Below are 60,139 nucleotides of genomic sequence, written 5' to 3'. Positions count from 1 at the left end.
TATCCACTCTCCACCGAGCCTATTACTTGCTATAGTGGCTGTGACCACTGATATCTAAAGAATTTTAGATTATTATTTTGGCAGTTTGTCTTTTGGTGGGATTAGAAGTGGTTTCTGGATCTTTTCAGAACTAGACTTGTGAATGCTAGAGCTATCAAAACCAGTTTCAGGTCAAGGGAACTCGGCGACGTACAGATGGCGTCAGTGGAGAATGCCTTCACACAGTATAAGTTTAAGGAAGGGCTGTTTACATTAGTACTTGCTCTGTTCTTTTTCAAAAAGATGCTCTTCTCCACTTAAGGAATTGACCAACTGGAAATCTCAGTGCAACAACAAATGAAGTATTTATATGAACTTTAAGAGACTTCAGTTTGTACTTGCTAGGAGGTTTGGGATGATTCTGGGTGGAAACTTGTATTAATAGCATTTGGAGTGCCTGAATCAACAGTGTCTTTCATATCCTTTCATTTGGAAAAGTATGAAACTTAACTAAAGCAGTTTGTACATCCCATCCCTTGCAGTGGAAATGAAATTTCACAGAAGTGAAATGAGAAGGTATCCTAATTTCATCCTTCTGTTAGAGCTGTGAGTGCTCACAAAGTCAGTGGTGTTAATTACCTGCCAATATCACGTTGTCTTGTTCATCTGTTAATTAAAAAATTTGGTTTATAACTGTAGCAGCTTGAAACTTTTTGATCAGTTTAAATTATGCAGAAACAATTGATTTTTAAATTCATTATACTTTATTCCCACTTGCTAGAGAATATTTCGTGCTTTGTGCTTATGAATGAATCCTTTGACCCTTGTGTATACTACACAGCTATAATTGTCAAATATCATAGGCATTATAAAATAGTAATTATATAAAGGTTGAAATTCCATAGTAAGAAAATAAAATCTAGTTTCTTGAGAGAGACCTGTGGCATCTGACTTGTGAAAAGCAACACTTCAGAAAACTGAATGGGAGAGCTGTAAGTAATTTTTCCATAGTATGTTCATACATACATAGGACCTATGTTAGAAATTAGTTGGTGGGATTCTAGTGGTTATAAAGTCATTCATTAGTTCTTGGTTTTGTTCTGTTTTAAAAACAAACAAAAACAAAAAATCAGAACTATCTACTAGAAAAAAATTTTAAAAATAGCTGTACAATATTTGTTAGAATGCATAAAGAAATCAATCAGAATTAAGCTAAACATATTCCTATTAGAATTAAGTAGTTTAAATTAAATGCTGAATAGCTAAACAAGCCAGACTTCAAAAAGGATGAAAACTACATTCCATTCTTCTCATTTTAGCTACTCTGGACTTTCTGGAGAATGCCAGGGGCTTTAGTCTTACCAAAGAACTTCTGCATAAACCAGTAGCTTTGAAGAAGGATAGCTTAAAGAAAATAAAGGCTTGATAAGAGTTATTTGTCAGGATCAGTGGTCAGTTTTTGCCACACAACACCTAAGCCAAGGAAACATGGTCTTTGACTGGAGAGAGAGGGTTGAGACCACATGTGAGCTTGTCCCTGTGAACACAACTGCAAAATCAGTGTCTCATTGAAGGCGGATAGAGATAATCACCAGTACCTATCTGCACTGGCCACATCAGTGCATTTTTCTTTCTCCTTTCCAAACGAGCAGAACTCAGCCTGGGTCTTTACCCTTTTTCCGGCAACGTGAGAACAAAACCTGACTGGTAATTCAAAACCACCCAGTGGAAGTTCTTAAAGCATGGGATGGGAGAGCTGAGAAAGCAAGAGAAACAATGTTGCTAAGAGTTCTTACTATTATGCTGGGACAGAAGTAGTCTAGCTCCGAACCTGGAGATTTCTTCCCTAGCCACCTGCCAAAACAGGCAGTTCTCCTTTTCTCATAGAATAAGTCAGCTGCTTTGCATGCAGGGTAAGCTGGATGTCTGAACATCCTTTACTGCAGCATTTAAGGACCTGACTCCTGGAGTCACTGGCTTGAGAACACAATTTAATATTTTCAGAAGTTTCATCGTTATGAAAAGAAGTTTGAAATGTTCTTTGAGTGCTTGACCATTAGAATATTTTGAAATGCTAGCTGTGAGAAGGACAAATTGCTCACGGCTCTTCCCCATCTCTTAGAGTGCATTCACCTGGGTGTACACCCAGCTGGTTGGAACACTCTCACGAGTGCCGCAATCTTACTTTCAGCCTTTCTTTTTGTGGGTCGTGTAAGTGAGATAGCTCATATGCAGAGGGGCAACCTCCATGAGGAATAAAAGTAAGAATAATTAAAAGTCCTCCTGAAATAAAATCAGAAGCAAAATGGTTTGCTGTAATCTTAATTCTGGTTTCTGTTACTAAAATTAATGTAGAAGTCTGTCTTAGTAAACCAACTTTGTAAAAAATGAGTGCGTTGTGTAGGGTGAAGTTTTCTGTTAACTAGTGAAAATACACATTCTTTAGGAGAAGATTTAAAGAACATGAACACACAATAGAAAAACTTTTAGACCTTTAAAAGAATATACCAAAGCGAAGAACCCAAACCCACCAGTGGCTTGAAGTTTACATGTGCCTGACTACTCCTTCTGTCTAGAAACACTGTGGACCATTATTTGAAAGGAAGTAATGTCCTGGGAGCCTGTGCTTGGTGGGATTGTGCCTACCTGAGAAATTTATGCCAGCCTAAGCAGTGCCTTCTGTGTGCTTGGTGTTTGCCTCTGCATGCTGAGGGAAATGGAGTTCTAGTGCTACAGTGTGGTGAGAGGAGTAGGAGGAGGATTCTATGTATGGAGACTGTCTGGCTCTCTATACTTGCACTTGTTCCTTTGCAAGCTTAATCTGACCTCTTAGTCATGTACTTCTAAGTCCTTAAGATCGCTTTTCCTCATTTTGTGTAAAGGACCATTTAGACACACTGCTGTAGATTAACGCGTTTCAGTGAAGAGCTGTTGTTGAAGGAAGAACCGCGTCAACATGTACCTTGTTTGAGGGCTTGGGTTGTCTAATGTCGCTGACACCTCCTGGAAATTTGGCAGCATGGGCCTGAAACAATTGTTTTCCTTCCCTTGTTTGTTAGCAAGGATTTATCAAATGCACAACGCTCGCTGCGGCTGAAGCGGAAGGGTGGAACTGCTTGGTCTTGCTTAGCGCAAAAATAACTAAAACTCCTAATGTGCCCCACCTAAGTATTATTGCTCTGGATGGATTAGAAATACTTTTCCATATAAAAGCTGTTGTGTACAGACTTGATCTGTGTAGTGTTTAGTAATAGGACGTTACCTTGACTCAGGATGCTTAGTCAGAGTCATAAGTGGAATCAACAGACGTAAAAACCTGTTTCCAGAAGAAAATGAATACTGGTTGAGAGAGCAAGACTGATTCCCTGTGTGCCATGGGTTCCTGATAAGTTATGTGGTTCCTAGTGAGAGATACTCTGGCTAAGTGTGCAGTGAGACTCAAAGCAAACATGCCAAACCTAAGCTTCCTGCAGACAGTTGTGCTTGGCAGTGCGATGTAGAGAGCTGCTTGTGCCTTCTCCACCTTGTAATCGCAGCTGTAGGGTACAGAGTTTAATGGTTTTAGGTACTTCTAGAAATTAACCTGGAGCACAGTGAGCCTATGGACTGCAATTAAGGCTGTCTCACCTATTCAGAAGCTTTGGTGATCGGTGTTAGGTACCCAGGAGACACTGTGCCCTCCTAAGTATTGCACACGGTGTGTGACGCTTTTCATCCAGCTATTCAAAGAGTCAGAGCATTCAGAATATGATGCAGAAGAAATATTTAATCAGCTTAGCTTTTCCATAGTCTGCTCTTCACCAAAAAAAAAAATCAAAGCAAACTATTTTCTGCCGTGAAAATGGGCGAAGAAAGCAGCTGCTTTGTTTTGAAAATGCTTCAAAAGAGCTGGTTGCTATCTTAGTCCTCCCCAGCTCCCTGTCTGTTTGTATGGCAGCGCCAGTTACTATGGTGACAGGCAGGTTGCGAGAAGCTGGAGAGACACAGCTCATTGTAGTGCTGCTACCAGACCAGCCATTTGTCTCTACAAGCCCCCCATTGCTGGGGAAGAGCTTAGGTGGTTTTCAGGGCCTTTATTCTTCTTTTGCAAAACCTTTCTCTCTGGCACTTGTAACTGGTTTCTTCTTTGCATGACATGAAGGTCCACGCCGTGTGTTCAAAAAAACTGACTTTGCTTTGGAAATGTGCACTGCGGCATATGAACCCTACCAAAAGACACTCCAGTTGCTCATTTTAAATGTAAACTAGACATAAAAAAAAAAACCTGATAGAGCAGTCCAGACCAGTTTTTCTCAGTATTAAAACTGTTACCTAATGAGCTATATATTAAAGACTTTTCATCTCCAGGGGTATCGGGAGGATAAAGCAGTTCCTGCAGTGTTTTTTCAGTAGCTGGTGTCTGAGATATCAATAGCATGAGACAGAAATAGTAGAGTAAAAGTGTCATATGCGAGCTTAAACTGAGGGAAATGACTGTAATATTCAATTATGAATCTGGTAATAAGACATTACAGTTAAATTGTTTACATCTGAAATGACATTTTGTCTCTTCTCCTGGTTGAAAGCCTTGTCTAAGATCTCTGTTCAAATTTCTAAATCCATTCCAAGTTCCTGACAAAGGTTAATTCATGGTAATTTTACACAATTTTACCCATGTAATTTTATTGACCATTAACCTAAACAGATCTTTTATCTTTTATCATCCTTATTACTGATGTCCTTCCAGTTTTATTCGTAGGTAGCAATCATATCCACTTTTTGTGGTTTTGAACAAGCAATGCTTTTTCTTTTCCCACAGTAGTATGAGGCTCTTCAGTTCCTTGATCACCTCCATAGTCCTCCTTCACACCTGCCCCAGATAAAGGTTATTTCTCTGGGGTGCGGCTGTGTTTGGAGTTTCCAGTGAGTTTGTGTTTCTGCAAGGCAGTAACATTTACCCCTCCCTAGTGCTGTGTATCTGCCCGTGAATTCCAGTGTTTGCCTTTTTTCTTAACTGCCTGTCACTATGAGCTCATTGCACAAGGATTATTACCTGTGTGTTGGTGTTCTTTTCAGCTGAGAACTTTCCGCATCCGAGTTTCACCTTATCCCTGAAAGTCCAGCCCTCGAGGACAAGTTTTACCTGAAAGTTTATTCATTAGGGTGTTAGGTGGCTTTTTTTATCTTTCCTTTGATTAAAGCCAGCGTGGTTTCCAAGAAGTTGAGCATCAAAGAATTTATACACTTTCCAGTAGAAAGTCTTTTTGTTAACTATCTTTAAATTGTTTTCTTGAAATCCAGCCTTGCATTTAAATGATTTCTGCTTTTTCTTACACCATGCTTATTGTTTTACATAAAAGAAAACTTGTAACTTGATCCTGCTTACTGATGTTGATCCTGTCACTCAAAGGGCAGAGTACAGCAGTGGGAAGTTCTGTCACGTTTGTAGAGGCTGATTTGGCTCCGATTCTCACCCTGTAGATCTTACCGGCGCGTGAGGAAAGGTGGAACTTGGCCTAGGCTGGCTTTGCACATTGCAACCCTAAATGACAATATTTTGAAGATGGAAATGCATAAAAATACTTCCGTAAAACAATTCAAGAAGCAAAATACTAACTCCTGCCGAAGTCTACAGATGTTATTTAAGCTATATTGGTTCTGTTTTTATTTTATTGCAATACAAGTGAAACAGCTTTGAGGCAAAAAGTACTGGAAGAAAATCCACGGCAGTAGTAATACAAACCTGGTAGGGTGTTGTGGTTTTTTTTTTTTACGTAAATATGTCTTAAGTTGGTTGAAGTGGAGGCACAAGGATTCATTAGGCTTTCTAATGAATGTCCTTGAGGAAACGTACTTCATCTTTATTGCATTGTCCCTGCTGCCATGAATCTTGAGCATGATGAGTCACAGGGACAGTGGTCAAATGTTAATCAAAATCAAATTCTGCAACGCTGCAGGCTTGGGGAGGAGTGGCTGGAAAGCTGCCCAGAGGAAAAGGACCTGGGCGTGTTGGTCAACAGTGGCTGAATGTGAGCCGGCAGCGTGCCCGGGTGGCCAAGAAGGCCAACAGCATCCTGGCCTGCATCAGGGACGGGGTGGTCAGCAGGACCAGAGCAGGGGTTGTCTCCCTGTGTTGGGCACTGGCGGGACTGCAACTTGAATCCTGGGGTCAGTTTTGGGTCCCTCACTACAAGACAGACATCGAGGTGCTGGAGCATGTCCAGAGAAGGGCAACGGAGCTGGGGAAGGGTCTGGAGCACAAGTCCTGTGAGGAGGGGCTGAGGGAGCTGGGGGGGTTCAGCCTGGAGAGGAGGAGGCTCAGGGGAGAACTTACCACTCTCTACAACTGCCTGAAAGGAAGGTGCAGAGAAATGGGTGTTGGTCTCTCCTGGGGCAAGTTTAGGTTGGATATTAGGAAAAATTTCTTCCCTGAAAGGGTCGTCAGGCATTGGAACGGGCTGTCCAGGGATGTGGCTGAGTCACCATCCCTGGAGACAATTAAGAGGCATGTGGTTGAGGTGCTCAGGGACATGGTTTAGTGGTGGTATTAGCAGAGTTAGGTTGGCAGTTGGACTTGATGATCTTAAAGTTCTTTTCCAACCTAAAACATTCCATGATTCTAAATCAGCTGGTAGCAGTGTAGACCCATAGGGGCTTGCCTGGACTGGGGGGCTGCAGTGGTGGAGGATCCCCTGCATCTGGAACTTATCCTTATCAGTGTTTTAAGACTTGGTAAACCAAAATTGCCTAAATCTCTCTACAAAACCACTCTGATTGTTGTGTATTCAGAACCCTCGAATCTCCATTGCAACCTAGTTTATGAGATGCAAGTTGGGTAAGTATTAATTTTCTTAATTTGACCCGGGTACCAAAGAGGGTTGTCTGGGTCAAGAGGTGTGTGGTTGCTTAGCCCACTTCTCATCGCTTTGGCCAGGTAGAGAGATGTAGAAAAAGTCCAGGCCCAGAGCAGAGCTGAACCTTCCCAGCTTGCAGCAACTGGGGGTTCAGGGACCCCCTAGTCACACCTGTAACTCGAGGTCATTACTCTGAGGCTTCTGCTACATGTGTTACCTGGGTATTAAGCTTGTACTTAAATACTTTCTGAATAGTTGTCCATAGCAGCCTATGGCTAAGTTCCAAATCTATTATGTGACAATAATACTTCTTTAATCTTGCTACCCTTTTTTTTTATTTGATGCTTTTCAATTTCTGTGTTATGAGAAACAGCAAATAATTGTTCTCTGTTCATCTTCTCTGCAACATTCATAGTTTTGTATGCCTGTCATAGCTGTTATCTCTTCCAGGCCTGGAATATTTTAGGTTATTAAATCACCTTCTTCAGAAGCTATTTTATACCTCTGCATATGCCTTTTTTCCTTTCATACTTCCTTTCCTTCCTTTCATTTCCTTTTGTTAGCTTCTGTTACAATGCAGGTTGTAATAGACTTGGAAATGAAGAGCGAGCATCAAAATTAAATCCTCGTCTTTTACAGTCTGTGTATAATATGGGCACTTGTTCGGCCAGTAGGCTTTTAAACCTTGAATATGGAAGCAATGCTTTTGTCCTTACAGTGGGCACTTGCAGCAGCATACAGGCCCGTGTCTTTTGGAATACCTCTGAACACCGAGTATTTTTCCTTACATTAGCAGATGTGTTGTTTTGGTGTGTCGTATAGGAGCCATCACATTTGAAACCTGTCATCTTGCATGGTGAGCACATTTGCAATCCAAGAGGTTTCTGTTTGATCTCACAGTGGTCAGTGTGGTTACTATAACTGAGTTTGAGGTATGCCAGAGAAAGGGGAATTACTACAAAAGTAAGAAAAAGCAACTACACTGCAGCATCTTGGAAGCACCCGAAGCATTATATGATGAACGTAGACTTAGAAATACTGCCACCTGATGAGGAAAGTGAAAGAAAGCTAACTTCAGGAAGCGCTGGGTTTTTTTATGGTACAAAGGGTGTAGGATATTTTCAGTATTGCAACAGTATTCTTGCTTATAATATTACTGAGTTTATCAAGGCATAATTTGGTTTGTGCTGTTCTGGTTCAGTTCAGGCATCAGTGAGGTTTGGGGTTTGTATTTCTGTTTGTTTTCCTTTAAAAAAAAATTATTAGAATGGGCTGAGGAGTCAGGTCTAGTCAGGCCAAAGTTCTGTGACTTCTCTGAGGCTCTCTGAGGTTTCTTTTCAGAGACGAAGTTCTTGGGGAATTGCCTGTTTTGCTGTATAGTTACATGAATTTCCCTGCTAGCACAAGAAGCTGTCCCGCTCTCCCCCTTAATACTAAAGCAGCAGTGTGTTTACTGGTGCCATAACTTGATAGCCACTTATTGTGAAAATATGAGTCAACTTTGCTTTTATTCATTCCACTTTTTATTCCACGGAAGACAGTTCTCTTCCTCCAGAAAGCTTAAAATGGCTTTTTTTTAAGCGGTCCTTTCAGTTGAAAATAAATACCACTAATATAGACAGCAACTGGGGAATTGCTAAGTAGGTCTTACAGATCTGGCTTCCTTTTTCTGTTTTCTTTGCCCAGACCTGTTCTCATTCACCACTTTCTGCTTCAGGGTTTGCTCAGCTCCTCAGCTGTACGTGACCTCAGTGCTGCCCAGCTCGCATCCCTCCTCAGCAGCTGAGCGTGCTGCAAACCCCCCGTCAGCCTGCAGTGCTTTCAGACAGCGATGGCCTTGGATGAAGTGCACTAGATGAATTTCTGGGATCTGACGTGTGCACCGTATTTGTACTTAAATGCCTGAGCTGTTCTAGTGTTGTGTAACGAAACCTGAATGTTGCTCCTTCAGGGCTGGCAGAGCTGCGCTTGCAAATTGCTTCTGCCTGAGCTCCTGTTGTGGTCTGCCCCTGCGTTGGAGAGGGGGCTATTGCCTGAGTCATCATGTTATGTATGGTAACAGAGTTGAATATATATAGCCGGTACTGTCAGCATTTTGCAGTTTCCCAAAGCTTTTAATGTGCATTCTGACTTAGAGTGTACCTTCAGCTGTGTCAGGCAAATAGTTCAATTAAGCGTATGCAGAGAGGTTGTTTCAATGGCTTTTAACTGCAAGGCAGTGAGGAGGACAGGAACAAAGCTGAGTGTTTTAGGCCATTACCGAAGGTCAGTGTTGAACAGTTGTGTATGTCCCAAAGAACCTCATGTGTTCAGACCAGACGTCCTCATCTTCCTCGTCCTTCCCCCACAGCACAAGCAGTGTCTGTGGGAGATGTTTGTAGGCCAGGAGACACTGCGATGTAATGTAGCTGTGGATGTTCTACGTACCTTGTCTTTCCCAGCTGCATTTAGGGCTGCTTTCCCATGCCTTTCCTGCGATGGATACCCGCCAGTCCTGTTCTTAAGATACGTTTCCATTGTATGACCGGATGCAGGTGTGTACCGAGTGTGTGCTCATCTGTTATGTGACCTGGTGTGCGGAGCTATGTGCACCAAAGGGTGGGAGGCTTAGGTATGTATCTACAGAGTCAGGTGTCTGTCTAAATGTGAATATTCCATTCTTGTGTTACTGGAGGAGGAGCAGTTGTCCCTTGCCCCCCAGCTGGAGCTTCTTTACTGGTAAGGTGCAGGAGGTGGTATTTCCCTATTCACTCCTCAGGACTTTTGACTTTGTATACGGTTGCTCTGCTTGACGCGCTATTCCAACCTTGTTTTGTAGTCAGCATCTTAGAGCTTCTGTAGCTCCTGAATTCCTTATAGATTCAGAGTTTTTAAGCAACAGAAGAGGTGAGCTGATTCCTGTTTCTTTCCCATTGCTATTCAGAGCTCTGGAAGCAGTGAAAGCTGGTTGGTTTTCTACTTCTGAAATAGAGACGAGCTGAGAAGCAGCAGAAATGTTCAAGCAGTCCATGTATAGTCTTGTGAAAATGTGACTGCCTCAGTCGTGATGACTGCTTTTCTTCTGCCAATTGGAAGAATTTTGTGGAAATGATAGCTTTACTACAAGAAGAATTAGTTTTGATCTTGGAGAATACAAGTTTTGGTCAAAATAAAGTCTTTGCATTCCTAAGCCTTGAAGTTTTTGTATTCTTCTGTTTTCTCTTCCACTGTACGGCTATGTGCACAGCTACTGTTCATAATAGGCCAGTCTGAGTGAGTCTAATGCACAGGATGCATAGTAAAATGCTTCAAGCAAAATGATGAATAAGTAAATGAATACTGTTTTTGCTTCTTTTTCAAATATCTCCACACAGTATACAAAAGCATGTTAATTTGTAAATATCTTTCAAGTCTCTGAAGCCTGAAATGTGAGAACAAATTAGTCAAATGTAGTGTATTTCTATTGACAGCAGCCTTTCTTGTTTTCTCAGGCTGCCCTTTTAAATGTTGCCTAATTGGCTGAAGGCATGGTGTACAAGCATCACTTGTTCTTGGCAAACAATTCAGCTTTACTGCACATCTTCATATGAAAAGCTTCATACTCCTCCTGTAGCATCCCTCGTGTACTTGATCATGAGGGCTTGACCACACATGGTGTGCTGCGTATCAAGCACATAGGAGTACAGTAGGAGAAATATAGAAGGAGCAAAGACTCAAGCTGTAGTTTATCAGTGTGTGAGTTGATCACCTGTGATTCCTTAGTAACTTATTTTACTAATTTGTGAACGTTAAGCTGTTTGAAAATTGTATTTCTCTGACCACGCTTTTGTGCGAATATTAAGCTGTTTCAATATTGTATTGCTCTGACTGTGCTTTTGTTAAATAAAGATATCTTGCTATTTCAGGTTGCAGTTGTTAAAATGAAGTGTACAGAACGCATTTATGCAATGAAGATTCTAAATAAATGGGAGATGCTCAAAAGGGCAGAGGTAAGTAATATGGTTCTTTAACACAGAAAATTTTTTAAATGGCATTTAGGAAAATTATACTGAAGCTCTTCCAGATTAGGAAGAATTATATCATGAGCATAGGAGCTTCATTCTTTTTTCTTTTTTTCTTAAGCTGTTTTAATGCAATCAAGTCTGACAGTCCCTTCCAGGCATCTGTTCTCAGCATTACTGTGTATTCGTTTACCAGACAGTCTGCCCTAGTTCTTACCCTGAATTTATTGGCCAGATTTTTGTTTACAATAAAGGCAAGTTAAAGACTCCATGAAAGCTGAGATTGGTGCCACTATGCCATTCACAGCTGTATACAAAAACATTATGAAAAGGTCTTTTTTTTCTCTTGCATTCACAAAGCATACATTAAGGAGCTTTGCATCCTACAGTTTGTAGCAGGATTTATATAAGTGGTGAAACTATAACAAAGTATTTTGGAATCACAGATTCAGATTGTAAAACAAAATGTCTTAAGAAGGTAAATGTGTTTAAGAAGGGTAGTTTTGGTGAAAGGAGTTGTACATTGTCACAATTTACGTAAACAGGAATGGGTATTTCACAGATTAGGAAAGGACCTGCTTAGAATATGTCATGGGAAGTGGCATATTCCTAGGGATGCCTACTCTTGCACAGTAGGAGAGAACTTTATGGCAAATGTACTGATTACATAACTCAGCGGGTAATGAGCAATAGTTTTGAGAGAGAAATACATGTCATGCATCAACACTTACAGCAATTCTGTTGAGGGGCGAAGGCTAGCTGCCTGCTGACCCTTCTCCATCCGACTCTGCTGTCGCCTTCCTGACACCATCTCCCTCCCAGCCTACCCTTCCTAGTCCCTCCCTTCCTCTCAGTGAGTCAGTGCCAGCTCTTTTCCTCTGAATAAATCTCCTCCCTCTTGTTAAGCCCTTCTTCACCACTGCCTTTGCCTGATTTAGTCACACTCCATGCATCGGTCCATGTTCCTTACAAGTGGCGGAAGCCACTGCCGCTCAGCTCTTCTTTGAGCTGTCAGGAGAGTTCATGCTCTTGGCTGCGTTGGATCACCAGTTCTGCATTAAGCCGTCCCCCGTATGGGGAAAGTTTGGTGCCCTTGCTGCACAGGCTTCAGTTGGGTTAATTCATTGGTTGGTATGGAACTGTTATAAACCCAAGTACTTGTAGGGGGCTCCCAGACTCTAATGGAAATACAGCTATGCTGTCATTTCTAAAGTGACTTAATTAAATGGCCTACCTAAATAGCTGAAAAGTCTGCATGTAGAGATGTCCTGAGAAGGCAGCTGTTTACAGATCATCTTCAGGTTACACTACAAACTCCTCTTGCCCTCTCAGGCAGGTAAGAGGCTGAAGAGGGTTATCCGCAGAGAAGGAGGTATAATGATTTCCACTCATTTCCCTCATCTATAAAGAACAGTAAAGGAAGTGTCTTCTCTGCTGTGCCCCTTCATCTTTTCCTGTTCGGTTTACTTGCTTGATTTGGCTTTTCTGAATAAGCAAGACACTATAAACCTGTGTATTAAGTTCATAAAACATCTGGGTGTTAAAATTTCCCAGATGTGGTAAAATTTGTTAGTTTTTAAAATGGAGCCTGCAGGAATACAGTAGCCTCTGAAGTGGGCAGTTCCACTGCAAAACAGGGCTCTGGTCTTCTATTATCCACTCTGTGAGAGGTCTTAGAAGCACGTTGTTATGCTGGTTTGTTTGTTTTGTGAATTGTGATAACGAAGCATTTTATGACTTATTAACCACAGCATAAAGTTATCTAAACACTGCTTATTTGTGTGCTAGCTACAAGAAAAAAAAAGCTATGGTTGGAAGCCACTAAAATACAGGAAAGATTAGTGAACATCAACTGACATCTGTAAATGGATTGCAAGCAAAAATAGGCATGCCATTTATGTTGATAAGGCAGACCATTTGTATCCGTGGTTCTGACAGCAAAATACATAGTGGTTAGTGTATTCCTGTTGACAGTTCCAAATAAGTCCTGACTGGCTGATGAGGTAGGCTGTCATGCTTTTTCAAGGCACGTCTCAAGGCCTTTTAAGCTAGTGTAAGCAGAAAAGGAGAGAGTTACGCTTTGAATTCATGATGCAAAGCGTTCAGCAGCATTGCTGGTTTTGAAGTGTTCATAGCATTCCCTCACTATTTGAGGTTGCACAGTGAACTGCATCAGGGATCTGATGTCTTCGAAAATAAACAAACTAGTTTTGTGTGTTGGCAGCCTCCTGACATCGTGGTGCCAGGGGAACTGAAGTGCTGTGCTCTGGTGCTGCGGGCAGGGGATAGGATTACTTGGAGCTGCTGTTGCTGCCAAACTTTTTGCAGAGTGATACTTTGGCCTTGCATTCATAAACCGTTAAACCACTCTCAGTTAACATTTAATTACAGTTTACGTCTCTGCACCAATAATGGCTAACTTTACAACATGGCCACGGTATGGTTGTCTTCAGTAGAAATGTAAATTGACTGTTGCTTCTGTAGAGGGAAAAAGTGGTTGAGGTACCTTCATGAAATGCAGTCAGTATATGGTAAGGCTTGGACTTCCCAGGAATGTTCCTTCCATAGCACATTTTCTAAGACATCTGGACAAGTGTGAATGACTTAAAAAAAAAATCCATTATTATCCAGACGCCAACCACTTGAACTGCAGCTACTGAATAGCCTAATAATGACACGCCGAATCGAGAGTAGTAAGAGAGTCCCAAGGTCTACATTTTGATAGTACAGATCCAATAAAAGCATTAATATATATTTATTAAGGAGGACGACTCGCTTGAAGTTTATGAAAGTTGGTTTTATGTAAAGATGCTGAGAAAACCTGTTATACAGAGCTTGCTTCTCTGAAGTGTTGCAGTCGGCTATTTGAAGTAGAGGCAAGATTATTGAAAATGAAAATGTATTATACTGGACAAAGACAGTAATAGTATAATATGTTTATTTCCTATAGAGTGTTGGCAGTGTCTAGAACTGAGACTGTAATGTAAGAGAAGTGTACATGAACCATTTCATAAAGGTCTTTTTCAGAAAAAAACAGACTTACTTTCCTAGAGCCATTATCCTTCTATAGATTGCAGTGACAAGTTATCATTTTTCTGGCTTAAAAAAAAAAACCAAAACCAACCACAAAAAAAACACATTATGGAACAAGAATTCAGTGTTGACTCAAACTGGTTTGTGGGCTTTTTGGTGTTTGGGGTGGGGGTAGTTGTGTCTTGGCTGGTTAGGGTTTTTTTTAAGGTCACAGTGAGGATTAGAGTGACTGAATGCCTGACTGCAAGCCTGCAGAGATTCCCTAGTTTGTCACTTGTGTGGACTGAATTCCAATGAATAGAGACCTCTGTTCAGTAATTTTAAATAATCCCATAAAACATCCATATATATTCATCTTGTGAAAACTACTTGTTGATGTTGACAATGGCTTTTTCCCCTCTCTTCCTTTAGACAGCTTGCTTCCGAGAAGAGAGAAATGTCTTGGTGAATGGAGATTGTCAGTGGATTACTACATTGCACTATGCCTTTCAAGATGAGAACTATTTGGTATGTTTGATTCATCAGCAAATAAAAGCTTTAGTTTATGAAAGAACTTTATTTTTGGAACATTTAAGGATATTAGTGCAATAAGTCTGTCCACCTCATGCCTCGCAGCAGTGTTTCAACATTCTTGTTTTCTCCTTGAAGAAAAACTTCAAAGGACTGACTGTAAATCCAGGAGAATGAGAAAATTGTGTAGTAGTATAGTATACAGAGGTTTAGTTAAGCACCTTAAATTAACTGATCTACGCTTGCATAAAATATATCACGTTTAAGTTTAATGTTTTGAGTAACATTGCAGTTAAATAATTTGAGAGGTGTTAGCTCTGTGAAAAATAAGATATTTTAAACTTTCAGAGTGTCTTTTGAAGTATGATTTTGTTTAAAAATGGAAAAAGTTATTTAAAATTTTATTAAAAAACCTGATTAAACAGAACTTCATTAGGATCTGACTGGGGTTAAACCATGACAAGTAACACTGTAGAGAGGGATCTAGTGTTGCTAAGACTATTTAATACAAATCTGTTCCAAGCAAGCTATAGCAGTGTAACACATTTCTTTTCCCCAAGTTCCCCAAGTTCCCAAAGACATTTAGATGTTGAAGTTTCACTTGACAGCAGAATTTAGTCATCTGACATCTAATTTAAAATCCAGTATGTAAGAAGTCAACAACTCTGCCTGGCAGCCAAAGTCAGCAGGCTCCCATCTTGCATGAGGTCTGATTCTGTGCGTGCTGAGATGCTGCCTTCCAATTTGGTCTGCTGCTCAGCATCCATCTCCTGTAAATGTGTGGTGCTCACAGATGGAGTGTGTCTGCTTCTTGGTCACTCTGTTTTAAGTGATGCATGAAGAAAATGTGAAATACATCAGGAAGTGACTTTCCCAAACACCTCAACAGGAGATTTTCTTCCATACCATCTTAATGGTTCCCTTGTCCAAGAGCTAAAACATGTCTGTTCAGTTCTCTGCTCAGCTTGAAGAAGTTTATAGCCAAGTTTTTCCACATCTCGGAAGAGTGCTGCCACGTTACAGAACCTGGACAGGTTGGGTTTATTTTTTGCTGTGTTGTTCATCCTTGCTTCTTGTAGAATGGAACGCAAAACTGGGAACAGACAACAAGAACAGACAACAGAGCTAGGTTCTCCAACCTGGAGTGGACATTGGTCCTTGGAAAGAGAAAGCTCTAAATTCTGATACCTGCTCCCAAGGATGTTTGTGTATTATAGCTAGTGATTCTTAAATACAAAACCGCATAAGCTAAAACCCTAAAGCAGGGAGAGAACCTTGGTGTCTTCCCACACGTAGGGCTTTGCCATCCTTCTCTGGCTGCATGGTAAAGGGTTCAGAACAAGACAAATGAGAAAGTAAGATGTTAAGGTAGAAAAGTAGTAGATGACCTTGGAGACGCTAGAAGTAATTGGGGTTTTATTCCCTCTATTTATTATTAGTAGAGCATGTGAAGGTGCAGAACTTAAATATAAGTAAGAAACACAGAATGCTTATTTTCTGGTTCGCTCTTGTGGTTTTAAAATGGTTTAGCAGCAAATATGCCATGTGATAGTGTTTTCTAAACAGCCAGCTCTTAAATGGTATTACACAGAAGTGCTAGCTCAGCTTTTTCCTGATTCTTAGAAAGCTTTTGTAAAGACAGTTTGAGTGAAGATGGGTTAAGTAAGCCTTTGGTGATCTGCTGATGTAGATACGGTGTAGGTGAAACATAGTCCTTGAATATTAGAAGCATGTATGGGACCTGAAGTTCTTAATCTCTACTAGATTCTGATCTGTTAGTTTTCTTGTGACTTACCAGAAAAAATTTCTTTCCTAGTCTCATACATGAGGAAGGGCATGTGTGTGTTTGTCTGCTGCCAGCCTCTTAAAGGCTTCTGAGTATTCATGAGAGTATTTTGATGTCGTGTTTTCCTTTGATTTTCGACTACTCTCCCCCTGTTTGATGTAGTTACTTCCCTGGAAGAAATGTGATACCTAGATTTCAGCATCAGAATAGTCTGTATTTTAACCCCATGTGAAAGGAGAAGTGCCTGCTGGCAAGATGATCTTTGTGAACTGGAAGATAAATAAAATTTGACTTTCTTCCAGAAGAGGTCTCACCATCTTACTCAGATCCAAGTGCCTCATTTCATGGGTCAGCTGACTTCTTGCTGAATTATGAATGCTGTGGGAGCTGAGGAAGGTGCATTACCTTGTCTCTTTGACAGGCAGGATATTTCAGCTCCCACAGAAGGCTCTATAAGCTCTCTAAACCTTGAATTTGGGAGAAAATACTTTAATACACTATGCCTTTTAACAGATTGCTCGTTCCTGTCTGTAGCCTTTTGTTTTCAAATATGATTGTTGCATGTGTAATGTTCCAATACATGTTTAAAATTCCTTGATGGATTGTGCAATACAGACTGATTGATTTCACCATAAGTGATGAAATTTGCCTATCAGATTAAGCTGTAGTTTGAATAAGATGGAGAAACATATCAAAACCTGTGCCTTTTGGAGATGCGCTTTTAAGCCGGCAGACAGTGAGGAAATGGCTAGTATTGCACTCTCTGTTCCTTTGTGTTCCTGTCTTCTTTAATTTGCTTCCCTTGTGGAAGATGAATCTGTGGCAGGGACAGTGGATTGCCTGCAATTGCCTGTTGCTTTACCTTAAGGAGAAAAATTACTGCTTTGGAAAGTTAATTCCAGAACAAGCAAAGCTATTCCTAAACCCATATATCAAATCATCTTGGGGAGCGTGGAACCAAATGCTTCAAGACTGGTAGTACTAGATAAAGTTGTTATACTTGAAGTGGTGGTCTGGATTTAGGTGGATCTTGCTAGGAAACAACTAAAATACGAACCTCATTTTGCCATATGAGAAACAAATAGCAAGTCTGAGTCCTTTTCTTTCACTTTACCCTATCTGTGTTGGTTCTTTCCGTGGACAGGATAATGGCTGATTTGCCTAGGGGGCTGTTTACTTTTTCATTGAAATATATTCAAAAGAACATTAATGCTTGATTGATTTTTCTTTAGATTTCCTGCTGTAGTGCTTCTGGCTTGTCACGGGCATCCCTAATGTATAGTATCATCAAGCTCCTGCCAGCTGTCTTATGTATCCATAAAGTGGCATGTGCCTAGATGAGTATTTGAGGGTGTTGATGTGATAAGTCTCATTTTTGGAACCATTGGTAGTATTGCACTGGTGCCAAAACTAAAAGTAGTAATGAAATGTGTATTTTAAACTAAGCTGCACCAAGTATCAGTTTTAACTATAGTTTTATTCTTCCTGCATCCTCTGAAAATTGTTAGTTTAAGGGTTGATAACTGCATTAGTTTTGGTGATACTAGATAATTTCTTTGTGTGTCGCTGTAGTTAAGACAGGAAGAAAAGTAGTGAAAGGGTTTTTTTTCAGTGGATAACTGATGAACTTTCTTTTCTTACCACCTGTCTCTCAGTACTTAACTGCTTTATTTCTTCTTTTTCAGTACCTAGTGATGGACTACTATGTTGGTGGTGACTTACTGACACTTCTCAGTAAGTTTGAAGACAAGCTTCCTGAAGATATGGCTAGGTTCTACATTGGAGAAATGGTGCTTGCCATACATTCCATACATGAGCTGCATTATGTGCACAGGTAAAATACCGTCTCGCTAGGGAAAACATACATGTACAGTTATACGGAGTTAATCCTAAAGATATTGCTACACATACAAATGGGCACAGTGGCCACAGGAAAACTGCTGTGGGTACTTGCTGACTATAGCTGTATAGGCTATTACATTTTAAATACCAAATTTTGATGGACTGATGTGAGAAGCAGTGACATTTGTCTGACTAACCTTTTACTAAAGCTTTTATTTTTGATCAGACTTGGCTTATTCTCAATTCACTTCATGGATATTTATCTGCCTTTGTCCAAGCCAACCTCGAAGTTTGAAGCAGTCTGAATTCTCTGCAGATGTTTCAAAGACATTCTGCAGAATCCATGCACAGTAAGCCCATGATAACGTCAATGCATCTGTTAGCCTGAGGTCATCCTCAAACGGTCTTTGTAATGAGTGGGCATGTGCCTGTCTAATGGTTTCTGCACGCAGGATTTATGTTTCTGATCAGTGTCTACCATTGTGTTAACTTAGGTTGTGCTCTGTTGTAAAGAATATATAATGTTCCTCATTCTCTCTCAGAGGCAACATGTTGGGAGGGTAGGGTAGGCTTTGTATGCTTCTTTTTTGGAGCAGCTATTTTAGAAGAGCTGTGGAGACGCTTGATCGGTGTTTTGTCTCATCGTTGCAAGAATCTTGATCAAGTGACAGTTTCTATCCTTTGCTTTTCACATTTAAAAACTATATATGATAGATCATTTAGAAAGCAGAATTATACTGCCTCTGGGAACCTTTGCAGTTGTCTCTTTATGTGCTGAATTAGAACTTGATTTCAGTAAACAGCTAAGTGAGAAAATAGAGTGTGAGAGTGGTGAGGTTTTTCAGCCAACTGAAGGCGGCGTATGGCCGTACGAGTAGGTCCATGGGAGGTCACTGAAAGTCCCGGCTCGGGAGAAGTGGGCTTCATATTAGCATTCTGCCTGTCTTGCAGGTACGTCTTGGCCAGGTCCCTTTACCTCTTTGTGCCTTTGTTTCTTAGTCTGTGACATAAGGGCAGTTTTGCTGTCTGTTTGATGAAAGTTATGGGTGAAAATCATTAGGTGAGGTGACTTTTTATTTACAATTAATGTTTAAAAAATATAGGGAATACTCAAACTGCAATGCTTTGAGTGCTCTGTCCAAAAATTGAAAGGAGAAAAAATACATAAAGTCTGTAATACTCCTGTGAGTAAGAGTATACAATATGGGTGGATTTTAAAATGTTACGGACTCAGAGTTCCCCAGAGGCACCGTTGCACCCATTTCTGAGGAAGGTGGCCTGGCTAACTGACCGGCTACATCTGTGCATGGGGCTGAATGAAGGTCTGTTCTCGCAATAGGAATGAATGGCTCCAAGGCCAAAACAAACGCCGTGAATAGGAGATGTATGAATGCCCAAGAAATTACTGCTTGGCAACTGGAATGGATTAGGAGGAAGCATGATTGCTCTGGAGAGGATTTCAAGGACCCTTTAAAGGCTTATATGACCTGTTAGCTGTAGATAGGAAACAGTGGAGCTTGGAGACAAGGCATTAAGCTTTTCTGAACAGAAGCAGTGTTCCCTTAGGCAAGCAAGATCTGCATGCAAAGCAGAAAAGCAGAGATGTGTTGGATGAGACTGGCTCATGCTTTGAATGGCACTGTGAGCAGCGTTCTTTAAACAAACAAAGAAAAAAATGGTGTATAGTTGTATATAAACTGTAATAGTCCTCTGCACCTATTGAGCTTGACTTGCAATTAGGGGACTGTAAGAGAGTCTTGACAATACCTGGAACTGAAATGTATGGAATAAATTTAACAATAGAAAATTACTGAATAAGTTTATTGGGAAAGTATAGTGAGATGGTCTTAGCACATATTTTTCTGTATTATACCAAGTAAGAATGCATTTAATTTGTGTTGACAGGGATAGATTAGCATTTACTATTTTGTCTTAGTACTGCTAATGAGCAACAGCATTCATGAAGTTTCAGTAATTAATTTCAAAACATTAGCCCTTGGTTAAAAGGTGTTAAATCAAGTTTGTGTTGGAAACATTTGTCAGATTGGCAGATTTTTACCCGTATGGGAACCTTTTGTTAAACCTATCATGGTTTTTCTCATAAGGCTCTTAAGTGTGAAACTGTGGAATTCAACACCTTAAAAAGTGGACATTGACAGCTTCCACATCTATATAGCAATGTGTATTACAGCACGGTTTTTTTTTCCCCTTGTTCCTAGTAATTCTAGTCTCTTCCTCAAAAATTAAGCTGAAAAAAAATTAAGTTGTACAGTTTTTACGTTTTTGAGCACATGTAGTGGCATTTGGATTTTGATATTTGAAAGGAAGAATGGTATTTTATGGTGCAACAAGACTGGTGGGTTTAATGTGAAGCACATGTGGTTTTATTTATTACTAATACATGGTATTATTTGAATAAGTATAATATCTTAACGCATTTATTGGTTTGATTATCTTTTTTGGCTAGCTCAAATAATAGTATTTCAAAATGGCATGGTGATATGCTAGCATACTGGGAGCTGATCATGGGTAGTGTTGGCTAAAAAAGTGAAAGGAGACTTGGGTATGAGTTACCTTGCATAACTTAGATTTTCTAGAGCCAGGGGAATTCAGTGGTTTGTAGAAAAACTGCTGCGTGTACACAGGATGCAAAGACCTATAAACCTTAGTGAAAAACATGAGATTAATAGATTGCCTTCTCTCTTTTGTCTTTCTGTCCCTAAACAGTATATTGTGATGCATGTAGTCTTGAAATGCTGTTGATGGAGTAACCTACCTGGTACAGTCATATGACTAACCATAATTATTGTTTGGTTATTTGACCACGCAGAGTTCAGCTTTGATGAGCTGAATCTCCAGTGTAATCTAAGGTTTCAATATTGTGGGCAAAGTTGTGAGTTCAGTGGGAGGAGAGGTTTGTAAATACTGCAGTAAAAAGAGTTTGCATCCGTGTGAATCCCAACATAAAATTCTTTGTTATTCTGGTGCGAGGTTAATTTTTACAGGGAAAGTTAATGTTATATAATATAAATCTTTTTTCTTCTTTCTATTATAACAGGGACATAAAGCCTGATAATGTTCTTTTGGACATGAACGGCCACATACGACTGGCAGACTTTGGGTCCTGTCTGAAAATGAGTGAAGATGGCACAGTATGTATGAAGCAAGATTTTATTGGGTCATTGGTAGTGGGACCTTTTCAGTAATTTGCTGGTCTTAAAGCTATTGGGTATTGTCAGCGTGCATCAAGGGGGTGATAGATTGTAAGCTTTTTGACATGCTAAAAATTGAGTGAAGTGTGTAACAACGTGCTTATAAAAACATTTTTGACATCATCTCCTTGTTTGCAGGCTTCTACCTTTTTAAGTTATCCTTTGCTATGTCATTCTATCTTTTACCTTTTCTCCTACTAGCCATTTGAGTTCTCATGAGATTTTTATGAACTATCCAAAGACCCTGTGTTAAAAAGGATAGTAGTTTGATGTTATATATGAGCTAGCATCATAGGTGACCAAGATCCTAGCAGTTTTAACAGACTTGAAGTATAAGTCATCCAAAATGAGGAGGTAATTAATAAGCAGTTTATTTCATAGGTCATTTGCAAACGGAACAGCAACATTGTGGTAATTGGGCATCTTGTGAACCAGACTGGATATACCCCTGAAAGCTAAATTGCTTGTGTGGGTTTTTGTTTGTTTTGCCTAGTGTAGGGTACTTCTAGAGGTGCCAGTCCTGCCAAGGTAAGGTATGCAACGTGGGTCACCGATTTTGGCACAAACCCAGGTCTTGGTGTTGTTCTGTAGTGATAAAATGTCAAAGATTTACCATATTAAAATGCAGAATGAATTGGAAGGAGCCATTATAACTCTGACACCTGAGAAAGGTATTCCTAGAGACGAGAGCTGCTCTGCCACTGCTCTGATGGTCAGGGCTTCCACCCTGCTTGAGCACAAGGTCATTCCCCACCTTACACGTGTATTGTGTCCAGTTGCACTTTATGCAACAAGCATTAAACCAGTTTCTGAAATAATAAAAACAGGGAACTACTTGCACTGGGACCTTGTTTTACGATCTTCAAATGATGCTGTAAAACTTGGGCATAAGGCTTGAACTCCTTGCTTACTCATTTCAACTTCTGGCAGCCAATTGCAATTTTAAACAGACACAAAAGCAAAATTCACTCTCCTCTTGTCTTTCTGCTTTTGCTATAGCTGTCATTATTTTGGGTTTCTGCTGTGTTAAGAATAAAACTTACCTACATATTTTATGTAGAAGTGGACTGGAAGTTAATCTTTGCAGTCTTTGTTACTTTCTTAATATTTTCTTTATGTTGTTGCTGTGCTTTTATAAATCTCGTCAAAATCATGACCTGGTGTGTGTGTCTGTCAGAAATTAGACTAGTGTGTGAGTGAGAAAATCACTGAGAGACCCTGAAAACGTATGAGAATTGTTTGCTTTATTTTTAAGGTACAGTCATCAGTAGCAGTGGGTACACCTGACTACATCTCTCCTGAGATACTGCAAGCAATGGAAGATGGAATGGGAAAATACGGGCCCGAATGTGACTGGTGGTCATTGGGTGTCTGCATGTACGAAATGCTGTATGGTGAAACACCCTTTTATGCAGAGTCACTAGTGGAAACCTATGGGAAGATTATGAATCATGAAGTAAGAGCTCTGTTAAATCTCTGTGTGTTCACTGAGGTTATAATGTTTACAGAGAAACTGTTACCACTTAAAAAGATACTGAAATTATAATGGTTCTTTGCTTTTTCATGTTTTAGAGCCACATTGTGTAGGTTTGTTTGTTCAGGTTTTAGGGATGTTTGCTTCTCTGAATTGCAGAAATCGAATTTTTTGTCAAATTGAGATTTTTCTCTAGATCTGATGATGCTCTTGTTGGAAAATCTAAGCAGTCATCACAAAATCGAAATTGAACCCAACTCTTCTATTAGGCCTATTGAAAGTTTCCTCTGGACTGTGGAGGAGAAATGAAGTAACGCGTTATGTACACAGCTGCGCACATTTTCTGTCACACTGGTAACAGTACAAAAGAGGGAACAGGCAAGTCAACCGGTATAGACATGAGCTGAACGTGAGTTTAGGGGGTTTGTCCAGGGTTTAAGGGCTAGAGAAGAGTTGGAACTTCTGAGTGGATTTTGAACATTAGAGAATAAGAATAAATCAGTTCATGGTGTCCTTTCAAGAGCTGAATTAGGAGGATGTGTTTATCTGCATACTCATCCTAGGTAGCCAGAAGCTGTTGTGTAGGATGTATTGTTTCAATGAGTGCAGTTGACTGCTGTCGACATGGGTAAGACATGAAATCCTTGCTAAAGCTGTCACCGTTGCTGTGATGAATATGAATCTGTCTCTTGCTTTAATTTCTTCTGTCAGCTAACCGGTTGCAAATATAACCAGGGTAAATTCTGGCTGCCTGGCTCTTAAACTACTTGTGGGGAAGTTTGAAGCTGTTGTCCAGCAGATTCAATACTTTAATCTCATTTGGACACACAATTGTTATGATTTTATGTTTTTCAGTTGAAGCTTTAAAGTTTAATTTGAATTATACTAGTTTGGTCCCTGATTATCTGGTTTTAAACCTGAACACAGTATTATAAACAGATATATACGCTATTGTCCTTTATTGAAAAAACAAACCATAAACCACTTCCTGACTATGCAGTGGAAGTCGTAGGGAAGCTACAATACAGAAAAAGTTTTCCTGATTTCTGTCTAGAGTAATTTCAGATGTTAGTGGTAAATACATTCTTAGATCTTTTGTTTATGATAATATAAATCTGCTAAATTATATTTTGTCAATAAAACCAGTTATTTGACCTATAAATTAGGAAAATGCACCCTTAAATGTAACAGTGTTTTGTGAAAATTGACTAGCATCGTTTTTTAAGAGTTGAAATGATAAAATCTCAAGGAGTGAATCTTCAGAAGGTCAGTAGATCTGTGTCTAAGAATACCAGTGAGGGTCTGCATTTATTGTATGATCTTTAATATATTGTGGTGTGTCACCCTGGTTTAAAAAAAAAAGTTTGCTTTTCCTAATAGAGTTACTGTAATTGCAGTTAGATTCAAACAGATCTCTATTAAAGAAATTGAGAAATGATTACGTGTCCTCAAAATCCATTTTAAGACAAAAAGTCTATCACTGAATTTATTGCATTGTGCTCTGCCACTGCTTACTGAAATTAGAACAATATTTGACTATTCATTTCCAATTTTATTGGTATAATTTAGTATATTCTTTTTGAAACTCCTATTGAAGTTGAAAGCTATGGAGTAGTTCCCTTCTCTAAAAATGTCTGTTTTGTTTTCTAGGAACGGTTTCAGTTTCCATCCCATGTTACAGATGTGTCTGAAGAAGCAAAAGATCTTATTCAGCGACTTATCTGCAGTAGGGAGCGTAGGCTGGGACAGAATGGAATAGAGGATTTTAAGTCTCACGCATTTTTTGAAGGGCTTAATTGGGATAACATCCGAAACCTAGAAGCACCTTATATTCCGGATGTTAGCAGTCCTTCTGACACCTCAAACTTTGACGTGGATGATGATGTATTGAGAAATCCAGTGAGTCTTTTTTTTTAAATATTACTAATGCGAGAATGCAGCCTTGCTGCACTGTAATGTAGTAGTGAGATCTTACTTCAGAATAAATTAGCTTCAATAAAAGGAGTAAGTAGAGAATTCATTAATAAGCTGTGCTAATGAAATAAGTTTTTGTTTTGTGTTAAATTCCATAGTGTCATGAAACAGATTCCCAAGTCTAGCAGATCTAGTTGTACTTTAAGGATCTGTGCCATGGTGCAGTCTTACCACGGTGCATATGTGGTGTCCTTATTGCAGTCATGATGACATGAACGTTCAAAGCTGATTGCCAAATAGAGATGCTGTGAGAAATTTCAAAAGAATGAAACTTCATTAACCTCTTGCCATTTATATTTGAAGGAAACCATTTTGGCAAATGCTGCCATTTGGGAAAGCAGCTCACAATTTCTGATAACCCAAAATGCCAAAAAGGTGAAAAATGTGAATATTTCACAATTGAAATTACTTATTTTTCATCTTTTAGCATTAAATAACATGGTCAGTCAAAATGAAAACTTGCTTCAATGGGGAAAAAACTTGATTTGACCTTTTAATTTACCTCTACAAGGAGCTTGTATGTGCATTTATTCCTTTTCAAAAGCGAAAAATAAATCTGTCCAGAAACACACATACCTTCGCCATGCAGCTTGCACTCACATCTGTCCAGGCAAGAGATCTCACACTGCTGCTTCTCCACTCACTTGAGAACCAGGAGGCTCAATTTCTCGGACACTGGTGTCCCCCTCCTCTGTTTCTGCTGTGTAGTAGTTGATAAACTCCTGTCAGGAGAAGCAGAGGGCTTTGGAGGTAATTTGTTCATCAGCTTGTATTCTGAGAAGTGAAGAGCTTTTGGCATGTTTTCTGGTTACATATCTAATAGTAGCTAACACACTAAAACTAAACAGCATGTGTTTTGGTGCCAGGTCAGCTTTAATTGGGAACTTGAAATTTTGGGATTTTTTTTAATAGGTTGCGTTGTGCTTTGAACTTCTTGAAATGCTGCCCTTTCAAGTGCTGGTTCAAGAGGCTACTAAATTCAGGTCGTTATATTAAGTGACCTAATCCAAAATAAAGTTGATCCAGTAACAGTGGAAGGCTATACGATAAAGCATAACTGCCAATTGTGAATTGGTATGTGTTAAGAAAAGTCTTTCCATTAGCTGTCTCTTTTTCACTGTTGAGGCTAAATCAAATGCCTTTAGGTCCGTGTGGGTTCTCTTTCAGGTTTTCATGCATGTTGTTTTTATGCAGGAAGTGGTGCCACCAAGTTCTCATACAGGCTTTGCTGGATTGCATTTACCGTTCGTTGGGTTTACGTACACAACTGATAGGTAAGCAAAGGATATGTTGTTCATTAAACTTATTTCCCAAATGCAGCTGATTCTAGGAAATTACCGTTTTTTATAAATGTGCAGAAAGGTCATAGGTCTGCCTGTGAGTAAAACTTTATCCCTTTTTTCCCCCATATGTCTGAACATATTTTGATCACGCATGCCAAGATTAGGTGCTTTTATATTTAATATCTTATTTGAAATGATCGAAAGCTAATGGACTAGATGCGTCACTTGCAATTGGGTACAAACTTGCTGTTCCTGCATTGAGAGGTTGAGAGCAAGTCTTGTCCACACTGCATGTCTGCCAGGAACCAGTTCAGGATCAGCTCGTTGCTCCAAAGTGCTGCTGACAGGCTGAGTTAACATAGGTGTTCTGAGCCTGGACAAAGTGGCTCCCTTCGCACACCTTTGAGCTGGCCTCCATCTGACTTCAGAGGTCCCTCAAACGCATGCTTGTCTCTGATCTTAAGGTTATTCTGCCCTGTGTGTCATTCGTTATTTCATGCAGAAAATAGCAATGAAAGAAAATGGAGAACTCGAGTAATTGTGCTGGTACAGTGTCAGCAGTACAAAAACATGTCTTTTACTTTAAAATACATTAATTGATCTAAAATATGTTGACTGCAATACATTATTGATGGATTTTTATTAGGATACATTATTCCCCTTTGCTGGGGTTTGTTACCCCATGCAACACTACTTCAGAAAGAACCCAGTACACACATCTCATCCTTTTCAGAGTTACATCATGTGACTTAACTTAAATCCGTCTTTGTCACCTGTGAAACAAGACTGTTGGGTTTGTTTCTTAGCTCTCTCTGTGCAGGTACACTTTTCATTCTGCTTACTTTGCTGTCAGGTGGTAGTAACCTCTGACATAGGAGAGTTAACATTTTCAATCATTCAGGCAGTTTGTAAAGGAAATGTACATCAACATCGTTAACGTCCTGAATGGAAGTACCTTAGAGCTACAGCAGTGTGCGCAGTAGCTAGGGAATAACAACTTTACCCTGACACTTGTCTCAGTAGCAACAATTACTGCACTAATTGTACTTGTACATTTAAGGTGAGTATTTGGTGGAACCCCAGCATGTCACTGCTACAGACTGCTGTGAATGTTTGTTAAAATGTTCTGACTTATGTATTTGTTTTCAGCCTTTTATCCGATAGAGGTACTTTAAAGAGTGCAGCGCAGTCTGACACTGTGACCAAAGAAATGGATGTACAGCGTGACTTAAAGAACACTTCACAAATAGAAGGCTATGAAAAGAAAATACGGAAATTAGAGCAAGAAAAGCAGGATTTGAACAGAAAGCTGCAAGGTTAGTGGCTTATGTTTGTTTGGATTCTTAGGTCTGCCCATTAGGAGGAATTGCAACATACAGAATACCTTTTCTTTCCTTTTCTGATTTTAAGAATCTACACAGACAGTGCAGAACCTCCAGGGTCCAGTATGTGTTACAGTAAATACAAGCCGTGATAAAGAGATTAAAAAATTAAATGAAGAAATTGAACGGTTGAAGAACAAATTAACAGGTAAGCCTCTGGCATGGTAATTAGAGTAATGCAATTTATTTTGCTTCTCCTAGTCACATTATGTACTGTGTTTTTGCAGTAAGTAGAATTAATGTTCTTGAGATGCTTAAAAAAAAAAAGGAGGGGGGGGTAAAAGTCTTGTTTGATATTAAGAGACATTTCCAGATGAGCAGTTAACTTTTTCTTCCACTTGCTTGGCCTGATAGAATATACTGGCTTGGGGAGTCTAGAGTACGATGAATGGTGTGGATGGGTTCAGTTAAATATTTTGTGTGATGTTTGTCTGATCTCAGGGGATTCTCTTCCCTTACTGCTCCTTTTTGGGGAGAGTGTTGTTTTGGAGAGGTTTTACTTGGGGGTGGGATAGTGGAGAGAGAAGATTAGTTGCTCTTTAGTAACATAAGGGGATAGGTGGGAGGATGTATAATCACAGTTCACATTTAAATATTTCTGAGCTCCTGCTCCCTTTGTGTTTCTGTCTGGTGATGCATTAATTTGGAAGCACTGAGCATTGCAGAAAAACAAATACTGGCATCTGTCCTGAGAGAAGACTGACTCATCCATATCACTGAAAATCTGTTGCTTGACAATGCTATTAGTTTATCCATACAAACCTCCTGTTAGCATCTGATTTTTAAATGGGAATCAGTGATAAGCAAAACGGGAGTTCTGAATCCTAATGACTTGGCTGAGAGGTTTATAGAGGCCTGTAGTATAGAATGAGTGGCTGATCCTGATTTTTTTTTTTCCTTGCCATTTGGCAGTATACCCTTTTTGCATGCATTGCAAAAATGGGTTCAGCTCTCCTAGGTAGATTATCCTTCCAAAAAAAGTTATTCTTTTGTATTCTGCAAATAGGTTTGAGTCAAATGGTTGATTAAGGTGGCGCTTCTGCTCAGGTTCATTCATCTCTTCAGCCAATGGTGTCCTGTTAAATACAGAAACTAGCAGTATGGTCTGGTTTAAAATTTAATAGTATTGGTTCGTGTGGAGTGGGAGGACATTTGTGCTGAAATGAGAAGGAATAATACCTTCATCATTACAGCAGTGCTTGGATCCCTGAATACATAGGTCCAGTTTCTTGTTCTGTCACAGACATGAGTGGAATTTGAGTTAACCTTTTATTCCATATGCAATTTCTTTACTTTTTTTAAGTAGTAATTAAAACCAAATTGAGGATGGCAGTTCATTTGCTTACCAGCTCTAAGACTGAGCAGAAATACAGAAAGGTGATTAGTCTGTTGTACGTAGAGGTGATAGTTTTGAATCAAATTTGTTTAATTTCTTTTGAGAGTGAAGGGAGAAGTACCAGAAGAGCATACTGCCAGTAGTACGGGCAGTGCTGTCTCCTGCCTGCCTCGTGCAGGATGGTGTTTCCTTCCCAGATTGTGAGTTCTTATCTACTCTAGGAAATAAACAGTCTTTTCCTGTCTTGCTGGACGCACTGATGACTGTAGCCTTGCTTGTCAAATAATGAAAACTATTTAGGAGACAAATTCCTAAAACTGGAATTTGAACAACACAAGTTTATTTCAGTGTTTTCAAGGGCTGGAAGTTGCATTCCCCAAAACAAAGCCCTGTGCTCAGGCTTTTTCACTTCAAGAGATCACAGTCTTGGGGTGGATTTCTTTAATAGGCTGAGAAAGTTAAAATTACATGGAGCTGTCAGTGCCCTCAAATTACCTTACACTGTCTAAAATGGTGGGAACAGGAAAGTTGTTGATTTTTTCCAAGCAACGTGATGCCAGTTTGCTTGTGTAATGTTGCTTGCTTTATTGGTGTAAATTTTGAGATCAGTCACCTTTAACTTGTATTAACCTACAGATATAAGTAAACTGGAAGGACAGCTCGCAGATGCAGTGGCTTTTCGACAAGAACATGAAGACTCTATACACAAGTTGAAAGGACTAGAAAAACAGTGCCGAGTACTGCGGCAGGAAAAGGAGGACCTTCATAAGGTATTGATCCAAAGATAGATACATTTAAAAATGGTCATGTAGAGTAGTTACAGAAAGTTTTCTTGTGATTGAAATTTTAGTGTTTTAAATGCTGCTTTTTAAGACTTCGCTGAGATGTTAGTGAACCTGTTAATTTCATTAGCAATACAGTAGTTTCCCAAAGTAGCATACTTCTTTGGAAGTTTATAGGCAGAAAATAGCATACTATCTTTTATTTGGACATTTCTATCTTATTTATTTCAAACCTTCTATCTTATTTATTTCAAACCTGTGTGCTAGATGGGACAAACACCTAAAGAATGGGTTTCGTTTAACTGTTTAATTATTGTTAATTGTTTCAGAATACACAGGAGTTTAACTCAGATCTATGGCTACTCATCAGTCTGTAGTTATCAAATAGAGAATATATATATATATATATATATATGTATAAGACAGACTTAATAGAGCTAGGTCACTACTCCAGCTTGAGCCCACTTACTCTTTGTAATACCAAAAGGTTAATTATTGCTTAAGGCTGAGGATGACTTTTATGTAATTACTGGGTTTATTTATTGTTGTGTAAATTGCACATTTGTTTGCTTCCTAAAATGTAACCATTTCTTTGTTTAGGTTAGCAAAATATTTTGCAGTAAAGTAAATATGGGTTTGCATATACTACATACCACTTTTAAGAATATTGGGAAAAAAGCTAACTGTATTCGTTTAACTAGTTTTGGAAAAGTCTAGCAACTGTATTGTTCACGTGGCATTTACATTGACCCAAAAATAATCCATGGGCCAAAATCTCTGGGGCTTTTATTTTTTTTGTCCACTAGAATTTGACAGTCTCTTCTGTCTGTTAACCACTGGTAAGGGTTATTTGCCAGAGCGTGTGAGTAGCAGAGAAGGAAAATATGCTCCGCCTGGTTTGAACACATGCCTTTTTCGGGAAGTTAATGCATGTTCCTGCAATACTTCTCCTGATGGCAGAAGTTTTTAGAAGTCCCTTGGCCAGGATACGTTTATTCTATTTCTGCTTTTCTCATTCTGATAATTTTCTTTTTTTCCCCCAACTCTCAAATGATTTTATGTAGAACATTAAAATACAAATTGAATCTTGTTAATTTTTGTTATCTACTTGCTGCAAAGGAAACAGCTTTTATATTTTTAATATTTTCAGTTAAAGTATTAGAGCTTCACAGTTTTACCCTACGGAATCTTCCTTAGTTTGCTGAAGAATTTCACAGGATTTGCTGCAGCATCTCAGTGCTGGTGCAGTATATTTCATGGACCCTCTGAATGTGATGAATGCTAAGACATTCCGTTAAAAAAAAAAGTTACTATTGTGCAGGTACATGGTGGTAATCTGAAATTGTGAGGCGGCCTTGTGTAGTCAGAGTTCTAAGAAAGACTTCTGGAACAGCAAAGGTACTCTTGGATCTGCCACACCAGCAGCAGAACAACTGCTGCCTCGGTATGTTATGGCAGCTACTAACCCAGAAAAAAACCCACTTTTTGTAAATTAAGTATTACAAATAATATTTAGAAGTTATGTGAGGTGGTTGAACTTTCAAGTCATGCTTTTTTAAGTTCACTTCCTTTTTTCTTGGAAAGAATATGTGGAGTTCAAATGACTTGCTTATTATTATGGTTTTTTTTTAATTTACCCAGCAACTTGTAGAAGCCTCAGAGAGGTTAAAGACACAGTCCAAAGAACTGAGGGATGCCCACCAGCAAAGAAAGCTAGCTGTGCAGGAGTTCTCCGAGCTCAGTGAGAGGATGGGGGACTTGCGGTCCCAAAAGCAGAAGCTCTCCCGTCAACTTCGTGACAAAGAAGAAGAGATGGAAGTGAGCATGCAGAAAATTGATGCGATGCGACAGGACATCTGTAAATCGGAGAAAATCAGAAAAGAGGTAGCTTGATAAAGTAGCTATAATGTGTTTCAGCTGCTGCTTATCCAGTGTCTCATATGTCACAGTATTGAAAGATCGTGACTGTTAACAATAATTTACTCTGTACATCTAGAAGGTATTGCCCTGGTAACTCTTCCATATAACCTTGCTACAGTTCACAAAATAGACTTTGAACTTGTTGCTGAGTGGTTTACTGATGTATTGGGAAACAGTCTTGTCTTTTTTTAGTGGTACTCAGGCTGATGTTAATCTGGAGGAAACTATTATTGCTATATGCCCAGCTTCTTAGCTCTTGTGTTTTGATTCTCGTAGACTCTGGCTTACAGCTTAATGTCTTGATGTGCATTAAGGCTGGAATATTCTGACCTTTGGGTTTTTCTGATGAATTTTTCTCTTCAGTTGAAGGGAGGAATGGTGATACAGACCAAATAGGTGGTTTTCCTTCCTCTGTAGTTAGTCATTGTAGAGAATATCTTTAAGATCTTTAAGCAAGTTAAATTGCCTAGAATACTAATTGGTAATTATAGTTTTACATAAGATGAAGTGGATAACCTAAAGAGGGCATAAGAAACAGCTATTGTCATTAACCCAGAGTGTTTTAATCACTCAGAATCATCAAATTCTGTGTGTTCTCTGGGTGAAGTGTAGAAGAGAAAGTCAAGAGTTTTATTAAACTTTGCTAGAAAACTTGCAGCAGATTGAAGGGCAGTCAGTGAAAACATAGTAAGAAATGAAGTTTCTCAGACTTCTGTCCACAAATAAGAAGTGGTAGTTAGCTGGGAAAGGCAAAGGTGTCCGTACCACCATGTTTGATGAGTAGGGCTGTGGCACCTCGTCTCTAGAGCAGAGTGCAACAGGCGTTCAAGTGTTGTTGCTTATTCAGTTAAATATTTCCATGCAGGGCTTTATAATCTCCTGTCTTTGCTCTTCCAAATTCCTCTGTTCTCCCTTTCCTGACAGCTGTATCAATATTTTGTTCAGAACATAGTCTGTAAGTTTGCTATCTTGGCCCACAGTTCTAAGTACGCTCCTTTTAAAATCAATTTTCCTAGTTGAATTTGAATGCAGAAAAACAAACCTTATTCCTCCTGTCAGGTTTTAAAACTGTGGCACTAGTGCTTGGATTGCAATGGCTGCCTTAGTTGCCACTAAATTGCCTTTCCAAAGTCAATAAATGGATGATCAAGCTCCAACTGTGGAGCCCTCAATATCAGAAGGATATTGACCACTTGGAGCGAGTCCAGAGGAGGCCACGAAGATGATCAGAGGGCTGGAGCACCTCTCCTATGACGAAAGGCTGCAAGAACTGGGCTTGCTCAGCCTGGAGAAGAGAAGGCTCCGAGGAGACCTCAGTGCAGCTTTCCAGTATCTGAAGGGGGCCTACACGGGTGCAGGGAGAGGACTTTTTACAAGAGCCTGTAGTGATAGGACAAGGGGTAATGGGTACAAATTGAAAACAGGGAGGTTTAGATTAGATAGCAGGAAGAAATTCTTCACAGAGAGGGTGGTGAGGCACTGGAACAGGTTGCCCAGAGATGTTGTGGATGCCCCATCCCTGGATGTCTTCAAGGCCAGGCTGGATGTGGCTTTGAGCAACCTGGTCTAGTGGAAGGTGTCCCTGCCCATGGCAGGGGGGGTGGGACTAGATGATCTTTAAGGTCCCTTCCACCCCTAACCATTCTATGATTCTATGATTCTATGATTTTGTTCCATAATCGCTAGTTAAAAGTGTTCAGTCTTCGTATTTTAAGCTTTTTGCAATAATTTGGCTCAAAAGTCAGGATTTTATGCTGCCTTAGTAGACGGAGGCATGGAGCTGACCTGTGAATGCGGTGGGAGGCTTTCTGCTTTCTCAACTGCAGTAACTTCCTAGTGCCCTTTCCTTCTCTTAGCATTAATGTAAGCTGTGCAGTTATCCCTGCACATACTTAGTGTAGTTCACATCCGTACAGAAAGTCCTATAGTATAGTTCTGCTGTGTGAGACAGATGGATGTCTGGATCAGTGAATGCAAAACAGTTGTGACATTCTGCGATGATTGTTACAGTGGTGTAATGCAAAACAGAAATAAGGAAAAACTTGCGGCTCATCCATCAGGAGGAAAGGAAGTGAATGATGCAGATAGCACTGTATTGTGTTGAAGTGACAAAATTACTCTCGTTGCAGCTGGAAGCGCAGCTTGAAGAAGTGGTGGCAGAAGCATCAAAAGAACGCAAGCTTCGTGAGCACAGCGAGGTCTTCTCCAAACAGCTGGAAAATGAACTGGAAGCTCTAAAGGTGACATGTTTTTTGACAACTTTTTACTCATGACACAGGAGCTGCAGTAGTTTTTTGCCCATTAAACTGTTGATACCTGTGGGAGACTACAGCCTTACTAGAAGCCTGACGTCAGATTTATTTGGGGGTTTTTTTTATTGCTTGAAGTACTTCACTATCTCATTGGACACCAATGTCACATAAATGTCCAGTTAGTGAATTCTAAGCAGATACTAAACCAATATGGTCCAAATTTGTTATCTCTGCAGCCCCCTTGAAACCCTTATTAGAGTTGTGTAATCAGAGCAGCCACTTACAGGACTTAATAGGTGGAGACAGGCACCTTTTAAATCACTCACTGCCCAGATAAAAATTTTCCAAAGCACCACCATTTGGGCAGTTCTAAGTTTCTCCTTTTCTTCTCCAGCTGAAGCAGGGAGGCCGGACAGCAGGTGCCACTCTAGAACATCAGCAGGAGCTTTCCAAAATTAAGTCTGAGCTGGAAAAGAAAATCTTATTTTATGAAGAGGAGTTGGTCCGACGAGAAGCATCACATGTTTTGGAAGTAAAAAATGTGAAAAAGGAAGTACATGATTCAGAGAGCCATCAGCTTGCACTGCAGAAAGAAATCATGATATTAAAGGATAAATTAGAGAAAACAAAGCGAGAGAGGTAAGTTTTTGGGCGTGATTCGTTAATTATGAATTTCTTTTGTGTGTGTATTGCATAGGTATCTCTGTAGGATAGTATTCCACCTTAGCTGTTAATTCCTTTTTGAAAACCCATCTTCAGGTTCTGTAGCATTACAGCTTAAGTGTTCCTATTTCTTGTCCTTCTCCTTAGGCACAGTGAAATGGAGGAAGCAGTAGGAACAATGAAAGAGAAATATGAGCGTGAAAGATCTATGCTCTTGGAAGATAACAAAAAGCTAACAACAGAAAATGAGAGGGTAATTATTTTAAGAAACATTTGAAGCAAAACATAATTCTTTGTGTGTTACTTTGATCTTGAAGTAGTCTACTCATTGGTCAGAAGAGATCAGTGAATGTTCAGGCAATATCTGAATAAAACAGATGTAGCTTTCACCACGTAAATGTCAGATCTGGCTAAACAGTAACTTCAGCATCTTTGTTAGGGGCTCTCTGTGGGATTGATTCCCACAGCTCCAAGGGCACCACCTTCTGATTTTTTCATGATGGCCATACAGAAAGGGAAATGTTTACAAAGACTGCCTGCCTTCCTGATGGCTTACAGTTAAGCCTCATTCTTCTCAGTGGTCTCTACACTCGCTCTTCTCCTTTGTTTTGGATTGTTCTGTGTGACCTGGCAATGTGGTGGTGTTTGCTCAGGAGCTAGCCTCCAGTTGCACACAAAAAAAAGAACAACTTCGATTCTTCGGTCTGTGTTAGAACTTCCAGATAGCCCAGGGTGGTCCTGTTTGTTCAAACTCTATAGGTGTATAGACAAAAACATATGTAAAAAGTCTGAAACTGACATAAGCTATGGGTTAATCTTTTGTTTCAGCTCTGCTCCTTTGTGGACAAATTAACAGCACAGAACAGACAGCTGGAAGATGAGCTCCAAGACCTAGCAGCAAAGAAGGAGTCTGTTGCTCACTGGGAAGCTCAGATTGCAGAAATTATTCAATGGTATGTGCTGCTTAGATATCCAGGTGACCACTTTCAACTTTTGAAATATTCATGGGCTTTTTTCAGTGTATAGCCATGCCCTTTCTGTGTGGCTGGGATCAACAAAAGCATTGTACTTTGGAATGGGGATTAATTTTCATAAATCTGTTAGGAAGATGGTTGTGGTTTAAAAGGTCCACGTTAACATATAGACGCTGTACGAGACGAGCACTTGCACTTGATTCACATCAGTCCTTCCCTCTGTTACGTGCTGGTTTTGCAAGCTGTGTGCAAGTATTTTCATCATGCAAGACATTTGGTCATGTGTATGTGTCTCCTGCTTGAAATTCTTCTGCTGACTGAAGTTGTATGTTGTTGCAGGCTGGGCCTTGGATAGCAGTGGTTTTCAATTGGATTAATTTCTAGTTTCTGGCTAATACTTTTGCCTGAAAAGGCTATTCGGCTAGCAAGTGGAGGGGTGTAAAGTGAAGGGGTTCATAGGATCCATGTATCTGTCTTTTCAGATGTTACAGAAGGACTTGAAGGTAGCCCTTTATAAAATTTGAGGAAAGAATATGCAGATCGTGGTCCAAACAATAACGACAAATCTCCGCAGAACTCTTGCTGATGGTGGAAGGGAAAGTTCAGTTTCCCTAGCAACTGCCACAATCAAGAGAATCAGATAAAAGAAAAATCTAAAGCAGGCAATCTAAGATGTATTCAGTTTTCTGTTGCTGGGAGAGTTTTACCTGCTCTGTCCATTTCTGTTATGTTGCTAAATCCAGTCCAGACACTGATTATTTGGTGGTACAGTATGTGACCCAGGACACTGTTGAGTAACAGTTTTTCGTAACTGCACGACAGGGTGAGCGATGAGAAGGACGCCCGTGGCTATCTCCAGGCATTAGCTTCCAAGATGACAGAAGAACTAGAATCATTGAGAAGTTCCAGTCTGGGGTCGCGAACACTGGTAAGAAAATAGTAACCATTTGGGCTACTCTGGGGATGTCTAGGAAGATACATTTTTAGTTTCAGCTGTCTGTTCATAATCAGAATTCTTTTCTCATAAGTCCTTTGCTCTGCTTTCTAGTTTTTACCTATTGCTTGTGAAATCCAGGTAATCTGATCAGGATTTGGTAGTTACAGGGGGTGGTTGTTTCATACTAATACCCACCATCACGAACTGCTATAAACAGTGCAGAAGTGAGAAGAAACAATAGGTTAAACCATTAAAGGGAAGTACAGAAAAGTGCCTCACCACCTCAGATGCAACTGAATAATTTTAATTGCCATTACAGTGCGATAACTAAGTTTTCTGTTGTGAACATGTATTAGATGGTTGCTATTGTTACAAACTGACACACTAAGAACGTGTGGCTTTATTCACATGCAGAGCAATGAGACCGTCATGCCATAATTTTCTCATACAGCAGTAGCAGGAATTCCCAAAATAATCTGCAAAATAGAAGAGCCCTCACAAAGGAGTTATGGTTTCAAAGACAAAAACACTGTTTTTCTGTGGCAGGTACTAGATACCTGCATAAGAAAAGGGAGAGCTGTTTGCACCTAGGCCTGGAAGCCCACGTCCCTAGCAACGCCAGTCAGCACAGTCTGCCATGCAGACACAATCTGCTGCTGGTTTATGCAGATAAGAAGTTACTCATCCCTTCCAAACCTATGAATAGGGGAAAATAAGAGAAGTTACGACTTCGTGTGAGCTTTACATCAAAGAGATGATTATAATGTTGCGAGGTTTAATAGAAAGAAAGATTGGATCAAAAGCAGTTGTCATTTTCTTCTTAGCTACTGCCAGAAAGACGGACACTGTTGTTCTTCATATTACAGCTGGTTTGTAGTGACAGCAGAACCTCAACATTAAAAAAGCCTCTGATTTTCATGACTGTTACTTGCAGGTTCACATGGGAGGTGTCCATTAGGGAGTATCAAACATGTAATCCACACTGAAACATGCTTGGAAATACTTGGAAAATCAGCTTTTGAGGGTAGTACAGCACAATTGCATGGTGACTTATGCTACTTAGCAAGTGTAAGAATTGTTGAGGCTAACATTCTAGCTATGTTGGGTATTTCAAGACCCAGATTATTTCTTTTTTTTTATGGTTTTGCCACTCTTGGTATGTTTTAAATTAGTATGTTTTATTGGACGTAAAGGTTAGAAAAATGTAAATAATGTGTGTAACTGGGCAAGTTTTATACTCTTTTCTAGTTTGGACAGTGAAAGATACCCATTTTCAGTGGGTTCTTTCCATTTGTCTTTGATGCTCAGTGACCCAGCATTTTGATTTCAAGCATATTGTAGTAGTGGTTTAATCATTATAAAAATGCATATTACTTCATTTCTGTGTAACAAAGTCAACTGTCCAACTGATTTCCACGTAGCAGGTATACTGTCCATAACTAATTAAAAGAGCATTCTCTAAACCAGTGTGAAAGCTATGTTGTCTTTGAACAGGAATAGAGATACTTTCAGACAGTTGATATTAATATTCAGCAACTTATTGCAACAGGATCCACTTTGGAAAGTGCGACGCAGTCAGAAGTTGGATATGTCGGCTAGGCTGGAATTACAGTCTGCCCTTGATGCAGAAATTCGTGCCAAACAACTAGTTCAAGAAGAGCTACGAAAAGTTAAAGATGCAAACATATCTTTTGAAAGGTAATAAGGGCTTTGGTTCTGTTTGGGGTTTTCACTGCTCTAAACTGCTGGTTAAAGCAGTAACTTTCTTACAATGGCCCTTTGGCAGGGATATTGGACTTTGCCAGAAAGATCCCATTCCACAGACTACACTTTTCTTACATAGTCAAATAAGAACTGTAAAAATTTCTTCAAGTAAACATCTAATTGCTGTGAATAGCTTGGTATTAAGATACAGATCTCCAACACCTGAAGGGGAAAAAAATCGTAAGAGCAAATTCAATACCTTTTCTTAGTTTAACTGGAGAGTAGATATATTCTTGGGAAATAAAAGCCAAACTACTATTAGAATAATTTTGTTTGGCAGATATCTGCAATGATAGGAGTCTCAAGTACAGTTTTCACTGTCTAATCCCTGAATACTGGCCTGTTCAGGGAAAAAATAAATCTAATCAGCTTTAAAAAAAATTCTAAAAACACCACTACCTTTTCTTAGTTTAACTGGAGAGTAGATATATTCTTGGGAAATAAAAGCCAAACTACTATTAGAATAATTTTGTTTGGCAGATATCTGCAATGATAGGAGTCTCAAGTACAGTTTTCACTGTCTAATCCCTGAATACTGGCCTGTTCAGGGAAAAAATAAATCTAATCAGCTTTAAAAAAAATTCTAAAAACACCACCACTCCTCAAAAAAAAAAAAAAAAAGGAATTTTCCAAAACACAGATACAGGACCAGAAAAGAACACCCCATTCCTGCCATTGAGATACTGCATTTTGATCATATTGTGTTGCTTTAGTAAATTAAAGGAATCGGAAGCGAAAAATAGAGAACTGTTGGAAGAGATGGAAAGTTTGAAGAAAAAACTGGAAGATAAATACAGAACAGATTCAGGTAATTAAAGTTACTGTGTTTTAACAGAGTTCTAACACCACCTGCCATGTTGCCTTTTAGCTAAGCCTGTTCTGCTTTGGGTTGTAGGTCTCAAACTTCCAGACTTTCAAGATTCCATTTTTGAATATTTCAACACCTCTCCTCTTGCACGTGATCTGACTTTCAGAGTGAGTGACTCCATAAAATAACTATTAAAATGTGATAGCTGAATTATGTTTTTATTACACAAGAGTAATGCTTGGGTACTATATGGCACATTTGGATCTGGCATATTAGCCAAATCAGTGTGACACAGAATTGGATGTCCAGGAGATGTCAGATTGCTTGGCATTTTGCAGGGAAGCTGGGACCTCTGGGAAATATTCCCAGAAGTTCACATTAATTATTTCCCATTCTAGCTTCTTTGTTTAGGTTGATCTCAAATGTTTGGCTGAACAATATATATTCAGGGTCCTTTTGGAAAGGCTGGCACACCCTGTTGCAAGTAAGGGATTAAATGCTTTGCAGTTGAAAGATGCAAGGAAGAGTATTCACACAGTTCAAGGAGTGTTTGAACAGATATGTAAAATTGTTGGCTCTGGATCTTAATGGAGTGGTTAGAGCAGAAGGAACTGGGAAGAGAATCAGAGGACCCACAGATGTTGGTATAATGTTTATCGTGACACACCCTCTGATCCTTAGAAAACTAATCATACAAATCACAGCTCTAAGTGGGCGTTTCAATTAAAAAGGTTTGTGCGTTCCCCGAGGAAGCAGCTGTTAAATGCAACATTGAATCACATTTCCTTACTTCATGAACTCTTGATCCGTGAAGATTTTCTGGGATGTTTTTTTGCAAAACACAGACAGTTTAGAATAAAACCAAGAGCTGGAACTGGAAAGACTAATCTGTTATATTTATGGAGCTGAGTTAAAGGGGCTTAGGTTAAAACCTCACAAGTCTGGTTAGATTTTATATCTTACATGTGTACTCTCTGTATTTTATTTTTTTCAAATTGTCACTGTGGCCAATAAGAAATACTTGGTGTATGTGCTGTTCCCAGTCACAAAATGTCCACGCTGGCTTTCTTGCTGAAGCAGCAAGATGTGCTGTATGGATGAGGTGGAGGGGAGAGAGAGAAACGTGACGTATGCTATTATCTCAATAATAATTTCTGTCTACTGACCGTGATATTTTACAACATTGCTTTAAAAAGTACCAGATATACTTAAAACAGTAACATATAGAACATCAAGACCATAACTAATCAAGATTCCATTCTACAGATCCTGCAACAAATACATAGTCACTGTGAAATTGCAGGTGTCATTTTCTGATGAATTACATTAAATTGCTGATACTGTACTTCCATTATCAATTTTTTTTTCACATGTACTTATAAAGATGGTCCATGTTATCTGCTCTGGATTAATTTAGTTGCAATAAGTGTCATTTGGCCATATAAAACATTTTATTTAGCTAGCCTACTAATATTCTATCTGAAGTTTTCCTGTGGGTGATAAGTGATCATTTTTATCCCTCATATCCCTTACTACAAAGGATTCTGTTTCTTCTTCGTCTACATCTTCTCTGCTAGCCTTTTGGGAAGAAGTAAGTTTTTGCTAGTAGTTTTGTCTCCGTATTTTGTTGTGACCTGTCATAGTAAAAATGGCCTTCTAAAACTAGATATTTTGCTTCCTTAACTTCTCTGGAACATAATCCACTAAATAGAGCTAGTTTAGTTTTCTTTTAATACCTCTTTACAGGCTTACAGTTTTATATTTTGACTATCTACATGGCTAAAGCTGAATCACACTTTTAAATAGTTCATATTACATAATGGTACAATTTGATCTTAAATGGCCCAGCCCTACCAATCAGTTCGTAACGAAAAATAACAAGTTTATTTAGTGAGCTAACTGAACTCGAGCCATCTTCCTGTCTAAACTGGCTGGGAAGTGGGTGATTCATTAGTTGTTGCCTTGAGTGCTAATTACATCACTGATGTGAGGTATAATCTGATGTTTGTTAATCATGATTTTCACGATGTACTCACAGTACAGGAAGATAGTATCGTACCTCCACACCCAGCTGCTTTAGCTCTGGAATTGTAGCATACTTCCCCCTTGTGCTGGCAATTAGTAGTTGCTAATATAAGTGTGAAATTAATGGAAGGTTTGTGGTAGATGCTATTTCTAAATTTTAGTGAAATACAGGACAGTGTGATTAAGTAGACACGATTCTTTTAATGACAGAGGACAACCATTTTTAAAAAACTTTTTAAGAGATTGTGTAGTACTACCTGAGTTATTCTCGTGGCAGAATTGCTGGCTGCTGTGTGCTAGAAAAATCCTAGTGTAGTAAGCTACCATGAGCAATAAGCTATTTATGGTTGATTGCCAAGCTTCTCAAACATCCTTCCATACCTGCATGCAAGAGATTAGACACAACCTGGCTGGAAGAAGGCAGCTGTTGCAGCGTTTATGCTGCCTACTATGAGGTTTGAAATTTCTGTACTTCCAGGTTTAAAGCTTTTCCATCAGGTGGCAGGGTTTGTTTTGTGGAAAGATGTTATTTCTTTTTCAGAGTGGAAAGTTGTTAGATGTATGTGTATTGCGTACAGAAATCAGCATTGGTTTTTGTTTCCGTTTTGTTGATGCGAGAACACTTCGTCGGATCTGTGGTATCTAATCTAACATGTTTGCTGTCACTTTTGCAGACCAGTTCTATTAGTGAGCAGGAAACGCAGGGTCCCAAGTCAGAAGTTTCACCCTCTGCTTCAGTTGTAACTGCAGACCAACAACAAGAAGTAAGAGAGCCGTTATTTTACCCTCAAGAGTAATTCACTAGAAAGTCTCTGTCTTGTTCATGATAAATACGTACTGCAACATTCATTATGAAGAAGCAGGGTTGAATGTTGCTTATTTGCAGTGTGTCAGTGTTAATTGCACCTGCTTTGAAGACGGTTGCAAATGAAACCTTTTTGCTGGCTCTGTGTATGTTGATGTACCTCATTTTCATATGTTTTCTGTATTGCTGCTTGTTTGTTAGTGTGCAGGCTTTCCTGTGAGTGCTTTAAAACACAATCTGTTTCTATTAAATCAGAATGGCAATGTTTGTGATAATTAAATTTTTGATAATTTTCAAAAGAGAAAAAAAAATCAGAAAACAATAAGCTTTTCCACCCCGATCTTGAAACAAATTCTTGAAGCCTCATTTTGCTCAATTACAGTTTTTTGTGATTCAGGAACCAATTCGGCTTCAGAGGATGCCTGCTGCTCCTTCCCCCACCATTCAATCCATTTCTCTAGCTGTACCAAAGGTAGGGGGACTGTGCTAACCTTATTCTAAAGAACAAGGAAAAAAATACCATTTATAAATTAGCCCTCCCTGTCTGTTCTTGTCCTGTTTGGGTTTGTCGTGTGTGTGTGTTTGTTAGGTCTGTGTTTTTAATCAAATGTTTCCAAATGGAAGTGGATGGGGTTTGATCTGTCAGAAGGGATGACAAAAAAAAGTTTGGTTGTAGGTTTGGGTTTGAGTATCTTATGCAGTTGGAAATAAAACTGATCTTGGTGTCTTGCAGCACCTTTTACAATCTGCGCTTACTTAAACAAAGCCCAGGTTTCATAACGTACACTCTGACATGCTGGAGGGTGGTGAAGGGAGATGCTTGCGTTGCATAAGTGCACAGAGTGAAAAGTTACTTTTTTTTTTTATCCTGAACGTATCTTTCAGCCTAAAGCTCACCAGCTCAATATCAAGTCATTTACAAGCCCTACTCAGTGTAGTCATTGCACCTCTCTTATGGTGGGATTAGTTCGACAAGGTTATGCCTGTGACGGTGAGTCAGTTAAACTTTTTATGTTCTTAGCGAGTTCCTGAAAAAATCATCCCAAAACACTAATTTATTTTAAAGCAACCATTTCTTTGGGGAGGGAATGGGGTGGCTGCCACTGAATCTTTCTCCTTTCTTCTGCATCATTGTCAGACTTAAAGAATAATATAAGCCCTCATGATTCTCTTTCAAATTACTAATTAATTCTGGTCTGGTCTTCTGAATCTGAGTCTGTTTTGTGCTATCCTGATTATAAACCCTGTATTTTGGGAGAACCATTTGCTAGGTTTCTTGGCCTGTAGCCTGTCTTGCTCTCCATTAAGTTTACTTAAAATGCTTTCTCTGTTGCATATGTGACTATTGGATTCCATGTTGGAGTATATGGAGGTATTTTTATTTGAAAGTACCTCATCTGTACCTTGATTAGATACACGAACTCAGCAAGTAGTCCACAAATCTGTTGAAGACACTGCAGTATAAATAACCTCATTGTATTTCTGTGCCCAACTTAGTTCTGGCTAGTGACACCTTCTCCACTGACAACTTCAGTATCGTATTCAGATTGCCTCATCTGCCCTTCAGGGCTTTTTTCCTGGCAGATCTTCTAGTGGCAGTTCTTCCCCAGGAGCACTTATTGCTCTGCCAGCACTTGCCCTGGGGCTGCCTTTTGTCTCTTGTTGCTGACAGTTCTGAACTCTTGTTTTGCAAGTTTGAGAGGGTCTTTTTCCCTTAGTGTAGCTATCAACCTTGCTCTTACTTCTTCATGGTTTTTGATTAAGCTCTGCATCATTAGTTTTCCAGTTTGCTTCTTCGACTACAGATCTTGATAGCTACAGAAAAAACTAGAATCACATTGACATAAAAATAGAGATGACTCCAGTGGAACAAAACTTTGCCATATTCCATTCCCAATCACTTAATTTTCCCAAATCATCTTCTTTTTAATGCTGGAGAATATGGTAAATACAGCTGCAGTTGCAGAGGCCTGTGGAACTGGCTATATCCTGTGGATTTTCCCTATTCTGCATCCAGTGTGCCTTGATATGCACAGTCCCAAGTAATTATGATGCTTCCCCAAAGAGCTGGATTTATTATCACATCTTTGGGAGCACCAGCAGCACCTTGCATGCTGTTCGGTAACCCCTGTCCTCCTGGGAGCAGGCAGCAGCCCAAAGACTGAGCCAGGCAGCCTGCTCTTGGCTGCCCTCTCTCCTGGCTGGAAGACCCTGGTTTCTACTTCCTTATGCTTTCAAGTCTGTTGCCTGTATTTCGAGTCTATTTGCCTCCCGTGTTCAACTCATGGGAGGAAAAATGATTGCTTGATTACTTGACTTATTTCACTCCATTCTATGGTTTCGGTTAGTTTAGTTTTACTTTGGATCAAATTAAACACCTACTATATTTATTTTGTCTCCTACTACTGCCCCGTATTTTTTATTCCTCCTTTATTAATACTTTTTACTCTTCTGTGACTGGTTAGTTGCTGCTTAACACCAGTGAGGTTGACTAGCTTTTTTTCCTTCTGGAAAATGCTTTCATAAATCACCTTGAAATACGGACTCAGTTACTGCCCTTCATGGAAGTAGTAGGCTTAAAAGAGCAAATAAAAGCACGTTGGAGAGTTCCATGCAGTATCTAGGGGTGTTCACTCTTTCGCTTGGTGGGCTGTGGCAATATTTGACTGCCATTTTCAGTGGGGTTAGTTAATTTGCTGAGTGTAATGATAGGCTGTGCTAATCTCCTGTTACGATTGACTCATACATGCATTTCACTGTGGATTTTCTCTTTTGTACTTAGTGTGTTCATTTGCATGCCATGTTTCCTGCAAGGATAGTGCACCTCAGGTCTGCCCTATACCCCCTGAGCAAGCCAAAAGGCCTCTTGGAGTAGATGTGCAAAGAGGAATAGGAACCGCCTATAAAGGTTATGTCAAGGTAATAGTCTTTTGTTCTTGGGCAAGAGGAGAATGCTAAACTTCACTTACAACGACGCAGCTTGGAACCTCCAAGTATGTTTGAACAGATCTCCTAAATTGTGCTAAAGCCTAGGCTTTGTGTGCTGTGTAACTTATTTAACCTTCATTGCTTTAGATGTGGGAGAAAGAGTTGGTTTTACTACAAGAGCTAAAGGTTAGTAGATTAGTAGCTACAATGTTCATAAGTAGCTGGGGGGAGGGGGGACAGAGAGGGGAAAGCATGCTTTAAGGACGAATTTCTGTCATTGTTGATGTAAGCATAATATAAAAGGTAAACTGTCCCACCATTTTGGCATTTGTGGAATATACAAGCCCCTTTGTTTGTCCTAATACTACCTAATGTATTTATTAAACTGTAACAGGGAATTGTTGAACTTATGGGAGGAAAAATGATTGCTTGATTACTTGACATTTTTCACTCCGTTTTGAAGGGCAAGGAGAACGTGTTCTAATTCTGTTGATCTAAGAATAAGCTTTTCTAAATGTCCCTGCCTTCTGTGTCTACGACATGTGCTTACATTTAATAAGCAATCAGTTATTTATACGCAGGTCCCAAAGCCTACAGGAGTTAAGAAAGGGTGGCAGAGGGCTTATGCAGTTGTCTGTGACTGTAAACTGTTCTTATATGATGTGCCTGAAGGAAAATCCACCCAGCCTGGAGTTGTTGCAAGTCAAGTCTTGGATCTCAGGTTTGTATTATTATGACAGAGTAGAAATCCTCTGTATTTTTTCCCCGAACAGGAATATTTATTTATAGTACACAAGAAACTTCTGGATCATCAGAGCTCTGGTCTGAGAATACCTGTGTGTTCTGAACACGGACTGCAGCTAAGTTTAGGCTGAACGAATTAGCTCAACAAGAGTCACTGACACTACCATCACTGATATTTACAGTATTAGCATGCTTCTTCCTAGAATTCCATATGCACACATGGAAAAAAAATACTGTGTTTTTTCCCCTGTGCTTTGACCTCAGTAGTGAGTCACAGATCATCCCATAGCCAGTAATTTCAGAAACATTAGAGAAACTGAAGCTGTCTTCAGAAAAGCACCAAGTAATTTATAAGTGGCTCTGACCCTGCCTTCTCACAGGAGTCGTTTCTTCATGGTGAGCCATTTGAACCACTGAACGCTGCCTACAAAAGATCTGAGCCCTACCTTGATCAGAGTAACCAAGAAGCTTTTTTATTTCAGTTTATGGAAATATCAAGGAAGTGGTAATGCCTTTTTAATGTTACAGCACCTCCTGTCTCTGTTGAATATAAAGTTTGCTTTCACAAGCACCCTGATTTATATTCTTTTCCAGGCAGCAATACCATGGGGTTGCACCAGTACTGTTCTGTTCTCACCTTTATTCTCTGAGAGCCATCAGTGTCAGCTCTCTGACTTGCTGGCAGTGGGAGCAGAAGCGTGGCCGTATTGCAGATAGCAGCACATCCATCAGCACATTGCTTGAAGCAACTCAGCCAGATATTACACCAACTGTCCCATGCTTTATCTGCTTATTGTAGCTGCCTCTGAGTCTGTCTTCTGAGGGTTCTTAGATGTTGTAATAGACATTAACCTCTACAGCTATGAATTCTAACATGGGCAAGTTTCAGGCAGCAGGGTTGTCTTTACACTAAAATTGGCAATTATGGTGATTGACTTGGTCAAATTCCCTTTAAAAAGGCTTGTGTAGACAAGCCCTCTGGAGTGGAGCACTCTGAAATGCAAAAGTTGTTCTGATATCTGTTTATTTTACTGTAATAGAGAATAAAATCTAGCTGTTTTGAAAACCCTTATTGAATCCCACAAACTATAATTATGTTGCCAAGAGCTTTTTATGTGATTTTTCTTTTTTTCCAAAGGCCCCTCTCTTGCTACACATTGAGGTATGAATTATTCATTTCTAATGTGTCTGCTGGGCTGGAAAAGCAATATACTTGCTGCTAATTGTAGAATAGGTGTGGTCAGTAAACCAAAACTACACAAAGCCACCCCATTTAACTTCAGGTGGACGGAGGTCCACGTACTGAATGCTGTAGAAACGCACCTAAACCTGGGTGGTTAGAGCATAACAAAGCAGTGATGGCAATTGTGACCCCTGTGCGGTGTTAGGAGACTGCAGCCTGTTGAAACAGTTGTGGTATCAGTTAGCCTTTGCTGAGTAACGTTCGCGTGTGCTTGTGTGTGTGACGCTCTTGCTCTCTTTCTTACCAGAGATGAAGATTTTTGTGTGAGCTCTGTCCTAGCATCGGATGTAATACACGCAACTCGTAAAGACATCCCTTGTATATTCAGGGTATGGCTACCAATTTACTCTTAAAGAAAATACAAGTTAAATACCGGTGTTTTGTTTTGATAGGGCCATATGTTATCCGTATTTAATGTTTATTGAGTTATGCAGAAGTATAAGAATTTACAAGGGAGACTGAAGTTTTTAGAACAGTGTGATACTCCTAACTGAATTGTAAAGAACAAAGTTGTCCTCCTTTTGCTGCTTCCTCATATATAAAGTTTGGCTTTTTTTATTTTCTTGATTATAATTCAGTATATTTTTTGTCTCCTCTTCCACTGGTATTACCAGATCCTGATTTTTCTTTCTTACCTCTGGAGAACTTTTGCTTTATGAACTGATCCTGTAAAAGAGTAGGATGAAGCTAGGCTGTGCTCACTGATTCTAGTCTGCCATGTGTTGTCTTGTCTAAAAATATACTTTGGAAATTTCAGTTTCCTTAATTTCATATTTAAGTATAGTAGAAAAAATTTGAAGTAAGAGAAAATAATTTATATAGTTACTATATCCTTTTTGATGTATGTTCTTACCTGAATGCTTTATTTAGTTTTTAACAACAGGAATTTTATGTGAATTATATTTAATCTGGAAATTTTAAGACAGGGAGAAGAGTACATTAGTAACCACTGTATAATCCCTTGTATGCAACACACAGAAACTCACTGTTTTCAGCATCTCTGATCCTCAGTCATGTAAAATCAAATCTGTGGAACATGGAAACTAAAGAGCTGACAGTCACCTACAGCCCAATAATTTGGTCCTTCAGGGTTTTACTTAGGAAATGTCTTGGGTACTTGAATGCTCCTGTGGCTTTGCTTTTCTGCTTTTTTGTAGAAATACTTTCTGCAGTGGATTTTCATCCTTCAGTTTACTGCTACTCTTACCTTCATTTTCCTCTTCTTTCTAAGTGTATTTTTTGGTATTCCCATCTGCCTGCTTTCTTCTCAAATTAGCAAATGTGGAATACTATGGGAAAGGACTTATGAGGAGAGAAAATGAGCTAGGCAGAATGGCGGTTGATTTGTTGAAGGTGGCGACATCTATACAGCTGCCTTTAGCCTGCTTTACTTGCTGCTCTAACTTCTGCCTGCAGTTTTTAACTGAAAGGGTATCTAAGAAAAATACTTTTGTCAAATATCCCCATGTAAGACTGTTTGTGTGGATATACTTGACAAAATGTCTCCATGGTGTGATCAGATTGCCCCTACTGAAGAGATCTGATGAATTAACTCGGAGCCTGGTGTGTGACTGTCTTTACTTTAGATATCCTGTTGACAGGGGCCGGCGAAGATGCTGCCAAAGTCCACCTGTTTTTTCAGTTTTATGTCCTCCTTCAAAATAAAGACTTTCAAAAACTGGAAACCAGTAATATGTGATGCAAGAGTATTTTCTCAGTTTCATTTAAGTCTAGATTTGCATCTTGATGACATAATGACAGAGCGTGGCTTCTACACAGCAGTTAAAGCTGCTACTTTACATCATCCGTATAAAAATGTGGTCTTTCTTTCATACACGTTATTTCACGTAACACATGATGATGTTGATGTCCCACCAAAGACAGGTTTTCATGTCTTTTGGATCTTTGGTCAGCAGAACACAATACATGAATGCTGCCAGCACTAAAACGTTGCTATCTCTGACCCTCTTCCCCCATGAAATCAAGACAAGGAAGAACTTGTCTCAGACTCCAACATCCCTCCTTGGTAACCAGTTTTGAAAGCTGAATGTTAGGCTGACCTGGCATCCAGACACTGCAGTCTGAAGTGCTGCCATCAATACATTTTTAGTAATAGTGTTAAGAGTGTCTGTAGTGGAGTCCTTCCTCAGCAGCAGTTTGAGTTAAGAAGCCTTGACTTTCATAGCAAATACTGGATTTTTGTATGATGAGCAATGTGTAGGTGTATTATGACCAGGTTCTTCCGTTTTTTCTCCATTTGACTGCATGTAAGATGCCACCCACAAAAGGCTGAGGAGTAATACATAATGGTAATCAAGAGAGAAAACCACAGCTGAAGGCTGATTTGGTTTTGTTTTCAAATTTAGAAATATTGTTCATTATGCCTCCATCCATCTTTAAAATATTAATGCTTACGGTTTAGGACATGAGCAAAGCTTGATGCAGAGTAATAAGAGCTACAGGCAATTGCAAACTAGTCCGTTCTTTTCCTACTGCTCTTCGCTTTCATTTCACCCCTGAAGTTCTGTCTTTGACATCCCCTTGCTCCAAGTTTACTTTAAGGTTGGGGTTTTTTTCCCTTTAAGATGAATGTTATTCCTTAATTCCCTCTTTCTTGCCTAACCACATCATCCACCTTGGCGGTGATTTTTCTTACCGAGGCATACAGGCTAAAGGTGCAGCTTTGCACTTTAGCACCTTTTGGCACTTTTCTTCTGGTTAACTGGTTATTCTAAAAGTCTGTGGTGAGGGCTGATACTGGCTGAAGGCCTGTTTGTCTGTGACTGAAAGCATAGTTCCCATGATCTCCTAATTCCTACGATCTCTTCATACAGGACACAAAACTAACATTAAGAATTAGTAAGTGCATACTTTGGGCAACAGCAAGTTCCTGAATAGTTTTTCTATAGGATGGTTTACCTGAAAACTAAGAAAATCATGATTTTCTTTTAACTTGGGTAAGCGGGAGAATACTTCAATCTCAAAAGATTGTTTTCCTCCAGAGCGTTCAGTGCAGATATGATGTGCTCTTCCCCTGGACAGATATTTTTAAAATTAAGTAGCAAAATGGAAATTTCAAGCTGATCATAGCAGTGCCATTGGGTTTAGGTGTACCTGACTCGGGAAGTATGTGCCATTTTCAGTAATTAAAAGATTATTATAAAAGTTACTAAAAGATGGTCGGGGTGGGATCAGGACACATTATTGCATGCTACCAGAATTCCAATTTGGAGCAGGAAGGAGCCTTTTGCTGGCATACACTGATTATTGTAGGAAAGGAATGTAGAGTTCCTTGACCGTATTTTAGGATTCAAAATGATTAAGCAAGTATGAGTATTTTTAAACAAAACCACTGAGGCTTGTCTGTTTTTTTTCAAAGCACCCTGGCCATATTAGCTGTGTTGCATACCCCTCAGAAACATCATCCTGTTGTTATGAAAAGAAGTACTTTACCTCCACAGTTCTGTGAAGTATAAGATACTAACAAAAAGGGCTTTTATTACTCTAAGTAATTTTGCTTTCTCTGTCTGTTAAAAGGTGACAGCTTCCCTCTTAGGTTTGCCTTCAAAGTCTTGTTCTCTGCTGATCCTGACGGAAAATGAGAATGAGAAGAGGAAGTGGGTTGGAATCCTAGAAGGGTTGCAGTCTATCCTGCACAAAAACAGACTGAAAAACCAGGTTGTGCATATTCCACAAGAAGCCTATGACAGTACGCTGCCTCTCATTAAAGCGAGTTTAGCTGCTGCTATTGTAGGTAGGTTGGTTTTGGCTTTTGTTAGTGAGAATGAGTTGTTGGAGCTTTTAGACGAGCTTCTGTAATCAGAGCACTCACACCTTGAAATAAATTTCTCAGCTGGATTCCTTCATAGGAATTTAAAAATGGGGTAAAAATGATAGTCTTACATTGATATTCAAATTTCTTCATCCACCCAGAGTAAATAGTGCTGTTTAGTTGTTTAACAGGTGGTTTAACAATTCGGTGTATAGCATGCTTTTGACAGACTGCATGAACTGAAGCAAAATTGATTTGCTGTTGAAAACCCGTTTGTCCAGAAATTTTTCCAGCTGTTCAAAGCAAACAGACTGTTTTAAAAATAAGATTAAATATAGCTGAATTAATAGCCTTTTCTTTTTTTTTTTCCTTCCTGGTTTAGATCGAGATAGAATAGCAATTGGTTCAGAAGAAGGACTGTATGTGATAGAGGTAACCCGTGACGGTAAGTTAGCCCATAATGCGTGCAGTAATTCCGTACAGAATAACAAGCTCCATAACTTTTAGTGCTGTTATAATATAGGTTACACAGCAGCCCTTCATGTATAGGAAGTGTTAAGCACTCAGTTAATTGATGAGAAGGAAAAGTGAATGTGAGGTATAAGCACTAATTTGGTCATTATCGTTACATTCAGTTGACTGGCTGAAATTAAAGGGATGAGTTACTGGGCAGATTCTGACACATTCTCACCCTAACTGTGTTCCCACAGCGGGTAGCAAAATGCTTCAGCACACAGAGCACGTGCTGCACGCACACCAGCGGTTGATGCACAGTGAATTATCAGGCACTTATTAAATAGAACTTGAATTGAGTGAGAAAAACTTGACATGGGAGAACGGGCTTGCTCCAACCTGCACCACCAGGACTTAAACTGCCGTGAATCGGAAGTTTGACAGCCAGTGCAAGCAACAGAGAAAAGCAAAGAACAAGTCCAGTTTGCCATCTGCTTCCAAAATAAGATACTCTTATTTTGAACAAGCAAATGAACAAAAAAATGAAACAGCTTAAACTGAATTTATAGAAGTTGTTACGTATTTCTAAGAAGCAACGCAGATTTAAAGTACAGTGATCTACTATTTATCCTCTTCTAAGTTACCATAGGAAATATTAGTTATTTTTTTCTGCCTGACTTCAAACGCATCAAACATACCTTGTGAAATCCATGCCTTATTGTAACTCCTGAGGCACTCTAAATTTAGACAGCACTCTAAATCCATACTTTCTGTGGTATAAGAGCTTACAACCTTGGCTATCTGACAGGATTGTTTCTAACAAAACGCCTAATGCTTTCTTCTGTGTTTATAACTTCTGAGCTTATGTTCTTCTGATTCCTTTAACTCTCTGGAAGTGGAGGATTGAGGTCAGTGATGAGGGTTTGTAAAATTAAAAGATGCCTGCGTCCCATATCCAGTTGTGGAAAAATTACTGGGACACTCCTGCAGTATCCCTTTGACTGTTTTTAGTCATTGTCATTCAAATTTCAAAAAGGAAATTTCTTTAAACTTAGACTTGATGGAAGAATTTGAATTTCCTTTTTCAATGCAATTTAGTTTGTGGCTATTAGAAATTCAGATCACAGTCATGCTGAAAGTAACGTTTCAGTGTAACATAAAGCAGGGAGCACAGGCTTTTAAGGACTGACTTTACTTTCAAAATCCTATTAAGTCAGGGATGTGGTTTTGCCCCAAAACCCAAAATGCTATTGCTTCCTCTGGCTTAGAACAAGCCATTGCCCAGTTCCAAGAGAAATTGCTTTATACGTGGAGCCAGTAGATACTTGGAATTCTTTTCAGCAGTAATAAATGCCATTCATTTGAGTAAACTTCCAGCGATCACCATTCTCTGAGTACTTAGATATAAACATAACTGTAGATGCAAGTAATTCCAGAGATTCCAGTACAGCTTCTTGCAGAAAAGCAAATTATACATTTAATTTGAAATGTCATTTCATAAAGGAACGATTATCGGCATCGCTGTGTCATATGTAAATGTGAAAATGAATTATCAATTTTGGTTTTAAGAGGTGTTTTGCAGGAGTTTTTTCTGTGGCCGGTTCCTGCGTGTTAATAGCATTTTTATAAATCAGAATCTCTTTTTCATTTTATGGCACTTGTAATTTTCAGTGTTAATTAACTACCAGCTGCTTATATCAAAGGTCTTTGGTCTGAATATCACTTAGTTCTTGACAAATAAACTGTAAGCTGGAGTTGAAGCTAGGAGGGGAAAAAAAAATCCTCTTTGTAGCAAAGTTCCAACAGCTGGTTATTTCATACATTTCTTCAGACCTACCATCTATTTGTGCAAGTGGGGGAACGCCACAAAAGCACTTGGCTTTGTGATTTAAACAGCCTAAGTCTTGTTACAAAGCTTACCGAATTTGGTAGTTTTTTTAGGTTATTCAACTGTTGCTGAAAAAAATGCATGTAATTTCCACTTAGTATTTCTGGGGTTTAGTTATCATTCACAAATATTTTGATGCATTCAGCAAATGGAAAAATGCAAGTGATGTGTCAATAAAATTGGCTTATTTTGGGTATTATGTTTCCGAGGTTGGAATTGCTTAGTCTCTTCTATTTGTACCCCATGAAATACTCACTGCTTTCATGAAGGTGCCTGTATACCCGCAATCCCAGAAGCAGAAGACATTGTACCTAACCCCCTGAGCTGCCTCTAACCCAATTTTAAAAAACCCTTCAAAGAGTGAAACTCCCCAACTTCCATGGGTAGCCTAACTAGTCCTTACTGTGAGAAGGCTTTTCCTGGTGCCCGTCCTAAACCTCTTTTCTTACAGCCTATCCCATTTCTTCTCATCCTCTCCCCACCACACACAGAATTTTTGCCTTTCCGTACAGGTGTTTTGACACCCACTTACTGTACTGCTTTTGTATTTGGCTATTTGCCAACAGTACTGCACTTCGTATCATCAGTTTACAGCCCTAAATACTTTATATTTCTTCTCTTTATGTTCTGCTGATTTGGTCTTCCTCTACAATTTACTGGAGATGCTGATACTTCCCTGAAGGTGGGACCCATTTCAGAAGTGTATAGATAGTACGAATACTATTGTATACAAATCTTTTATCTATTTATCCCAGATGTTAAGCAGCCTTTTCCCGCCAAGTGTTGCGGAGATTTCGTATCAGTCGAGTGAGTTACGGGACTGCTTTGTTTCACTGTTGTGAGAATTCCTAACGGGGCACCAAACGTGTAATAAGTGCTCTTTCTTACCTGGTACATGCCTGCGTTTAGATTCGTTTTCAGATGTCGCTATGCAACACTGCCATGCCTGCAGGCCTGAGGGGTGTCTCGTTTAACTTACAGCACCTCTTGTTTCCTTTGCAGTTATAGTCCGAGCTGCCGACTGCAAGAAGGTGTACCAGATAGAGCTTGCTCCCAAAGAGAAAATTATCATCCTCATCTGCGGTCGGAACCATCACGTTCACCTTTACCCCTGGGCCTCTCTGGATGGGTCGGAAGGAAACTTTGACATTAAGCTCGCAGAAACGAAAGGCTGCCAATTGATTACAACTGGAACACTAAAGAAGAGTTCTTCTACTTGTTTGTTTGTGGCTGTCAAACGACAGGTTTTTTGTTACGAAATCCACAGAACTAAACCTTTCCACAAAAAGTTCAGTGAAATTCAGGCTCCAGGAACTGTACAGTGGATGACAGTGTTCAAGGACAAGCTCTGTGTTGGCTACCAGTCTGGGTTCTCTCTGTTGACCATCCAGGGAGATGGACAGTCTATAAACCTGGTAAATCCTAATGACCCCTCGCTTATCTTCCTCTCACAGCAGTCTTTTGATGCCCTTTGTGCTGTGGAGCTCAGTAATGAGGAATACCTGCTTTGCTTCAGCCATATGGGAGTATACGTCGATTCGCAAGGTCGAAGGTCACGCATGCAGGAACTAATGTGGCCTGCAACTCCTGTTGCCTGTAGTATGTATATGTTTTTCTGTTGCCATATCCCTGTTGCTGCTTTACTTGTCTAAAAATAATCGGCATTGTATTCTATTTTGCTTCGGTTTGTCTTTGAATACCTACGATTTAAGTTTCGATGAGTTAACAGGATACATAGTTCTTCCTGATGGTAGTTTTGGACTTGACGATGTCCTGAGCCGAGATCCCGGGTGCTGGAAGAAAAGAAGTTCTGTCTTGTTACAGGACACAGAAGAACAAATAGTGGAAGGCAACGTAATTTTTACGAAGCGTAGTCCTGGCTGCAGGGCAGTGCAGGATGACTGGTCTGAAATTCCGTAAAGATGTTTGCTCCCCTAGAGAGCGTCCAGTTGCCTGTAGGATGTCTTCTGTGTCCTGTACTCAAAGTACATCAGAAAGTGGAAGATAAAATGTAACTGTGACTCTTAAGGGTTCATAAAGATAACAAAATAAGAGGTAAAAATACTGCTTGTGGCAGAACTGGTTGCACCACTTCTCCTGTTGGTTTTATTTTTAGGGGGACAATTTCCAAAAATAATATAGGCAGGCGGAGGGTAAGTTTTTAGCTGGTCTGGTCATTTTAGGATTGTCAGGTAGTTAGGACAGAAACACATTTTTCAGTATTCAGTAGTCAGAGGCAGTTCGTGATCTCAAATAGCAATTCAAGTGTTTTGAACGATTGAAGGCAAGAAATAGCTTTCTGTTTAAGTAGTATACCGAGCAGTTAGGTGCTCATTGGTTTGATCAGGCCAGGCCCTAACAGCAGTTTGTTTAACTTTGATTGTCTTGAACTGAAATTGTTTGCTTGCTTTACTCTGACCTAGTTCTGTACAGAAGGCTGAAGCAAAGGCCCAAGAAAACAACACAGTTGCTAATTTACTTTAAAATGCCATTAGCTAAAGCTAGTATTTCCTTTTCCTTTATCAGCTTTACCCATTTTTTTGCATTTCAGCGACCTAGACATGGTAGTTGATTGTTTTGTCTGTTATTATTAGAAGCTGTTCTTACTGTACACTATTCTGTAGCCGTCCTGGATGTTCAATTCTGAGTGGCGTTGGCCTAGGGCTGTTTTTGTAGAAAGAGCAACTTTGTCCGCTGCCAAAGGAAACTGGATTACTTCCCTTTCCATTAGCCTGCTCCTCCCTCCTCAGTCCTGGTGTCTGTCACTGGTGGCGGTGGCTTTTTTTAACCGTCCCATCAGATCATCCAAGTGGAAATAGTTCTCCCCCCGTTGCAGTTTCTGCTGTGGTAATGGACCATGTTGGAGGGAGGCTTTAGGATACGATGGAGACTGTCTCCAGGGCATTCAGTCCCCTGACGCTAGGAGGGGCGGAGGTCTGCGTGAGGACAGTCCGCTCTCTTAGCTCGGGTGGCCTGTCTGGGTTGTGGTTGAACCGGCCCAATGTGCTGGCTCTGCGTAGGCTTTGTGGGGCTCCTCAGGTTGAGGACAGCACAGCGCAAAGGCCGGGAATAAGCAGGCCTCGATGCTGTAGCATGGGAAGGCCCAGTGCAGGCACTGATATGTCCTGCTGGGAACCAGTTAAGATCTGATCAGGCTCAGTCAGCTCTGACTGGTAGACGCTGGTCTTGGCTACCAGCTGGCCAGGCAGAGGCAGTGGGTGGTTGATGCTCGGTGGTCTCCATTGATGTGGACATCCAAGCCCACCGTGACTCCGTATAATAAATACTTGACCATAAATCACTTCCAGGACGCATTTTTATGATAGCTTTCTGTGCACGAGTTTAAAAAATAGCACCACAACCTTATTTCAGTTCTTCTGAGATGATTCTGTGATGTGGTTAGTGTCCTACTGGGTTATTTTCCTTTTGCTTATTGAAGCAGCTCTTTTCTCTATTAAATCACATAAATTTCTAGTAACTGCTCTTTACATCAGGGCACTCTTTACATGAGCAGAAGCATGTTGATATGAAGCTCTAGGGATCTTTGCTTTTTGTTTGACCTAAAATAAACTTGTATGCTGATACCTTTTATGCTGTTGAAAAAAAGTAAGTTGAAAAGATAAAATGATTTGTGAGCTTTAAGCATTGTGACATTTTTTTCTGTTAACCTGATGAAAGCAACCCATACATGAATATCTAAAGCGAGATAATTGTTAGCAAAAGAGGAAGGAAATTGAGAACAGATCCGCATCATGACTCCATGACCCACCTCACAGATGGTGGCCCCTCTTTTTTTCCCCTGCACACAGCAGATGTATAGTTAGTTTATTGCTTCCGAAATGAAGTCATCTGCATCTGTGGAAAAGCTAGCTGCTCGGTTCCTAGCAAGTAGCAAATCTGTATGCATCCGAAAACTTCAGATGCCATTTTGGGGTTTCATAAAAATCATAATTTGAAGTTTAAAAATACCGAAAGGGTCAAATTGGAATCTTGCCATGATGCTGGCAGTTGTCGTTAGCGACTCTCTTACCACAAAAATATCTCCTGGAAAGTGGGGCTGGGGAGGCGTTTTAAAACGTGTCTCGCGCATAGTGGAAAACTTGTAGCTATTGAAATTTGCTCAAATGTAAGTCAGTTCCAGACCACTGAAACCACATTAGGCTTTTCTGTTTGTTTTTAATCTATGCAGGTTGCAATTCTTCATACGTAACCGTGTATAGCGAGTATGGTGTTGATGTATTTGATGTTAACACTATGGAATGGGTCCAGACTATCGGACTGCGAAGGGTAGGTCATTTTCTTTGAATATAGAACTTAATTAATTCCAAATGAGATGTTTCTTCTCAGCGTATGCTAGGTTGGAGTTAATTCTCTGCCTCCTTCCTCAAAACAGATCAGACCGTTAAACATGGATGGCACGCTGAATCTCCTTAACTGCGAGCCACCGAGACTAATCTATTTCAAGAACAAGTTTGCAGGTGAGTACTGAACAAGAGGAGAAATGGGGCAACGATCCCAAGCTAACCGGGTAATTTTAAGCAATGTTAACCTCTGCATGAGAGGAAACTGGCATCGGATGCGTCTGGGTCGACGCGTACCGCTGTATGTGAAATTGCATTGTGATGTTGCAGCAGGAGCAGTCCTCAGTGTACCAGAAACATCTGACAACAGCAAGAAGCAGATGCTTCGAACCAGGAGCAAAAGAAGATTTGTATTCAAGGTTCCCGAGGAAGAGCGATTACAACAGAGGCGGTAAGGATTTAATCGTGGTGTGTGGCTCACTGTGCGTGATGACGTGCAGAGACAGAGGATGCCGATAGTAAAAATCACTCTATTCTTTTAGGGAAATGCTGAGAGACCCTGAGCTAAGGTCAAAGATGATTTCGAACCCAACGAATTTCAACCACGTGGCTCATATGGGACCAGGAGATGGAATGCAGGTTCTCATGGACCTCCCACTGGTAAAATACATTTAAAAGGGAGGGAGATATACGTGTGTTTGTTCTTGCTCAGAAAAGCTGTGATGACGAGCTGTATGGGGCTCAAGTATTATCTCTGTACCAAATTGTTCTTTTAATCACTTTGGGAGAGGTGAAGTGCAATGCTTCTAAATCCTTTGCAAGGAAATGCTGTTAGCTGACTCATGAATGAGGCTCTGAAAGAAATAGACACGCTGCCAGGAGCTTGTTTAGTAGTTTTGCAAATAATCAGTCTCTCCTCCTTCCTTTTTCTTGTTTGTCTTCTTAAAATAACAGAATGAATTTCCTTCCCCCTCATCCTCTCAACATTCCGCTCCGATACCGCCTCCAGCAGGCTTTGAGCACATCTACCACATGAGCCCTCTCTCTGCTGAAATCTGTCTCCAGAGTGACCATTCCTCACTGCAAGGCTCCCCTCTGCTTTCTTCCTCTTCCTCCTCTCCCTCCTGCTTCCCTAGCAAGGGTAGGAGTAGCTACAGACTGTTAGGAACTGGAGTGGTGTGCTTATGGCACTGCGCCAATTCCAGAGCCAAAACAAGGTGGGGGGGAAACTAACGCTGTGGAGGTAACTACAACGCGTGGAAGTTGCAGTGCGTTATAGCATTATTTTTATTTTCTATTTAACAAATACAGCATTTTGCGAGCTATTTTAGTGGTAAATCCATGAGAGGAAGGGGCAAAGGTTCGCTTTTCTGTTCTGTACCCTCCGTTTTCTCGCTGCTAGTCAGGCTTTCTGTTGCCCTTCTCAGCTAGCCCAGATGAGGGTAACACATTTGTGCTTTCAGCAGTAGGAGGAAGGAAAGCGGAGCTGTTGGTGCAGTCCCTGCCCCTTCAGAGAGGGTTTGCTGGCTGACAGGTTCCAGTGGCTGCTGTGGGGCTTAGTTCTTTCTCTGTCTTTCTCAGGGTTTGTCTCTGTTACTGAAAATATGTGGATGTGGTCAAGTAAGTTCAGAGTTTTTCTACCAACACTGGGTTGTAATAGCTTCAAAAGCACAGTAAAGATTTCATGAGTAACAACTCCTAGGTGGATAGCTTTTGTTGCTGGCTAACAAGGTGTTTCATTTCAACTGTAGAGCGTCCTACCTGCTGCACAGGATGAAAAACCATGTCCGTCTACAGCTAACCTCTCACGGCAGCAGCAGCAGCAGCAGAGAAACAAAACCTATATTTCATGGCCCTCATCAAGTAAGGCTGGAAGCAAGCTTGTCAGTTCTGAGATGTAATTTATGTCTTCAACAAGAGGGGTAAACCTACCTTTTTTCCTGCTTTCTCTGCAGGTGGCAGTGATGTGGGAGGAGCCGTGCCTTCCCGAAGTATGTCCGATCCCGACCAGGAGTTTGACAAAGAGGTAAAGTACCCTTCACTGAACAGAGACTGACAGTACCTGTTGCCGTAGGTTGTTTCCTTTTTCCAGTATATTAAATTTCTGAGGAAACACTTCATAAAGACCATGTTCTTCATGGAGATCTTTTCCTTCCGCAGATGTTTTCTCCAGCCTGTAATAGATGATTGCAAGTTACAACGCCAGCACAAAAGCAAAGCTGTGAAAAGACCTTTTTAGGGTGATATTTTAAGAAGTGTTCTGTCTTGGGTTAAGCTTTGTAGACAAGGGAAATTTGACTAATTGATGAAATGTCCTCAAAGCTCCTAAAAATGTTCTCTGGGCTATTAGCGTAGAATAGGAAAGTAATACAACTAGTTAAGTAATTTTCTGTTCTGCCTTAAGGAAGACTTTTTGTCATGTAACACGAGAAGGAATCGTATTTTAAAATGAAACTGCTTTTAGCAAGAGTAAAAGTGTGTGCCAGTAGTCAGCACACTGACATTGCCCTGGCTGTACAAAACTGGTGTCCCTGAATCTAAGGAGAGATGATGTATGGGTTTTGTTTCCTTGATTTATCGTGGGTGTAGTTTCTTCCCAGCTTTGCTCGAGCACTGCCTGTGCAAGGAAAGTGTTAGGAATTATCATTGGGAGGCACAATCCTAGATCAAGATCTTTGCATCTTTTTAGCACTTCTTGGTGCCCAACTACAGGCCCAGGTGATGTTCTGGATTTCAAAGGGTGTTTTCCTGAAGCCAGACCTGTGCTGGCTGCCATCGCACACCCCAAGTCAAAGCATTTGACCAGAGTTCTGACCACAGCCGTGCTGTGACTGCCTTTGGCACCTTGAGTAAGCCACTAAAAGCACGTGAAAATGGGCATCTCTGAACCAAAGAGAAACTACTTTTGAAACTCTCTTGATGTTCAAAGGTGCTGATGACCAGTTGTGTCAGTTGACTTAGCTATTCTGCAGCATCCTTCCCAAATTCCATTACATTCCATGCTCGGTGATAATTGTTGTTTATAGGTACAAGTAGCGGTGGATTCTAAGGTTTTCACATTGGTTTATTTTATGGCAGATCTTACGATTACTTACAATGTCTTAAATTTAAAATATAGTAGTTTGAAGCTTGAAAAAAGAGGCTCTAAATACCGCCTTTTGGCCTTATGCTATTTTTCCCATGGCTTTATCACAGCATGAACTGGATCGAGTTAGGACAATCTTGTTATAGATGATCTTATAGAATCATAGAATCA

The 60,139-nt window shown here is 39.9% G+C and overlaps 1 protein-coding gene across 1 annotated transcript; it reads left to right on the top strand.

The window, feature by feature from the left end:
• Positions 1-10,696: 10,696 nt before the first annotated feature.
• CDC42BPB (CDC42 binding protein kinase beta (DMPK-like)) lies at positions 10,697-58,909 on the top strand (the record flags this gene model as incomplete). The annotated part of the gene is made up of 34 exons (XM_010149093.1): positions 10,697-10,780; positions 14,237-14,332; positions 17,807-17,955; positions 21,022-21,115; positions 22,431-22,631; positions 24,300-24,548; positions 25,818-25,897; positions 27,056-27,222; positions 27,317-27,436; positions 29,261-29,394; positions 31,048-31,290; positions 33,456-33,566; positions 33,973-34,217; positions 34,389-34,494; positions 35,070-35,194; positions 36,038-36,143; positions 37,702-37,850; positions 38,630-38,724; positions 38,812-38,891; positions 41,424-41,513; positions 41,952-42,026; positions 42,440-42,545; positions 44,337-44,473; positions 45,064-45,203; positions 46,717-46,798; positions 50,007-50,223; positions 50,624-50,686; positions 53,585-54,181; positions 56,772-56,869; positions 56,976-57,060; positions 57,214-57,334; positions 57,426-57,543; positions 58,635-58,746; positions 58,839-58,909. Coding segments are annotated over 34 exons (4,746 nt in total), but the record flags the coding sequence as incomplete, so codon positions are not given.
• Positions 58,910-60,139: the final 1,230 nt, after the last annotated feature.

This window comes from Eurypyga helias, unplaced genomic scaffold (assembly GCF_000690775.1).
Source record: "Eurypyga helias isolate BGI_N326 unplaced genomic scaffold, ASM69077v1 scaffold37763, whole genome shotgun sequence".
Lineage (NCBI taxonomy): Eukaryota > Metazoa > Chordata > Aves > Eurypygiformes > Eurypygidae > Eurypyga > Eurypyga helias.
Note: the sequence above shows the minus strand (reverse complement) of the source record. Positions and strands in the feature narration are given on the sequence as shown.